This window comes from Rhinolophus hipposideros (genome assembly GCF_964194185.1).
Source record: "Rhinolophus hipposideros genome assembly, chromosome: 10".
NCBI lineage: Eukaryota > Metazoa > Chordata > Mammalia > Chiroptera > Rhinolophidae > Rhinolophus > Rhinolophus hipposideros.
In genome coordinates this window covers 5,752,539-5,820,144 of record NC_138056.1, presented here as the reverse complement: position 1 = coordinate 5,820,144, position 67,606 = coordinate 5,752,539, and the positions used below count along the sequence as shown (strand labels likewise).

At 51.9% G+C, this 67,606-nt stretch overlaps 6 protein-coding genes across 12 annotated transcripts in view; 4 read left to right on the top strand and 2 right to left on the bottom strand.

Moving 5' to 3' along the window:
* TSGA10IP (testis specific 10 interacting protein) overlaps window positions 1-7,142 on the top strand; it is a gene marked incomplete at both ends in the record, with an annotated part of 8,451 nt that extends 1,309 nt beyond the window's left edge. Inside the window, 6 exon segments of the mRNA XM_081064305.1 lie at window positions 1-530; window positions 708-855; window positions 2,662-2,832; window positions 5,838-5,937; window positions 6,157-6,281; window positions 7,004-7,142. The exon segment at window positions 1-530 is cut by the window's left edge and continues 165 nt beyond it. Coding sequence (XP_080920431.1) covers window positions 1-530; window positions 708-855; window positions 2,662-2,832; window positions 5,838-5,937; window positions 6,157-6,281; window positions 7,004-7,142 — 1,213 coding nt within the window.
* Window positions 7,143-12,626: 5,484 nt separating this feature from the next.
* Window positions 12,627-26,477, top strand: SART1 (spliceosome associated factor 1, recruiter of U4/U6.U5 tri-snRNP). The gene is made up of 20 exons (XM_081062932.1): window positions 12,627-13,015; window positions 14,861-14,918; window positions 15,298-15,353; window positions 15,833-15,959; window positions 16,082-16,187; window positions 16,443-16,520; window positions 16,648-16,747; window positions 16,832-16,974; window positions 17,069-17,275; window positions 17,967-18,091; window positions 18,171-18,304; window positions 18,407-18,549; window positions 22,778-22,951; window positions 23,053-23,163; window positions 23,484-23,571; window positions 24,128-24,218; window positions 24,331-24,466; window positions 25,075-25,164; window positions 25,255-25,376; window positions 25,465-26,477. The coding sequence occupies exons 1-20, from the start codon at window positions 12,697-12,699 to the stop codon at window positions 25,481-25,483; spliced, it is 2,427 nt and encodes an 808-aa protein (XP_080919058.1). The 5' UTR covers window positions 12,627-12,696; the 3' UTR covers window positions 25,484-26,477.
* Window positions 26,478-37,535: 11,058 nt separating this feature from the next.
* EIF1AD (eukaryotic translation initiation factor 1A domain containing) lies at window positions 37,536-44,134 on the bottom strand. Of its 3 annotated transcripts, XM_081062926.1 has the most exons (8): window positions 43,646-44,134; window positions 43,390-43,512; window positions 42,171-42,308; window positions 41,141-41,316; window positions 40,891-40,999; window positions 40,684-40,792; window positions 40,479-40,523; window positions 37,536-39,715 (listed from the first exon to the last, which is right to left on the bottom strand). In XM_081062926.1, the coding sequence occupies exons 4-8, from the start codon at window positions 41,225-41,227 to the stop codon at window positions 39,571-39,573; spliced, it is 495 nt and encodes a 164-aa protein (XP_080919052.1). In that variant the 5' UTR covers window positions 41,228-41,316; window positions 42,171-42,308; window positions 43,390-43,512; window positions 43,646-44,134; the 3' UTR covers window positions 37,536-39,570. The 3 variants fall into 3 exon arrangements, 2 of the variants coding, with proteins under 2 accessions (XP_080919052.1, XP_080919051.1); XM_081062925.1 differs by lacking the exon at window positions 42,171-42,308; XR_013994207.1 differs by lacking the exons at window positions 42,171-42,308; window positions 43,646-44,134 and having other exon boundaries at window positions 37,542-38,315; window positions 38,601-39,715; window positions 43,390-43,514.
* Window positions 43,669-45,854, top strand: BANF1 (barrier to autointegration nuclear assembly factor 1). Of its 5 annotated transcripts, none has more exons than XM_081062930.1 (3): window positions 43,669-44,207; window positions 44,952-45,090; window positions 45,334-45,854. In XM_081062930.1, exons 2-3 carry the CDS (start codon window positions 44,968-44,970, stop codon window positions 45,478-45,480), a joined length of 270 nt encoding a protein of 89 aa, XP_080919056.1. In that variant the 5' UTR covers window positions 43,669-44,207; window positions 44,952-44,967; the 3' UTR covers window positions 45,481-45,854. The 5 variants fall into 5 exon arrangements, with proteins under 5 accessions (XP_080919056.1, XP_080919057.1, XP_080919053.1 ...); XM_081062931.1 differs by having other exon boundaries at window positions 43,669-44,217; XM_081062927.1 differs by having other exon boundaries at window positions 44,122-44,339.
* Window positions 45,855-51,949: 6,095 nt separating this feature from the next.
* On the top strand, window positions 51,950-53,563 carry CST6 (cystatin E/M). Its single transcript, XM_081063727.1, has 3 exons — window positions 51,950-52,385; window positions 52,907-53,032; window positions 53,375-53,563. Exons 1-3 carry the CDS (start codon window positions 52,146-52,148, stop codon window positions 53,459-53,461), a joined length of 453 nt encoding a protein of 150 aa, XP_080919853.1. The 5' UTR covers window positions 51,950-52,145; the 3' UTR covers window positions 53,462-53,563.
* Window positions 53,564-56,194: 2,631 nt separating this feature from the next.
* Window positions 56,195-64,693, bottom strand: CATSPER1 (cation channel sperm associated 1; the record flags this gene model as incomplete). Its single annotated transcript, XM_081064304.1, has 13 exons — window positions 56,195-56,221; window positions 56,380-56,494; window positions 58,655-58,730; window positions 59,965-60,025; window positions 60,145-60,217; window positions 60,394-60,457; window positions 60,611-60,754; window positions 60,879-60,970; window positions 61,255-61,414; window positions 61,589-61,702; window positions 62,396-62,608; window positions 63,591-64,112; window positions 64,480-64,693. 13 exons carry the CDS (start codon window positions 64,691-64,693, stop codon window positions 56,195-56,197), a joined length of 1,875 nt encoding a protein of 624 aa, XP_080920430.1.
* Window positions 64,694-67,606: the final 2,913 nt, after the last annotated feature.

The window sequence follows — 67,606 nt, the reverse complement described above, 5'->3', positions numbered from 1 at the left end:
GTCCAACCTCCCAGAGACCCAGGGCTTCTGCTGGAAGATGAAGGTGCCAAACCTGGAAAGGAGACAGCAGCTCAGGTCCCCTTGCAGCCGAGAGCTGGAGCTGCCCAGTGAGTGTGGCCTCCAGCTGCCTGGGAAGAGGTCAGGATCAGGAGCAGAGTCCCAGGAAGCTGTGGAGCTGGAAGCCCCGGGTGCGAGTGCGGAGGAGACCGGCAATGGTCTGAGCCTTGGGGAACTGCCCCAGCTCCCCAGGACGCAGTCGATCTTGGAGGAAGAACAGTTTGCAGAGGAGACAGAGGAGGCTGAGGAACGGGAGCACAGGGCCCCCCGCAGAGGGAGGGTGGGTTCTCGGAGGAAGGGGTGGAATTCCTGTGAGGAGGCCTCCAACGAAGGTGAACTGCAGTGCCAAGGGAACAATGGCAGCTCCAACAACCCCCAAGTGCAGCAGAGGAGGAAGGCAAGAGCCAAGGAGCTGGAGGGGCCATGGGACCTGGAGAAGCTACAGAGGCAGTTACAGCGGGACTTGGACTGTGGTGAGTATGGGCTCAACACCTGGGTTCCCCAGGAAGTTGCACAGTGAGGAGATAGCTTGGGGAGCCAGAGACCTGGGCCAGGAGTTCAGACAGGGCTGGGCTGTGCTCCAAGTGCAGGTGGCACTGCCCAGTGGGCCAGGAGATAGGGTAGTCCCTGACCTGTCCCACTGTGGATAGGCCCTGAAAAGCATCCCTGGAAGGCTTTGCGTGCTGCTGTTCAGGCCTCCAACCGGACTGGGAAGGCCCATGTCTTGGGAGGTGATGAGACTCTCCCGTTTGCCAACTTCCCTAACCGCACCTTCTACAAACGACAGGAAGCCACCAGGTAAGGTGGAAGAAGAAGGAGGGTGGGAGCCCACAGCAGGGAGTAGGGAGGAGCCAGTTTTCCAGGAGACACTTAGTCATTCATCCTCTCATTCATCCATTCACCAATCTTCTGATCATCCAATCCACCCACCCATCCATCTCTCTGTCTGCTTGGCCAACTGTCTATTGACACAAGCAACTTTTGATTCATTTCCCATCTTCTATCCTTCCATTAATTCATTAATTCATGGGTCCTCAGGACATACTAAAAAGACTTGGCCCCAGCCAGAAGCTCAAGGTCTGCTGGAAAAGGAGACAGATGGGCAAAGCAGCAATAATGGCAGTAGAGTTAGATAATTGCTGTACTTGGGGTTTGAACAAGAGACAGTGGGAGCAGAGGGGGAAGACTGGGTGGGGGGTTGTTGGTACTGTCGAGGTGAGGGATAATAAGGGCCTGAGCCGGGTGATCATGGGAATGGAGAGAGGCGGGTCCATTTAAGAGATATTAGGAGGCTGCCTCAGTGGGCCTTGATGACCAATTAGATGTGGCAGGTGTGGATCCACTCAGCATTCTGATAGCACCCCTCAATTCTTACCGTTATCTGCTCAAAATCCATGCTTCCCAGTGCCCTTGGGACAAAGCCCAGATTCCTTGGGAAGGATGCTCCCATCTCCCTCACCAGCTGGGCAGAGTGGCTAGAATGCCCCATGCTTTCCCTCCCTCCTCTCCTGGGACTACCCCTCTCCCTCATCCACCCAGCTAGCTCAGATTTATCTTTTGACTCTCGAGTCAGGCACCCCTCCAGGAAGTTCTCCTCCGTACTTGCCTCTCTCATAGCTCTTACCACACCGCACTGCAGTGGAGTGCTGGACTGTCTGCCCTTCCCTGTGTATAGACTGAGGGCAGGTGCCAGATCTCATTGATCACCACTTCTCTGGTGCCCTACACAGGACCTGGCATATAGTTGGTGCTCAATAAATATGTGCTAAGTGAACGACTGCATCTACCCCTTTGTCTATCTGTCTATTTTTCTCTCTGACCATGTTTCAATTATGCATGGATTTACCAATATTGAGTTTCTATGTATGTTAGGTACTGTTCTAGGTGCTGGGGATTGGTGAAAGAGGACAGACAAGAAACCCTGCTCTCATGGGGCTTATATTCTACTTGGGAAGGTGACAATAAAGAAATTACCAAAATGTATAGCTAGAGCTGGAAAATACCTGGGAGGTAGATGGTGTGGTCAGAGAGCTTCTCTTTCCCTGACATTGGAGCAAAGACCTGATTGATAAGAAGGAACTAGCCATGAGGTCTGGGGAAGAATGTTCCAGGTCAATCTAGGTGTTGTATATTCAGCCATCCATACCATTCATCCATCCACTGGTCACATCACCATTTTGTTTCTCTTTTGTATCCATTCATCATGTCTGTCCCTCAAACCAAAATGAATTCACCTAGCTCCTACCAGCTATGGGGGCCAGAGAGAAGAACAAATCTGGCCCCTGCTCTCAAGGAGAGCTGCATTGCAGGCGAAGTTGGCAATGCAGGTGAGGTCACAGGTGTGCACGCTGAGCTCCACAAGGCTGAGTAGAGGCACACTGCTGGCTGGAGCAGGTAGGAGTCTTCCAAGAAGAGTAGGGAAAGGCCTTGAGCTGGGCCCAAGACTTCATCATATCAGACTTCCATGACAAACCTTGGCTCTCTGGGATTCTGCAATTCCTCCCTTCAGGCCCCCATCCACCTTTACCGGGCCCCTGACCCTCCACGAGGCTCCTGTTCCCCACAGACTTCTCCTGTCTCTCTTCTTCCCACTCCCCACCCAAGAAGCCTGCTGCAGGCCTGGGAGCGGCAGCAGCAGGAGAAGCGGCATCAAGCTGAGCTGCGGAGGGCCCGGGAGCAGCGGGTCCAGCAGCAGGTAGCCCGCTGCTTGGCAGCCTACGCACCCAGAGGGAGTCGGGGGCCGGGGGCCACTCAGCACAAGCTGGAGGAGCTGAGGTAGGAAGCCCGGGCTGCGCAGGGCCTGGTGGGGAGAGGGCAGGGAGGCAGTGCCGTGTCAGAGAAGGACCAGGAGACCCAGCCCTCTCCTGTCCTCAGGGCTGAGCCTCCACAGCCATCCTCCAGCCCAGGGAGGCAGGCAGGCAGGCCAGGCCACTTTGCCACACTTTACAGATGAAGACACTGAGGCTCAGAAGGGGCTGGGCCAAGGTCACCCGGTTAATAATAACAATCTCTGAGGCTGTCAAACACTCAAGGTTAAAATGTTCTAGGTGCTTTCTCACACTCTCAAATCCTGTCTTTCTGATTTCAAAAGCCAGGCCTGCTTACTATAAAAATTCCACTATTGGGGGTGGCCGGTTAGCTCAGTTGGTTAGAGCAGGCTGCTACTAACACCAAAGTTGCCGGTTCGATCCCAGCATGGGCCACTGTGAGCTGCGCCTTCCTTCAAAAAAAAAAAAAGAAAGTCCAATAATATTGAAATAGTCGATGTAGCATGTGGGCAGTACCTGTGATCCCACTTGTGGAGACTGCCATTGTTCGCAGTCTGGTAAAGAGTCATCTATTTTCTTCTCTCCCCACTTTTTTTTTTTTTTTTTAAAGAAAGCAAATGCATACTTAAAAGGAAATCTCTTTTAGGTTCATAGCAGGCCCTTCAGGTAGGTATTATCACCATTCCCATAATTCTACAGGTGAGGAAACTGAGGCTGTTTAAGCAATTTTCCCAAGGTCACACGTGAGTGACAGAGCTGGGATTCCAACTCAGGCAGCCTTTCAGCCACCCTGCTACACTGCCTCAGAGGACTTGATACCCAGTGTTCAGATAAAGGGCACCCCAGGGCAGCCCTTTCTCTGCTTCCTCTCCTTTCATCCTGGGAGATGCTTTCATGCCAGACCTCAAGTTCACTGTTTTTTACTATGGCAGGAAGTGTAAGGTTCAGAACTCCAAGGAGCAGATGTCAGTGAAAGGAGTGTTTCAAACATGCATGTTTTACTTTCTACCTGGCAGCAGGTATTTCCCATGGGGTCTCTCAGCCCTTACAGCCTGTGACCGTTGCTCTGTCTGAGCTGCACTGGAGACTGCCCTGCCCAGGAGGGTGGGCACAAAAGAGGTCGTCCTGTGATGGGGAGGTGATGTGCCTTCCTTTCATCCCGAGGTGATGGGCATAGCTGACAGCCACTAACACCACTTCCTTTCTTGCTTGCGGATCCCAGACAAGAGCTTTTTCTCAATTCTAGCAGAAGTAGCATAAAGAATCAAGCAGGAAAAACATGCATGGTATCATGGGCAAGACAGAGACTGAAAGCCAGCTTGTTTCTCCCACTCCTTGTGCCTTGTAACTGCTTTAAATTCCCTCTTGAAAGGTGAAGACTCCTACACTCTTCCCTTTTTGTTGCCCCCTTTCTTCTGCCTCCCCCCTCCACTCTGGTTCAAGCCGTTGTTTCTCAGTCTAGTTGTGTAGGACACAGCTCCCTGGCCCACGCTGGTATTATGAGCCTTGTGTTCCCTGCGGCTGAGACAGTCGGCCGCTCACAGCAGTTCACACAGCAGCTCCTGGCAGCTCTTCCCGGCTGCCGGCCACTCACGATGGCTGCCTGCTGGCCACTCACGCTGGCCACCAGCTGCTCCTGGCAGCATACAGTGGCCCACGGCAGCACACAGCAACCCACGGCAGCTCACGCCAACCTCTGGCTGCTCATGGCAGCCCAGCTCCAGGGAGATGGAGCTGTGGTTCACAATCTTAGCTGTAGAGGGCGGAGCTCACTGGCCCATGTGGGAATCAAACCGGTGACCCCAGCGTTAGGAGCACAGTGCTCCAACCACCTGAGCCACCCCTTACTTTTTTATTAGGGAACATTGGGGAACGATGTATTTCTCCAGGACCCATCAGCTCCTAGTCAAGTGGTTGTTTTCAATCTAGTTGTAGAGGGCGCAGCTCACACTGGCCCATGTGGGAATTGAACCAGTGGCCCTGGTATTATGAGCACTGCGCTCTAACCAACTGAGCCAACTGGCCGCCCTTGAAGACTCCTTTTTGCAATAACTTCTGTTCCTGGCCATAGGATTTCTTGAGGGGAGGAAAGTTCCATCCTTGGCTCATAGCCAAGGGGCCAAGCTCAGCAAGGCTCACGCACAGACGGGAGGGGGCACGCAGACAAGTCTCAGTCTTGTCTGCATGCCCCCTCCCGTCCGTGTGTGGGTGCTGCCACAGCACCCCACAGCTCTCTTCCGTGCTTCCCCAAAGGATGCCTGGACCTGTGTGTGATGTGGCCGGAGGGTCCCTCTTGCTGCCAGGACGCTCAGCTTGTTGAGCACATACATTTCTGCCAAGGGCACAAATCGAGTTTTTGTAAATAGGTTTGTGCCTCCCCAGTGGAATCTTTATCTTTCCAGGATGGGTTCATTCATTTACAACACATTTCTCTAGTTTCTGTCCCATTTTCTAAGCTGTCTGCTTATGAGAACCACAGAGAATGTGGGCAAGCATGTTTAGTCCCTGTAGCACAGAGAAGATAACAGCCCAGAGCCCAGCGCAGGGCTTTGTCCAAAGCCACAGCCAACAGCCACAGTTTCCTCTCTCAGGTACAGTGTGAGAGGGTGCAGGGGTGTGGATTCGGGGAGGGGAGAAGCTGGGCAAGCAGGTGCCCAGGTGCTCCAAAGCCAGTGCTAGCCCCTCTCCCTTGGGGGAGGCTAGGAGGATGAGCGAGCCCTGGCTGCACAACCAGGAGTCTTGGGCTCAGGGCTCAGTCTCTCACTTCCCAGCTGTGCAACCTTGGACATGTCCCTCACACCCCCTGAGCCTCAGGGTAGTCATGGATAAAACGGGGCAAAGACTAATTCCTGCTCCACTGACCTCAAGAGGAATCCAGAGTGAGGATGGGAATGAAATAGCTTTGTAAGGGTAAAGGCGGGAGGACATATAGTCCTCAATGAGGGTAAGTGACTCAGAGGGGGGAATGGGTTGTGTCCATGGTGAGTTGTCCAGAGGCCTGTCTCCCCACAGGCGCCAGGAGCGACAGCGCTTTGCTGAGTACCAGGCAGAGTTGCAGGGCATCGAGCACAGGGTGCAGGCCCGGCCCTACCTGTTCCAGCAGGCCATGCAGGTGAGGGCTAGCACCGGGGCAAGCATGCAGCCTCCCCCTGAGAACACAGCGCCTCACTGGCTGAGTGGGACGGGAGGCAAGGCGGGAGTGGACTCCTTCAGGTGGGACCCCAGGCTCTGTGGACCCATCTGGAAGCCCTGGGACCCACCTCGTAATCAGAGCCCCGCTTGTCCTTGGTGGTCCTGATGTAGCGTGGGAAACCTTCTTCTCTCTCCTCAGGCCAATGCCCGGCTCGCTGTGACCCGGCACTTCTCCCAGGTGTTGTCGGCCCTGGGATTGGATGAGGAGCAGCTGGTGGCTGAGGCAGGAAAGAGGCACACAGACGGTACTTCCAGGAAACCCAGGTGAGTCCGTCTAGCTGGCCAAGAGACTGGCTCTGCCCTGCTGTGGGGAGAAGAGGTGCCATTACCAGCACTCTGGGCCCTGCAGGGTCTCCTCCAGCCATCTCCCTGCCCCCCTTTAACCTGCGCTGGATGTCTGGGGAAAAGCTGAGAGAACTCTGTAGGCAGCCATATTGATCCGCCCTGAATCTAAGCTTCAGGCCTGCCCTGTCCACCCCTCAGCCATCTGCCCCCAACCTGGAGAACTCTGCCAGTCCAGCAGTCAGCAGGGCCTTCCCCAGGCTCTGTTCTCCATGTCACTTGGAGGAAGGTGGCACCAGGGTTAGCCCCCCCATTTCCCAATGAGGGAAACTAAAGACCTGAGGGGCAGGGTCTTACCCAAGGACACAGGAGTGAATAAGCAACAGAACCAGCTTGGGAATCTGTGGCCATCCGAGTGGCCACACACCAAGCCCCCATTTAAGGTCTGGTGTCACACTAGTCATCCCATGTATACTGTCCCTTATGTTTTAGAGCAACCTGGTGCAGAGCAGGGATTATGAGGCCCAATTCACAAGAAGGAAACTGAGGCTTGAGAAGGGCAAGTCCCTTCCTCAGGCTCACACAGCGTAGGAGCCAAATTTGAAGCCACATCATCAGCGACAATGACCTTTCCAGGTCTCCTCGGGTGTGGGGTAGGGGAGCTGCAGGGCCCAGTGGCCTCGACCTTTGTCTTCATTTTTAAGGAGCCACAGGTCAATGAGGGAGAGAATGGAGCACTCTTCTCAGAGTCCCCCAAAGACAGAACCCACCGGCAGCCAGCCTGACAGGCATTCCACCACCCCAAGCCCAGACAGGGAGTCCAGTTCCTTAGATAAAAATTAAAGGCTTTATGGGAAATACAGTGTGGAATTTCTGGTGGTGGTGGGAAGAGGCTGCATTTTGGGAGTAGGAGGTGTCAGGTGGGTAGGCAGCAGGCTTCGCTTGTCCCCACATCCCCCAGGAGCTCTGGCTGTTCCTGGTCCGCCACCCAGTACACACCTCCCCAAGTTTGCTCCTGAGGAGGGGGGCATCTCACAGAGAGCAACAGCTGTGACTCCTCTACCTCCCCTCACCGCCCAACCTCCAGCATATACGCTGGGTCCTATACATTCAAGAGTGAATAGAACAGAATGGCCTCTGCCTTAGAGAACTCTGTTTGTTGGGGGAGAAGGGCAGACCTTGAAAGGGGCGCATACATGGGAGCATCCGTCACACCATAACAAATGGGTCGCACAGGGACCTCCAGATGGAGCAACTGTGGGGTGGGGGTGGGGATGTCAGGAGGGATTGTGCAGTTGAACTGGGCTTTTAAGTAACTTCAAGTTAGAGCCCACCTCCTCAAGGAATAAAAAGCTCACACACACAGATATACGAAATTTTGCACTCAATTTTGGGGGTTCACGGACACAGCAGCTCATCTGGAGCCCCTTCGCAGTTTACAGGGCGCAGGTTACAAAAGTCAATCCAGAGAACGTGGGAAGGTAGCGTACGCTGACAAATCCTGGTTATAGGGACTCGGAGGCTGGGCTGTCCATCTCGGGGTCTGGAGAACATGCTGTGTCGTCCAGCACCTGCCTGAGGCACGACCCCAGGGGGTCCACTAGGAGGATGCCTATTGGAGCAGCGGAAGCTGTCCACGGAAAGTCCCTGAGGCAGTGAGCGTCCCGTGGCTGGGGGTGTGCCTGCGGAGGGAAGCCGGGAAGGGGTTTCCAGCTCTGGGGATGCTAGCTTAGATGGCTTTTAGATCATAGTTCTGGAGTTACAGACACCAGGACCGGAAGAACCCAAGCAGCATCAGAGAGTTAGGAAGGTCAGCTTTATTATGCCGGCGGGTTCAGCGGGATCATTCCCCAAGACTGAGCCCCTAGCAAGGTTTTGAGCAGGTTTTTATGGGTTGGGGACTTCCTTGAGTTGGGGAAGGGGTAGGTGTCGTCCAGTGATTGGCTCAGGGTGTGGCTTGGAGGGGGTCATGAGGAAGTGGGCTAGGGCATAGGCTGGGGACTTCTCTCTCTCCGCTTGGGCCACCATTTTAGGTCAGTTTCTCCATCATGTCCCCCCCGTTGATGATCGTAGATGGTAACAACTTGGAGATCATCATATTGGCTAAGAGGGCGATAACCCTGTAGGGCAAGGATCTGGGCGGTAGCCTGATGGGTGACGGCGGTCTCTATGAAACGTATGACAGCGTTAACTATGCATGGCGCGAAAGTGGCAAGGAGGAGGATCGTGAGGAGTGGGCTTGCTAGGGGTAGGAGCCGAGAGGGCCACGAGCTGGGATTGAGTCCACAAGAGCCGTGGAGGTCGTCTCTGCGTTTCTGGATGCGGTCCCGGAGTTCGCGAACTTTAGCGGTGACGACCCCAGACTGGTTGACGAAGTAACAGCATTCTTCTCCTAAGAATAGGCAGGCGCCACCTTTCTCGGCAGTAAGTAGGTCTAATGCCTACCTGTTCTGTAGGGCGACTGCTGCAAGGCTGTTGAGTTGGGACTGGAGGGTAGCGAGGGAATCGGCCACTCAGTCCATGTCATCGTTGAGCTCCTGGGAGAGCCTGTGATAGAAACTGACAGAGGATCTGAGCCCGGCGGTCCCAGTAGCGACCCCAGCGAAGATGCCTGCCCTGAGTAGGAAAGGGGCTGCGGCAACACGTTTCTGGCGCGGGGTGAGCCTGGCCTTCAGCTCAGTCAATATACAGAGAGGCCTCAGGGGTGAGGAAAATCTGGATGCAAAGATCGGAGAGATTAAAATCTATACAGTGAAAAACAAGTCTATTACAGAGGAAAAAGATGCCGGGCGAGGCACAGTACGGGGTACCCGAGAGAACTGAGAGGTTATGGGCGCATAAGGAGGGCTGTAGTTTACCCCAGGAAGTGACACTGGGGGAAACTACACAGGTATAGTTGGGCGCGGAGGCCACCGGGATTTGGGCAGCTATTGGCCCGCGGGTGTAGGTGACATTGTTTGGGCTGGTATCGTTGTCTGGGCTCCAGTCAGGGGGAACTGGGATTCCAATACAACTGGTCCGGGCGAGGGGTAGGCAAATCCAGCAGGCGGGGGTGGAGGCAGTGTTAGTGGCATTTAGCCAGGTGGTCGCCCACAAGCTATAGGTGGTCAGGAGGTGCCAGGTGAATAGCGAGGTATCAGGGACTCAGGTTAGTCTCTGCTGGAGGTTAGGTTGAGACCTCGGTAAAGGGGGGTGATTCCCGACAGAGAGGTTGGCAACCTGATGGACCCTGTCTTTGATTTGTTGGGTGAGGGCTAGGTCCTGAACTCCTTCCCCATCAGAGTGACCAATGTCGGTAAGATAGGTCCAACATGCCTGTCATCCTAGTGCGCCCGGGCAGTTAGGGCTAGTGATTTTTCCCATCCAATAGCTCTTGGACCCACTGTGGCAGAGGGAGGCTGTGGTGTAACACTCCAAGGGCATGAGGGTAAAGTATGAGAAGGCTGTGTGGCCAGTGAATTTTCCCTAGCAGCTTGAGGGACAGGAAGGGGAGGTCCTTCCCAGGGAAGAGATAGTATGAGAAAAAGCCAAATCATGGTTGCTGCCTAAGACGGGTTCGGGAGGGGAGGTAAACAGCCCAGAACAGGAAGTAGAACCTAACAGTTCCTTTTCCAGTGGTGACCAGCTCGGTGGGGAGGAAGTGGTCGAAGTAAACTACGAGACCAGCAAAGGCTAGAAACAATAGGCGTCCAATAACAGTGAAGACGGAGGCTGGGCAAACGATGGCGAGGCTTATCCGGGCTGTTTCTTGAGGGTCAGACGGAGTAGACGGGCCGGGTCATGTTGGGCGATCCAGGCCTCGTCCTCCGGCTGGGCTCTTTTAACTCGAGTGTGATGGATCCACGGAGCAATGCCTGAAACTTTAACAGCGGTGGGAGTAATAAGTATGACAGTGTGAGGCCCTGTCCACCAGGGTCAGAGGGGCTCGTGCTTCTAATCTTTGACCCAGACTTGATCTCCCGGGGTAAAGGGGTGTACCGGGGCCCGAGAGAAATGGGGGCCCTTTCCAGAATGTAAGCACGTACATCTGTGAGGACCTTGCCTAGCGCGGCCATCTGGTTTTGGAGGCTGGAGAACCCCAGCTGGCGAATGTTGCCAGGGAGGCGGGTTAGCAGGAGAGGGGGCCTCCTGAACATAATTTCGAAGGGAGAGAATCCAGATTTGCCTGGGGTGCAGCGCGGCCTATCCAAGTGAGCTCTTGAGCTGCTGGAAGGCATGTTCTTGATCTTCTGTCCATAGCATGGGAGCCTTTTCTTGACCAGTTAGAGCCTCATGTAAGGGCCGGGCTATTGCCGAAAAGCCAGGAATCCAGATCCGGCAGAAGCCGGCGTCCCCGAGGAACTCACAGAGCGCCCTCCAGTTGGTGGGCCGAGGGAGAGAGGTGATGACTTTCTTCCGCTCGGTGCTGAGGGCCTGCTGTCCTTTGGAGATGACAAAGCCCAAGTACTGTACTTGTTTTCTGCAGAGCTGGGCTTTCTTCCAGGAGACTCTATACTCCGTCTCGGCTAAGTGGGACAGGAGCACTCGTGTCGCGGTTTGGCACTCGGTCTTGGTGGCACAGGCTAGGAGTAGATCATCCACATGTTGCAACAGAGTGCAGCGGTATTCTTCTCGAGGGAAGGTGGCTAAATCTGAGGCTAGCGCTTCCCCAAAGAGGGCTGGGGAGTTTTTGAAGCCCTGTGGGAGCCGAGTCCATGTCAGCTGGAGCTGCTGGCCGGTCTCAGGGTCAGTCCATTCAAAGGTGAACAGTGATTGGCTCTGGGGCGCCAACGGAATGCAGAAGAATGCATCTTTCAGGTCCAGGCAGGTGACCCATCCGGCCTCTGGGGGCAGCTGCCTGAGGAGTATATGGATTTGGGACTACAGGGTGTAGGGAAACTGTAACTTGGTTTACTGCTCTTAAATCTTGCACTGGCCGGTATTCTCCATTGGACTTCCTTACCGGCAGGAGGGGCGTATTCCCTGGCGACTGGCATTCTACGAGTATCCCTGCTGCTCTGAGATGGGCAAGGTGTTTTTGAATCCCTGTCCGCGTTTCCCTGGAGATGGGGTGTTGAGGTTGGGCTCCAGGTCTCAGTTCCACCAAAACCGGAGCCTTATGTTTTGCTAGCCCAGGCGGGTTATCTTCAGCCCAAACCTCTGGGAAATCGGCCCTGTAGGCTTCTGGGTTCTGTTCTATACTGCTGGTCCCGTAAAGCCTCCATTCTTCTTCCCTCGGGGTGGTGATAGACAGAATAAGTTCCTCTGACAGGGGTTGCAGTGACATGGTGGCTTGACCTGATGGTTTGAAGATTTGCACCCCTAACTTGGTAAGGAGGTCGCATCCTAGGAGCAAGATTGGGCAGTCTGGTAAGTAGAGGAACTCGTGTGACACGGTGTGTCCTCCTAATTTACAAGTCCGAGCCTGGCAGAACGGCCGGCTCTTAGCTTGATCCCCGGTGGCTCCCATTATGGTGACTCTGCGGTCCCCGAGCAGTGCCACTGGCATGGTGACTACTGAGTGTTCTGCTCCAGTATCTACCATAAAAGTTACTGTTTGGCTCCCTATATGTAAGTCAACCGTGGGCTCGTGGGGTCGAGGTCGAATGAGCCGGTCCCCCTCAGTCCGACTTGATTCCTGCTAATCCTATGAAGTTAGGCAGGCCTAACTGGGTCTGGGCCCCGGGGTCTTACCGTGTCCGATGTCCTGGTTGATTGTCCATCCTTTCTCTCTTCTGGGGTCCAGCAGGGAGTCACGGGCGGAGCAGGCGGGAGGTCACTGGTCTCGGGACTGCCGAAATCAGCAGGGTCCGCTCTCCCGACACCCTACGGCCTGCACTCGCCCAAACCGGTGGCTCAAGGGGCCAGCGCGGTGGGTTTCCAGGTCAGGGAACCAAGAATGTTACCGATACCAGGACGGGAAGAACCTAAGCGGCACTCAGAGTTAGGAGAGTCAGCTTTATTATGCCGGCGGGCTCAGCGGGATCCTTCCCAAAGACAGCCCCTGGCCAGGTTTTGAGCAGGTTTTTGTTAGGAACTTCCTTCAGTTGGGGCAGGAATAGGTGTCTCCAGGGATTGGCTCCGGGTGTGGCTTGGAGGGGGTCATGAGGAAGTGGGCTGGGGCTTAGGCTGGGGACCTCTCTCTCCGCTCGGGCCACCATTTAGGTCAGTTTCTCCCTCACTGGGACGCCGCCCTCCCCACGCACAATCGGACCACCACCCGGCCGGAGGCGGCCCAGCTCGTGCACGCGGACGCCGGTCCCAGCCTTCCCATAAGCCTTTGGGGGCCGGCTCTGACGCGAAAGGCGGAAGCAGCCGCTCTTGGTTTCCGGCAACACGACAGCGGGCGACCCGGAAGTGTTCCCATTTTGCGTAGTCTGGGCTCGGCGGCGGCCCGGCTCGGGGCGGCCGTACCACTATGGGATCGTCAAAGAAGCACCGCGGGGAGAAGGAGGCAGCCACGACGACGGCGGCGGCCGGCACCGGGGGCGCCACCGAGCAACCGCCGCGGCACCGGGAACACAAAAAACATAAGCATCGGAGCGGTGGCGGCGGCGGCGGCGGCAGCGGCGGCGAACGACGGAAGCGGAGCCGGGAGCGGGCAACCGAGCGCGGGGGCGGGCGGCGCGGGGCCGAGGCCGAGACCCGTAGCGGCGCGCACGGGCGGGAGCGGAGCCAGACCGAGCCCTCGGAGCGGCGCGTGAAGCGGGAGAAGCGCGATGACGGCTTCGAGGCCGGTGAGGGGCGAGGCGTGCGCGGGGGGACCCGGGGCTGGCAGGCCCTGGGTGTGGAGGCAATGCCGGGTGCCGGCCCGGCGCTCCAGGCGGTGGCTCCCGCAGGCTCTCTTACTCAGCGCTTATTAAAGGGTCCTCTTACCATTATTTGGGATTACTGGTGGTTTCTCTCGACTAAGATCTGTGAGAACGGAGATTTTTCTCTGTTTTCCTCAATTGGCATGTCACAGGTCCTGGGTGAACGTGTTGAGTGAGTGAGTAAATGAGAGAATGAATGAGTGATTGAAGGAAGTGGTACCAGGGTGTGCAGAGGCAAGAGAAAACCAGGTATTGGGCAAATCGTGTAGGGCTCATAGTAGAGACATGAAGCAGTAAGCTCCTCAGGGGTCCAAACACGAGGGGCCCTGTAAGCCGTGTTATGAAATTTGAACTTTGTCACGAGGGTCGTAGGTCGTTGATCCTGTTTTGCACAGATCCCTGACTGCATCGAGAACTAGGTCAAAGGTAGTCAAGACGAGACCAGGTGAGGACAGATGATGGCCTGCACCAAGGCAGCAGCAGGGGCATGGAGACATGTGGAAAGACTGAAGGGGTGTTTTGGAGGAGGAATTAACACACTTGGATGAGGGTGGGAAGGAGAAGAAGGGATTGAGGATTCAGATTTTGGTGTCAGCAGTTAGGTGGGTGGCGGCGTCATCTACTGAGCTTGAGTTTGGAAGAGGCATTTAGGGGAAGAGAATGAATTCAGTTTTGGAGAGTGTTGTGTTTGATGTGCTTGGGAGAAACCTGGGAGGACCCCGCGTTTGGGTAGGATAGAGCAATTTGGGAGTCAGGAGCAGTTAGGTGGCATGCGAAGTCTCCTGAAGAGAGTGGGGAGTGAGAAGCCAGGCTCAGGAGTAGAGCCTGAGAAATGCCAGTATTTTAGTAGTAAGTGGAGCCTGATACTACCAGAAAGGAAGTAGAATAGCCAAAAAGGCAGGAAAACCGTAGAATCTTCTGTCATGAGATTTGTGGAAAGAGGATTGTTAGAAGACGGGTCACACACCCCAGGCGATCAAGCAAAACCAGAGCTGAAAAGATTGCATTGGTTTTAGAAATAAGGAGACTGGTGACTTTGAAGAGAGCCTGGAAGGGCTGGGATCCAGGGTCCAGGTGGAATAAAAGGGGAGGAGTTAGGCTGGGGGCGAGTTGCAGCAAGGATGAGCTTGTGGTGGCAGCTGGTTGGGGGAGCTCCATCTGAGGGTTTTTAGCTTCTGGCTGTGGTGTTCAGCGAAGGTAATTGCTGTTTGTGAGGTGGGTGGAGGAAGTTTGAAATGATTTTTTATTGCTGTGTCCCCAACATCCAGCAGGGGACAAGCACCAATAACGTGTTTCTTGACATGGTCATGCTACCATGGTTCCTGCCCTGTGGGGAGCCACAGACCCAGACATGACTGACCATGCTGTGGGGTTTGGGGAGGGCAGTTCGTTCTGGTCAGTAATTGAAGGACTTCACGAAGGAGCTGGCGATTGATCTTGGCGTTTGGATAGGGCTTGTCAGTCAGTGAGGCCAGAGAGGGCAGTGCAGGTTGAAAACACAGAATACACGACAGTGGAGAGGTGGCAGAGGGAGGGATGCAGAAAGTTGGCCCTTTGGGGTCAGGAAAGGAAGGGATCTAGGAGAGGCCGGGTTCTCAGACTGGGACTCAGGTAGAAGGACTTCCTGGGGTGGGAAAAGGCTGCCGTGTTCTGGTGTCTCAGCAAGGCGCGGGTGCTGGTGAGGGGCCCTTATCGTTGGCCGTGCAGTGGAGCGAAGGCTGTGGCTTTTTGGCCCTGCGTTCGGCTCCTGAGTTGTGCTTCTTGTTCCAGCTACCAGCTCCAAAAGCAGCTCAGGAGATGCCTCGTCACTCAGCATCGAGGAGACCAAGTGAGTACTGTCTCCTGTATGTTTGCATTCTTCTGAGCAGCCGCTTGCGGAGGCTTGCACACACTCAAGTATGATGGTTGGCATTGGAAGTGCCAGATAAATCACATCATCCCACCGTTTGTGGTACAGCAGAGGACGCTAAGGCCCTAGAGGAAGGATGGCATTCCACTGGTTAGGGCCAGGCTAGGCCGAGCGCCTGTGTTCCCTGATTTGGAGACCCATGTCCTTCCCAGTGCCCTGGGCTCCCTGGGTCAGGCCCTGTGTTGGGGACCCTTAGGACCACTCTGCCTCGTCCTGTTTTCATCCCCCATCTATCCGGAAATGCATGTGGTGCCCCATTTCTTTGACAGCTCTTAACCTTTGTATGTCTTACCCTCAGTAAACTCCGGGCAAAGTTGGGGCTGAAACCCTTGGAGGTCAATGCCGTCAAGAAGGGTAAGTATGGGGCTGAGGGCATCGGAGGGGGTCTTTGAAGACAATGGGGTTGGAGCATGTGTGTGTGTACTTGCCAGTAGCCATGGGACTTCCTTCTTGCTGTCACACGGGGATCTGACACTCAGCTTATTCTTGAAGTTGGCACAGTTGGCATGGCTCCTCACTCGGGCTGTGTGGTAGCGGTAGATGGGCTGAGAAATGTGCACAGTTGCTCCAAACCGATCGGGGCTGTGCAGGTGTTGGTTATCTCTTAAGCATGATTTGAGTGGCTTTGGAAGGCATGGTGGGGGGTTCCCATCATGCTGTATGGGATGACATGGGAGTGTTGGAATAAAGTGGGTGTAGGGAGGTAAAGGATCCTTCCCCCCTTTCCTGGCCCCTTCTGGTCACCTGAGCTGGAAGGGGGCAGGGTGAGTGGCTCCCTCCTCTCCCCACCAGCCATGGGCAGGCATAGCCTCACGTCTGGGCCCTCCTTCCAGAGGCGGGCACCAAGGAGGAGCCCGTGGCAGCCGATGTCATCAATCCTATGGCCTTGCGACAGCGAGAGGAGCTCCGAGAGAAGCTGGCGGCTGCCAAAGAAAAGCGCCTCCTGAACCAAAAGCTAGGGTGAGGGGGTCCTAGCCAGGGAGGACGAGGGAATGGCCTGAGGAGGCTGCATGGAGCTCTGGAGTCGGGGTGGGGGGAGCAGGAGCGGGGCTCCCCAGAGAGTCACTTTCTTCCCACTTCAGGAAGATCAAGGCACTGGGGGAGGATGACCCCTGGCTGGATGACACTACCGCCTGGATCGAGAGGAGTCGGCAGCTGCAGAAGGAGAAGGATTTGGCGGAGAAGAGGGTGAGGGCCTGGGCGGCAGGGTTGGTTGCTCAGGGCCGCTGGTGGCCTCACAGGCTGTGAGGCAGGAATCCCACCCCTGGGGCGTGAGGCCGGGCTCAGAGAGGTAGGAGGTCCATGGCCAGTGGCACCCGCTTTGGGTTCTCAGCGGCTTGCCTGCAAGGCCTGCCCTTTGTGTGCTCCCACTTAACAAGGCCCTGCATGTCTTCTGGTCCTGAATGACCTGAGCTCCTGGGTCAACCGCCTCCTGTCCCATAGGCCAAGCTGCTGGAGGAGATGGACCAAGAGTTTGGTGTCAGCACTCTGGTGGAGGAGGAGTTCGGCCAGAGGCGGCAGGTGAGGCGGCTGTGGCAGCCGCGGGGAGTTGTGGGGTGGGGTGGGGCACTGCTGTCCATGGTGCTGGGATCCCAGGGCTGGGGGGTCTGGGCGCCTGACTCGGTGGGACCTCGCCCCTCCCTTCTAGGACCTGTACAGTGCCCGGGACCTGCAGGGCCTCACCGTGGAGCACGCCATTGAGTCCTTCCAAGAAGGGGAAACTGTTGTCCTCACCCTCAAGGACAAGGGTAGGTTGGGCTGGGGTCGTCCGGTTAGGCGCACGGCGCTACTGAGTTGGGGGCGTGTGTGAATGGCCTCTGCCCTGCCCCCAGGCGTGCTGCAGGAGGAGGAGGACGTGCTGGTGAACGTGAACCTCGTGGATAAGGAGCGGGCTGAGAAGAACGTGGAGCTGCGGAAGAAGAAGCCTGACTACCTGCCCTATGCAGAGGACGAGAGCGTGGACGACTTGGCCCAGGCAGGCGGGCGGCGTAGGGGCTGGGAGGAGTGAGTGGCTCTGTGGCTTTTGGGGAGCCAGGCTGGATCCCAACCTGTACCTCTTGCCTTTGCAGCAGAAACCCCGCTCCATCCTGTCCAAGTACGATGAGGAGCTTGAGGGCGAGCGGCTGCCCTCCTTCCGCTTAGACCAGGGTGGCGTGGCCGACGGCGTTCGGGAGCGCGAGCTGGAAGAGGTCCGGGCCAGGCTGCGGCTGCAGGCTCAGTCCCTGAGCACAGTGGGGCCCCGGCTCGCTTCCGAGTACCTCACACCCGAGGAGATGGTGAGCTCTTCGGCCGCTGCCCACACCGTGATGGGGGCAGGGGTGCCTCCTTCCGCTCGGGGCTAAGGAGGGAGACCCAGTGTTCGTTTGGTGCTTGGTCCTTGTGGGGGGGCCGTGATTGGCAGTCCCGGGGCGGTGCTGCCGGGAGGCAGTGGGTGTAGAGAGCAGCGACTGAGCCAGGTAGACCTGAGTTTGCGGTCAGGCTCGGCCATGTAGCCAGCTTGTGCTTTGTGCGAGTCATTTAGCTAAGAGCCTGAGATGCCCCATCTGAGATGGGGAAGGTGGGAGCTAGCTACCTCTTGGGGGGTCATTGCGAGGCTGAGTGACAGTTTGGGAAGTGATAATTTGATAGCTGTGTGTGGATTTTGCATTTGGGGTGACTGAATGAACACAGGTAGACAGCTGGCTAAGTGGTTAAGAGCGGGATTTGGGGCTCACATTTCCAAGAGTCACAATCCTGGTTATCCCCCTTAGGAGCTGGGTGATCTTTGGCAAGGTCCTTAACCTCTCTGTGCCTCAGTTTTCCTCATCACACTGGTGGGAGGATAACTGCACGCACCTCCGGTCTTGTTCGTGTATGTGACGTGCTTGGGACAGTGGCTGGCAGTCACGCTAAAGAAGTGTTCATTCTCGGGGGCTGTGCTGCCGCCTTCTGCCTCCCCCCTTTCATGTCTGTCCTCTCCTCGCTCAGGTGACCTTTAAAAAGACCAAGCGGAGGGTGAAGAAGATTCGCAAGAAGGAGAAAGAGGTGGTAGTGCGGGCCGACGACTTGCTGCCTCTTGGGGACCAGACTCAAGATGACGACTTTGGTTCCAGGTGGGTTTGGACACGGCTGGGGTGTGGGGGCTGGGTTGACGTAAGGGGCCAGTGCTCACTGGCAAGGTCTCTTCCCCAGACGGCGGGGCCGGGGGCGGTACCGAGTGCCCGAGGCAGACGAGGTCCAGGAAGAGGAGGAGGAGAAGGAGCCCGTGCCTCAGCCCCCACAGTCAGATGACACTCGAGTGGAGAACATGGACATCAGTGACGAGGGTGAGGGGACCCCAGCCAGCTGAGGGTGGGCAGAAGGGGCAGGGACAGGAGCCCAAGGTCCCGGAGGGTGATCTGAGCAGGCACCTCCTGTGTTTCCACCAGAGGAGGGTGCTACCCCGCCGTCTGGGTCCCCAGAGGTTCTGGAAGAGGACGAGGCAGAGCTGGAGCTGCAGAAGCAGCTGGAGAAGGGGCGCCGGCTGCGGCAGCTGCAGCAGCTACAGCAGCTGCGAGACAGCGGTGAAAAGGTAAGGGGACTCCCACTGCTGCTGGGTGCGGGCCAGGTGGGTGTGCGCCCCGCGGGCTGAGTGACCGCTGTGTGTGGTGACCTGTTCTTTCCAGCGCCTGGGCCGTTCATTGTTGGCCTTTTTGTTTGATACCATGTTAGCAGGAGATTTGTAGATTTCTGCAGGGTTTTCAGTCTGCGATGTTTCAGTGGTCAGATCTTCCCCTCGCCTGTCCTTCTGTGAATATGTGCCCACTGTGAGTGGGGCGTGATCCTGGGGTTGGGACTCACTGGTGAACAGGACAGCCCGGGGCCCTGTGCTCATGGAGCTTCCTTTCTCATTGGGGGTTGGCGGAGAGACAGCTGTGAACATGGGAGCCAACAGTAATTTCTGACAGTGATCTGAGCCGGAGGACAAAACAAGGTGACGGGAGGGTTGGTATCTCAGACCGGCTTTTCAGGGAAGGCCTTTCGAGGGGTGAATCTCGGTAGTGTGGCCCCCGAGTCCTGCTCTTCATACCACTTAGCCAAGCAGTCTGCTTAGCCAGCTGTCTGTGTTCATACAGTCACCCCACATGTAAAATCCACACACAGCTACCAAATTACCACTTACCAAGCTGTCACTAAGAATATAAGAGGAGGGATAAAGGTGTCATTATAATATTCTTTCAACTTTTCTGCATGTAAATGGTATGGAGTGTGGCTCAGCCACGTTTAAAAAACTTCCTCGGTAATTCTAACTTGTGGCGGGGCTGAGAACCACTGGGCCCCATACCCTTTACAATCGTTTCAGCCATAAACTCTATGATTCTTGGATATAATTTTAAAACATTAATGCTATAAACCATTAAGTATGAAAAAGAAAAACTTCCCTCAGCTCACAGCCCCTTCAGCTATTGCCTCACTTTTCTGATCCTCTTTAGAGGAGGGAGGCGATGGCCCATCGCCTGTTCTTATAAATAAAGTTTTACTGGAACACAGCCATGCCCATTAATGTACAAGCTGTCTGTGGCTGCTTTTGCTACAGTGGCCGAGCGCTTTAGTTTCAAATGAGACCATAAGCCCTTAAGACACAAATATTTACTCTCTGGCCCTTTAACAGTTTGCCCACCGCTGCTCTAAGGAGGTGTCCCTTGCTTTCCTCAACTCCCATCTCTTCCCAGTCCTCTTGAATCCACTGGAACTGTCTCAACTGTGCCACATCTGACCACAATAGAAGGCAGTATGGATAAAAAATAAGGATACCCACAAAATAAAAAGGAGTAAATGATGTACAAGATCTATGTGGGGAAATTACAGTCCATTTTTGAAAGACATTAAAGAAGATATAAATAAGTAGATATACTGTTTTAGTTAGCTAGGGCTGTCATAATAAAATACCACAGTCTGGGTGGCTTAAACAACGGAAATTTATTTCTCACGGGTCCTGAGGCTGGACGTCCCAGATTAAGGTGCTGGCAGGTTTGCTTCCTCTTGGGGCCTCTTTCCTAGGCTTGCCGATCCATCTTGCTCTATCCTCACATGGCCTTTTCTCTGTGTACCTACATCCCTGCTGTCTCTCCCTCTCATGAGGATGCCAATGTGTTGGGTTAGGGCCCATCCTTATGACCTCATTTGACCTTAATTTTCTCCCTGAAGGCCCCATCTCCAAGTACAGTCGTGTGATTTTGGGAGGACACAATTCAGTTCCTAACAGCCATTGAATGGATAGGACTCAATGTGGTAAAGATGTCCGCCTCCCATTTATGGACTAAAGCAGCACTCATAAAAATCCCAATAGGGACCTGGCAAGTTGATTCTAAAATTCACACGGAAGATCAAAGGGCCCCAAATGGCCAAGACACTTTTGAATCATAAGGTGGCAGAATTTGCTCTAACAGATACTGAGGCTTTTCGTAAAGCTGGAGTATTGGTTGCGGTGTGGTATTGGCTTACGAGTGGACTAATAGGACTGAGATCAAATAAAGGGGCCCAGAAATAGACTCCTGAGATCTGACATGTGGTGTCCCAGTGGGAAAGGGTGCTCAGTTCGATAAATGGTGTTTTGTACAATCAGTTACCTATTTGGAAAAAAGTGAAATTGGGTTTGTACCTCACACCTTACACAAAATTCACTTACAGATAGATTAAGAACTTAAAAGTAAAAACATATTTTAGAACAAATTATGACTTTGTAGTAGAGAAAGATTTCCCTTTTTTATTGTGTCAAAATACATACAACATAATTTATCGTCTTAGTCATTTTTAAGTGTACAGTTCAGTGGTGTTAAATATATTCACACTTGTGCAACCATCACCACCATCCATTCCCATCTCTTTTCCTCTTGTGAAACTGACTCTGCCCCCATCCAACACTAGCTCCCCATTTCCCCTCCCCCAGCTCCTGACAACCATCATCCTACTTTCTGTATGATTTCGACTATACTAGGGACCCCCTATAAGTGCAACTGTAGAGTATTTGTCTTTTTGTGACTGGCCTATTTCAAGAGAAATATTTTTTAAGATATAAATGGAAAGCATAAACCATCAAGGAAAAAAACTAACATTTAAAAATCTACTTAGAAATTAAGAACTTTTTTTTTTAAGTGTCACGAAGAATGTAAAAAAGCCAAAAGGAGAAAAGATATTTGTTCATATGCATAACCATCAATGGGTTCATGTCAAGAATATATAAAGAACAAAAACTGACAAAACAGAAACACAGGCAGAAGACCTGAGTAGGCAGTTCCCAGAAGTGGAAGGATAAATGGCCAATGAAATACCCAGTGAGGCTCAGCTTTCCCAGTGGCCTGGGAAAGGTGAACAAGACGATGACTTATGAGGTCACGCCCGTGCCTTGTGGCAAAACTGTCCGACTGACAGTTGGAGTGTAAGTGAGGATGTGGAGCAGCCAGAATTCTTACACTTTTCACGGGTGTGTGAGTCTAATCAGATTGGGAAGATACTGACATATTCTTACAGAGTGAAGGTTTGTGTGTGCCCTACGGCCCAGCCGTCCCCAGTCCCGAGTGTGTACCCCAGAGGAACACTCGCACAGGAAACAGACTCTGCATGATAACAGAAAATAGTCCATCCTAGTGCACTAGAGTGCACTAGATAACTAGATTGAGGGGTACTCCTATCATGGGAGATGATTCCGTAGTGAAAAGCAAATGAGCTGCGGCTCCTCCCATCAAGATTAATTAAAAACAAATTTTTTTAAAGTAAGTCATAGAATTACACAGTATGATTCAGATTACGTAAGGTTTAAAGAATGCACAACAAAATAACACACTGTTCGTGGATGGGTCTTTATGTGGTGACACTATAGAGAAACCAGTGAATCATGACCGCAGATAATGGGGGCCTGAAGAGCTACTAATAGTATTTCTCAACCACATGTGGGTATTTGCTTGTCTTTGGATATACAGGCATATGTTAGGTATAACCCTTTTATGTTTATGATGGCATTTATTAAAAAATAAATGTAATACAGGAAGGGAAGGGGTGCAGAAGTGGGTGTGATGACTAGAAACTTCTCTGAGGCGATTGCTGTCTGGTACAGAGCAGCCGGGTTGCGGGATTGAGTTTTTAGAAGGGGGGAATCCCAGATAATCCTGGTGTGCTGATGGCAGTGATGCAATAGTGAGGACAGAGGGTGCAGTCAGGGGATACTGTCAGGAGCTGAGTGTTAAAGGGTCTCGGAGCCATGCCAGGGAGGAGGGTGGCCTGAGGTAGGAGCAGAGCTGGCATCTGCTACCACAGGTGGAAAAGCGGGTGTGGTGGGTGTTTAGGGACTTGGTGCTGGAAGCATCTGATCACCCTGTGGCCTCCGGGAAGGATTCTAGATGTTCAGATAGTGATGTTTACCCTGAGTCCTAAAACAGCAGTTTGTCCGGTGGAGAGTGGGTGGCAGGGGCGTGGCCTGGTTTTGGAGGAAGGCATGTAAGGCTGAGTGTTGAGTGGAGGGTCTTTGGAGAAGGATCGGCGCAGGCCCAGTCCTGAAGGGCCATGTAGGGTTTTGGATATTAATGTAAAGGGCAGTAGGGAGCCATTGATGGCTTTGAATCAGAGGAGTGACCTAGTGAGACCAGTGCAGAGTGGAGAGCGGGCTAGGGGTCAGTGAGGAAGTGGACACCATCAGAGGTCCGCCCTGGGCAGTGGGTGGGAATGGCTTGTCTTGCTGCCCCCAGGAGGATCTTGGGTTTCTGGGTCTCCATAGCACCACCCTAGAAACTTCTGGGTTTGCCCACAGCTGTTCCCTCCTCCAGGTGGTGGAGATTGTGAAGAAGCTGGAGTCCCGCCAGCGGGCCTGGGAGGAAGATGAGGACCCGGAGCGGAAGGGGACCATCGTGTTCAATGCCACGTCGGAATTCTGCCGCACCTTGGGGGAGATCCCCACCTACGGGCTGGCGGGTAATCGAGAGGAGCAGGAGGAGCTCATGGTGGGTCCTCAGCCCCTCCCCCCCTCCCCCCCCCAGATGACCTGCTCTGCCCGGACTGGGGACTGGGGGCGCCTGGGCTGACGCTGGTCTTTGGCCTCCAGGATTTTGAACGTGACGAGGAGCGCTCGGCCAATGGCGGCTCTGACTCGGACGGAGAGGAGAACATTGGCTGGAGCACAGTCAACCTGGATGAGGAGAAGCAGCATCAGGACGTGAGCAGGGACGAGCGAGGCGGGCCTGGGAGCATGGGGGATCTGAGGACCCCAGGCCTGGGAGCGTGGGGGATCTGAGGACCCTGGGCCTGGCCCTTCTGGCTCTGGGACCTGGGGCACGTGACTCGGTGTCTCAGCTCCGGGCTCCTCACCTGTAAACGGGGTCTATAAACCTCATAGCGTCATCGTGCGGGTTCGGTGAGGCATCTCAGTGCACGGCCAAGGCAGTCGTGTGTGGTGGGGGTGACGGGTGGGTGAGGGGGTGAGAAGAGCCCGTGTGGCCTGCTCACCGCCCTCTGCACCGCCTGTGCCACCCCCAGTTCTCTGCCTCCTCCACCACCATCCTGGACGAGGAGCCCATTGTGAATAGAGGGCTGGCAGCCGCCCTGCTCCTGTGTCAGAACAAAGGTAAGGGGCTCCGGGCACCCTTGGCGAGGAGGCCGGGGTGCTCTAACAACTGGGTGCTGGCGTGGCTTCCTCTAGCCCCTCTGCTGGCTTTCTCTCGTTCCCAATGCCATGAGCTGCTCCCGAGGAACCAGGACCTAGGAGCCACTCCGCACCTGGTGTTGGGCAGGCACAGTAGTATCTGGGCTTCTGTGCGTCACCCCAGTTTTGATGGTTTTGCTCGCATGTCTCCCACAAAGCACCATGCACCCCTGAAGGCTCGATGTCTCCTCTAGGGAGGAGTCGGGGGGTTTGAAGCAGTGCAGGCTGTGGACTGAGACCCTGGATTAGGGTCCCAACTCCTCCATTTACTTGGTCAGTGACCCTCGATAAGGGCCTGATTACTCTGAGTCTCCATTTCCTTTGTCTACAAAATGGGCCTGATGTCTTTATTCCCACAGCACAGCTGTGGGTCCCGCAGTGCCTGCTGTGCAGTCGGGGGTGTCAGGCCTGCCCTGGGGCTCTGCCTGCGATGGGACGGGGGCGCCTGGCGTCTGACCACTCCCCTCTCTCCCCCCAGGGCTGTTGGAGACGACGGTACAGAAGGTGGCCCGGGTGAAGGCACCCAATAAGTCCCTGCCGTCAGCTGTGTACTGCATCGAGGACAAGATGTGAGTGGGCGGGGTGGGCGGAGGGCCAGGGGCCGGTGCCAGCCCCGGACTGCCCGGAACCCAGGTGGGGTGAATGGGGGCTGGTGCTGAGGTCCCCTCTGTCTCGGGCCAGGGCCATTGACGACAAGTACAGCCGGCGGGAGGAGTACCGGGGCTTCACCCAGGACTTCAAGGAGAAGGATGGCTACAAGCCTGACGTGAAGATCGAGTACGTGGACGAGACGGGTCGGAAGCTCACACCCAAGGAGGTGAGGGCGCCCCTGAGACAGGGCGGTGGGGGCAGAGCTGCACGGCAGGGGGTGCGGGAGACCTGGAGAAGTGTTGGAAGCTCTGTGCCTCGGTCTCCATCCTTCTGTAGCAGACACAGCAGTGCCCCTCACAGGGCTGGCAGGAGGGTCAGACAGGTGCCTGGGTTCCTTTGCCTACCTGCCGCCAGTGGCTTGACCTGCTCCTAGGGCCGCCATTGTGGCGGGCAGTGTCCAGGCCCTCCACTGACTCCTGTGCCCTCAGAGACGCCCGGCTCCAGCTGGCAGCCCTCACCTGCCTCCTGGCCATCTTCCACGCCTACCCCACCCCACCATCGCCTGCTGCGCACACTCCGAGTTTGCTGCCCCCCTCCCTCTGCCCTGTCTCCTCGCCCAGCCTCGACCCAGCAGGTCTCACCCCTTTCCTGAGTGCCCCCAGTGCAGCATTTCCATCTCCTGAGCTCGTCTCCCCCACTCCAGGGAGCTCCAGAGGGTGTCCTCCCGTCCTCTTCCTACCACCCGGGCCCAGCACTGGGTCAGGTGAGTCACCATTCCTCCTCAGCCCCGTGGGGCACTGGCGGCTCTAACGCCTTCCTGCCCTGTGTCCTCAGGCTTTCCGGCAGCTGTCCCACCGCTTCCACGGGAAGGGCTCAGGCAAGATGAAGACTGAGCGGCGCATGAAAAAGCTGGACGAGGAGGCGGTAGGTGGCCCGGGGGACATGGGGGGTGGCTTCTGCCTCTGCTGGTGCTGGGGTCCGCCTGCCCTGTGCTGACTGGCCGTGCCCCCGCAGCTCCTGAAGAAGATGAGCTCCAGCGACACGCCCCTGGGCACCGTGGCTTTGCTCCAGGAGAAACAAAAGGCCCAGAAGACGCCATACATCGTGCTCAGTGGCAGCGGCAAGAGCATGAATGCGTAAGTGGGGAGGGGCCGGCAGGGCCGCGGTGCGCACTGGGGTGGGCCGCGCCCTCGCTCCAGCCTCACACCCTTCTCCTCTCTGCAGGAACACCATCACCAAGTGAGGCCGACCGCCCCGCCGACCCCCTCCCCAACTTGAATGTTAAATAAAGCTCCCTCCTTATTTTTTCCTCCCTGGTCATAGTGCAGATTCCAGGGTTAGACCCGGGAGGAGAGGCAGGTGGTGCTGGGAGCAGCATCAGCAACACGGCCCTCAGGCAGGGTCCTCGGTCAGCTGTGTGGCCTCAGGCAAGTCAGGAGCCTTTCTGTCTTAGTTTTGCCGTTTGTACAGGGTGTCTTGTGACGATTGAGTGAGCTCATTTATTGACATATTCACCTGGAATTCAGAGGTGGCTTAGAATGTGGCCTCGGCTAGGTGAGACCTGGTGGGCAGATGACATGAATGTCTAAATGAGATGAAGGGAGAGAACTAGCCCAGATCCTCTAAGACTTTTACCCACACCCTGGGCCCCAGCCCGTCAGAGAAGCCAGTTGGTTTCTTTTCTCAACCTCTCGCCCCTCACGAACCCTAGCGTGGTGACACAGGTCCTGGCTGATGGTGGAAGGTCACACCTTGTCCTCTGCAAGGCTGGTTTCCAAGTAAGAAGTAGGTGTTTTAGACTTGGTCACCTGGTCTCTCCCAGCCTCCACTGCTACACAAGTCACTGCCCTTCCGAGCCCAGGACTGACCACCCTGGCGGGGCAGGGACTGGGCTGTGCGCAGGGCGGAGGTGCCCCCATGCTCCCTTGTCTGTGGAGAAGAGAGAGCATCCTCAGGGCAGGAGCTGCTTAGAGCACTTCCGGGAGAATTGTCCTAGGTACAGTCACAACAGGGATGGTGACGGTCCACGAGTGAGCGCTGAGTGAGGAAGGTGACAGGTGGCCTCCATGGGTGAGGACAGACCCGGCATTCTGCCCCCACCGGCACCCAGGTGCGTTCCAGACAGCTCAGATTTTTTTTTTTAATGAAACCGAAAAATAAGAAAAAACTGAACTTTACGAATAATCTTGGGTTGGGAAAAATGTAAACAAAGGACAAAATACAGTTGCCTTAACCGACTGCTTTTGATGACTTATTGCGTGGCAAACCCTCCCGACACTTTCTTGAACCTGCTGTCTCCCCGTTTTGAGATCTGATTTAATTTTCACATTGGCTGCTTTCTCAGATCCCTCAGGGAGGTGCCCGTGGCATATCTAGACTGGGTCTAGGATTTGGGGAATCTCAGTCCATTTCTCCCAAAAGCCTGTGAGGCCCATCCGTGTTGACAGGCAGTCCAATGTTGCTGGCACCGGCCCTGGCCAAGCTCGTGTCAGAGCTCATGCCTTACCCTCTGCCCGAAACGATCAAAGCCTTGCCCAGAGCAACAGCAGACCAGGTTTGGCCCAGGGTGACTCCAGACTCTGACCCTAGTGACTGGGTAGGCAGGAAGGGGTGACCCAGGGATTTGGACGGGACTCTAGAAATGGGCCTTCTCCAGGAAACCTCCCTGGTTGGAGTAGTCTGGCGCTGCTGGCCCCCAGGCCCGGTGCGTGCCCTTCCCTCCCCTGACGCGTGCTAGCACTTCTCAGGCCGCCCTGCCCGCCTTGTCCCTGGGCAGGTCTCCCCAACTTACCATCCTGACACATTCCCTAGCCTCGCTGAACGCTACTTTCTGGCATTCCACGTGGGGTAGTAGCTGCTTCCACCAGTTGCTCAGTGATATCTCAGTGTTCACTTTTGCCTGTTCAGTTCTCAAAGAGCTTAACAATTCTTTAGATAAAATTCTCACTTAAAGTAACAGAGTTCCAGTCCCCTGATGGCTCTGACTAATACAAGCACCAAATGTTTATGCTGAGATTGGTTTAAAAAGAGGAAGGAAAAAAGTCAAGAATTTTCCTGCCTCTCCTGTACTGACTGTATTTCAGAGGAACCAAAAAACTGATAACGGAAAGCTTTTCCTTATAGAAAAATTCCAGCTCAGAATGCGGAGTTAATACTAGAATTAGAAAATCACCGTCTCAATGCCTAATGAATGAAGGATGTAGGCAGTGCCAATTAACGACTGCCACACCATCCGGTGAGAATGGATAGGAAATTTTATAACAAATGCAACTTGCCAACAACTCTTGAACCCATGTATCAATTTTGGCCTCGTTCAAAGCAGAACACGCCTCCTGATGTGATGAGATTACCTGGGAAGTAATTTGTTCCCAAATAGCCTCCTGGTGTTCCTACCAGAAAATGGGGGACAGAAGAATGCTAGGAGGTCATGACTGGGATGCAATTAGCCAAATCAGACGTGGGGAAATCTAAAGGCAAATGAACTGGAAATAAAAGGCATGAGAAAAGGTGACGGGAGTGTGATAGATTAAAAAGACGCAAAAGGCATCCAGAGGAACACGAGTGTAGACCTTGTTTGGATTCTGATTCAAGTGCTTAAAAACATTTTTGAGATAATCAAGGAAATTTGAACAGACTGGGTATTAGATGATACCAAGGAATTAAGTTTTGTTGGGTATGATACTGGCATGGTGGTTAAGAAAAACCAATGGTTAGAGATACACACATGTATGTATTACACATATTACATATATGAATATTATACTAAATACAGATAGAATGATGCCATGAGAGCTGGGATTTTAACTTACTCCACATTAAAAAGTAAAAAATAAAAATACGGGGAGTGGGGATATCTGAGGCAGGACTAGCAAAATGTTGATAGTTACTGAAGCTGGTGATGGTACAAGGGTGTTTATTCCATTCCATCCACTTTTGAGTATGTTTGAAATTTCCATTATAAAACTTGTGTTTTAAGATAGCAAAAATAAGTTGGCTTAGCAACAGAAAAATAGATGCATGTTCAGCAAGACAGACAAGAATGTTTAGAACAGCACTATTTATAACAGTCCCAAACTGGAAACAACCCACGTGTCCATCCACAGTAGACTGGATAAATGGTGGACGTTCATATAATGGAATGAATATGAATATGGATGAGTTTCAGACATGATAGAGGTAAAGAACAGACATAAAGTTGTACACACTGCTTCCACTTTTACAAAAACAGGCAAAAGGAACCTCTGCTATTGGAAGTCAGCCTATTGTTTGTGGAGGTAGAGACTGAAAAAGCAAGAAGGGCCTAAGGGGTGATGTCCGAGGGCAGAAGATTGATGTCCTGGCTCAGACCAAATCCTTCCTGCAACCTTTTCCTATTCAGGCCGGCAATGAGTTGGATGCTGCTCACCATCTTTACTCAGTCTAGTGATCCATATCTAATCTCTTCCTGAAATGCTCTCAGACACACCCAGAAATAATGTTTTACCAGGTATCTGGGCATCTCTTGGAGCCCAGTCAAGTTGCCTCTCGCAAAATGAGGCGTGACCACAGATGGTAAACAGGATTGATCAGACCATGATTAAGCAAAAATGCTTAATTACAGGAGACAGAAGGTGACGGGAACCCATGTCAAAGAGGAAGGCACCCGGAGACCTCAGAGATGAGGCAAATGAGGGGAGGCGAGGAAGACAGATGAGTCTGAAAGCTTCAGCAGGTTTTAGAAGGGGAACAATTGAAATGGTGGGGTGAGGAGGTCCCTGGGGAGAAAACCCCTTTAGAGTTGGGAGATTCTGAGATGCCAGCTCACCCTACAAGGTTCCATGGCTTCCTGAGTAGGGTTTCCGGGAGGGAATTCTCACCCATTCTCGCGAAATGTTTTCCCCATTCCCGAATCCCAAGAAAGGTTGGTTGGGAAATAGGGAAAATCTATTCTTTGAACCCAGGTGGTTAGTAGTATCAGCCGTCACTTTGTAGAAATGATTCATCGCGGAGGACAGAAAACAGTTCGTATCTCTGGATTGGGGAACAGGAAAGTGAAAAAAATTTCTGAGAAAGGGCGGGAATTCCCTTTCCCTACTCCTACTCCTACTCCTGAGTCCTATGTCATTTTCTGAAGCAGGGTTTCAGGGGTGGGGGTGAGCATGCATAGCCAAAGACGCTGCCAGATGAGCCCCCCCTGCACATGATGTGGGTACTTGACAACAGAAAGACTAGGGTATGTGCTGAGGGGAGGATGTGCTAAGGGGAGGGAGTGATGCCTCGGAAGTGAACTCTCCCGGGAACTCGTGTTACCAGCAGTGGACCAGTCACAGTTGCTGTTGGACCCTTCGGTTAGACGGAGCCTGCTGTTGTCCCCAGATTGTATAATTGGATGGACGGTTTGGGGTGCGGCAGCCCACTGCCGACTTGCTGGTTGGATGTGCTTAGTGACCCCTGCTGGTAACTTCTGTAAACGTTGATTGAACACGGAGCCCGCACTGATCATACCTCTTCATATCCGGCCAAGGTTGTAACCATAGTGCTATTACAAGGAGGAAGAGAGTGCACGTCTTATACCAGAATTGATAAACACAGGGACACTCAGCAGAGTCTCCATGCTTAACAACCCGGTTCTCGGCACCTCAGTGTGAACTAGTAAAGGTCACCCAAAGTGGGCATGGCGGCCTCAGACTCTTAACTGCTGCCGCTACTGGCACCTGGTGGACAGGCTTGGACATTGCTAATGCTTTATTCCTGTCACCAGGCAAGCATGCCTGCTGCCTCCATGCCTTCCATCGGGACTTTGGCCCAGGTACATAAGCCACTGTGGGTGTCCTGACTCCATTACACTGGTGACGCTGACTGGTTCCTACTGGGGAAACGGTCCGCACTACCTTGCATGCCTCTCAAGATACAGGGAAGCAGAGATGGCTGAGCCTTGAATGAAGACAAAATCCAGGGTGCTGCAACCCAAGCAACTTCTTTGGGGGCTACCCGGGCAACTGCTAAGGATCACTTGCTGGCCTTAGAGAGAGAGGCCCCACACCAATCTGGCTTCTTTGTACACTGAAGGCAGCGAACTCCACATTTAAGAAGTTTACTAAAGCCTTTGTACTGGGCTGCCAGACAAGTGGCAAGTCTGAGCGGGCCCCCGAAACAGGAAGCTTTGCACTCTCAGGAAGCTGTAAGCCAAGCCCTGCCACTGAGCCCGTCTCCTTCAGATGCCGTGGACTTAGTGTCAGCTTCGGAAATTACATTCCACCAGTACTCACTGGCCCCCAAGGCTTTGCATTTATGGACTTTTCCCTGCTGCTGAGAAGTGCACGCTCCCACACAGATCCCCTCAGCACATAACTGATTTGTGGGCTGGCAAGACTTCAAAGGCCAGCACCTGCAACCCTGGGAAATAACCCCGGCTGTCTGGCCCCTCCAGCTATTGCTGAAGTATGTTAGACACTGGACCCCAAAGCTCTCCATTAAGGAGATTTCCAACATGGCCACCTATGGTTTAAACCTGCCACAGAACTCAACTTGAGCCAAAAGAACACAACAGGCAGGATATACAACAGGAGGGGTGTACGTTAGGAATGCAACAGTGAATTAGAAGACCAGATTAAAAAAAAAAAAAAAAAAAAGACCAGATTAAGAAAACTAAGAGAAAGGACTGAAGAAATAAAAAATGTAAAAGAAAAGCTAAGCAATATGGAAGATAGAGGTAGAGGTGTTAACATCTGAATATTAGGAATTCTAGAAATACAAACATGGAGGGAGAACATACTGGAAGAAATCATGGAGACAAAATTTCCTGGAGTAATACAAACTTGAAGCACCATGCATCAAAAAGCCCAAAGAGTGCCAAAAGGAATTACTCACACCTTACATACATCATATATAGAATTTTGAGAATATCAGATATAAAGCTTACAGAGGGAAAAAGCACATCACATACAAAAGAACAAGAATCAGGCTGACATCAGATTTTTCAATAGTAACAATGGATGCAAGAAGACAATGAAGTAGTAGTTTCAAAATATTGAAGGAAAAGAATTTAGAATCTAGAACTTTATATCCATCTAAACTGTCATTCAAATATGACAGATGGGTCCCATATACCAATAATTACAATTGTAATTGGATTAAACGTATCAGTTAAAAGACAAATAGTGACTCAATTTTTAAGACACACCTAAAGCATGTGGACATATATAGATTGAAGGTAAAAGGATGGAAGATGACTTATCAGGAAGAAGTACTAATGAGAAGAAATCCCGAGTAGCTACGTTAACATCAATGAAATAAAGTAAGATAAAAGCATCTGTAGGGATGGAAAGAGTCCATAATAAACGGTCTAAGTCACAAAATGAGGTGGCCATTTTAAACATGTTGTACTTAACAGTACTTAACAAAGTATTAGGCAAAAACTGAGAACACAGGAAGAAATCATTAAATCCACCTTGGATCCAGGGCTGGTGAATGGAAACAGGTGTTGCCACTTTGGAAAACATTCTGCAGCATTGCCTGAAGTTGTGACAGAGGAATTCCACGCCTAGGAACTGTCTCAACAGAAACTCTCCCACATGTACAAAAACATATGTACAAGAATGTTTACAATAGCAAAAATATGGGAAGAACCCCAAGGCCAACAACAGAGGAGTGAATGGATAAATTGTGATCCAGTCCCACAAGGAAGTAATGTCGAAAGTCAAAACATATGAACCACAGCAACACACAGCAATAAGGAGAATCATAGAAATATACTATTCAGGGTGGACGGGTGGCTCAGTTGGTTGGAGCATGTCCTCTCAACCACAAGGTTGCCAGTTCCACTCCCACAAGGGATGGTGGGCTGCTCCCCCTTGCAACTAACAACGGCAATTGGACCTGGAGCTGAGCTGCACCCTCGACAACTAAGACTGAAAGGACAACAACTTGACCTGGAAAAGTCAAGGAAGTACACACTGTTCCCCAATAAAGTCCTGTTCCCCTTTCTCAATAAAATCTTTTAAAAAATAATGTAATATTCAATGAAAGGTCAGCTCCCTACTATGACATTCAGCACATTAATCTTTTCATAAAGTTAAAAATAACTCTTTAAAAAATGCATGTAGATAGAAGAAAAATATATAAAAAGAAAACAAGGGCATATGAAATTCAAGAATATGGTTGCCTTGGGTGGCAGAACAGAGAATGGGATGGGGGGTGTTGGAGGCATATAACTGCTTGGGTTATTGTCAAAGGTCTAGCTTTTGTGGTGGTGGGTTTGAAGGTGCATATACTATCAAAAATAACCAACTAGGTATTTAAATACAATCACTTATGAACCAAAAAAGGAATCATAATGGGAATTAGAAAACACTCTAAACTATAATTAAAATACTAGTTACTTCATACCTTTCAGGATGGCTACTATTTAAAGAAAAAACAAACAAAAAATGACGTGTTGCTAAAAATGTGGAGAAACTGGAACTCTCCTGCAGTGCTGGTGGGAATGTAAAATGGTGCAGCCACAATGGAAAACAGTATAGCAGTGCCTCCTTAAAAAAATTACACACAGAATTACCATACGGTACAGCAAATCTACTTCTCGGTATATAGGCCAAAGAATTGAAAGCAAGGTCTCTCAGAGGCATTTGTACACACATGTATGTTCATAGCAGCATGATTCACAAGAGTTCAAGATAAAAGGAATCCAAGTGTCCACTGAAGGGAATGGATAAACCAAATGTGGCATGTCCATGTCCACACAGTGGAATGTTATTCAGCCTTAAAATGGAAGGAGATTCTGACACCTGCTACAATATGGATGAATCCTGATGACCTCATGCTGAGTGAAAGAAGCCAGACACAAAAGGACAAATGTTGTATGATCCCACTTCTCTGAGGCTATCTAGTGAAATTCATAGAAACAGAAAGCAGAATGGTGGTTGTCAGGGCCTGGGGGACGGGCAAATGGTGAGTTGTTAATGGATAAAAAAGATGTTCTAGAGATTGGTTGCACAGGTAGAAGTACTTAACACTACTAAACTGTACGTTTAAAAGTGGTTAAGATGGTAAATTTTATGTGTACTTTAACACAGTTTTTAAAAAACTAGATATAAACAGAGAAATTTTAGCCTACTCACAGATTACCTACTCACCAAGGGAAAATAGTACCTTTATAGGGAAATGATCTAGAAAACACCCCTTTAACCAGGTGATCAAAATTAGCATCACCCAATAGCTGGCTATTCTGTACCAGGTACCCTGAGATATGCGATCAGCAAACAGCAGTCCTACGCTATTTTTGCTGAAACTGTTTAACCCAAATATGAGCATACAAAAACAGTCACACAAACCCAAGTGCAGGACAGTTTTATAAGATAACTGGCCTGAACTTGCCAAAAGAGTCCATTTTATAAAGAATGGAGAAATAGTAAGGAGTCTGTTCTAAATTAAAGAGGCTAAAGAGATGGAACAATTACATGTAAAAACAATGTGTGTTATGTGTACAGAGAAACAGAATACGGCAAAATGTTATAAATTGGTGACCCTGATGAAAGGCATTCCAAATATTCATTTTACAATTCTTTCACCTTTCCTTTAGGTTTGAAAATTCTCTAAGTAGTTTGGGGTGGGGGAGGAGGTAAAGATGAACATTAATGAGCTAAGCCCCCAGCCAAAAGGATTGAAAAAAGAACCACAGGATAAACCCAAAAGGCAAGAGCGGGAATTAATGAAATTGAAGAAAGCTAACAGTGAAGAGCAATGACAACAAAAGGCTGGTATGTTTGGAAGAGACATTAGTAAATAAACTTCTGCCAAGAATGCCAGGATGAAAAAGAGAAAGCACAAATTAATATGAGATGTAAATAAGGGGATATAACTTTGGATACAGTCAAGACTATAAACGTAAGGCAATTCTACAATTCTGTGCCACTAAATTAGAAACCATAGAGATAATGAGACAATATGAAAACATTTGTCCTTGAAAATAATTGATTCAAGAACAGAAACCTGAGCAATCTATTATCAATAAAAATCTAGTTTAAAATCTACCCACCACCCCCAAAATGCCAGGCACAGTTGGTTTTACAGTAAGTTTTACCAAAAGGTTTAGAAATGCAAAATTCTAATCTTATACATACACTTGTAATAAAAATAAAAGAGAATGTGTAATGCGGGGTCTCTGATCCCACTCCCCGCACAAGAACGCAGGATATGGTGAGGCCAAAAAGGAACACCCCCGGAGCTATAGATAGGGGAGTCACACCACTATAGTCTCAATGGCGGCTGGTCGAGACACAAAAGCAAACATCCGCCAGTACCTCAAAAGGCGTTTTCCTGCACCCCAGTATCACTGGCGGCCAGGTGAGACACAGGAAGTAGGATCCACGCAATCCGCAATCCACCATCTACGCTTGCTAGCCGCAATCCACAGTCCACTTCTCTGCCAACCAACCATCCCACTTGCTAGCTGCAATTGTGCCTGCTAGCCCAGCCATGGCAGTTGTATTAGTGGCTAATGGCTAACGGTAACTGCTGATGGCCACCCAGCCACAGTGGATGGCCATCTGATTACAGCGATGGCCATCTAATAACTGAGCCAGCACCTTTCCATGTGAGGCCGAGAGCCTGGAAACTGCTCTCTGGAACTCTGTCCCTGCAGAATGCTAACCAACTCGTTTTAGAAGGCTGGCATAACCTTGATATAAAAACCAGACAAAGGCAGTACAGGAAAGGAAAAGCTTAAATCATCTCATTGAATGAACTTGGATGCTCAAATCCCCCAGAAAACCAAATCTTGGCAATATACTGAAAAATCCACCATGACTTTCATTCCAAGAATGCAAAGATGTTTTAACATTAGAAACTATGTCAAGATATCTCACCACACTTACATATTAAAGGAGAAAAACCACGTGGCTAGCTGATTGCCATGTGTGCTCCTTGGCACATATATACAGAGTGGCTGGATGACAAGGAAGAAAAGTGAGCTGGGGAAGCCCTGCTCCCTGTATGGTCATTTCTACCAGGGGATGGTCTGGTAGATATGACCTGGCTGTAAAGGTTGGTCCTAAAGTGACAGAAGTGCTGTCTGAAGTACTAGACCTCTCAAACCTAATTGCAGTATGGGTCAGTGCGATCAGGCAACCGATCACAGGCCTGGCCACGGCACTGGGGGAAAAGAGGCTCTTCGAATACTCAGCTCATTCTGGAAGATCTATTCACACATGGTTGGCTTCCACCACTAATCTGGGAAACAGAGGTGGAATTCAGCTTCAGAGAATGACAAAGGGAGTAGCATGCAAAATTCGAGGATTCTGCCTCCATCAGGGTTCCAAGTTGCAACCCACAGGAGCTAAATGGCTGACAAAAGATGGAGAAGTAGAGATGAAAAGGTTTTAGGGGGAAAAAAAGGCTATTAGGTAAGTCACAGAATCACTGAGACTGGAGAAAAACATAGGGCCACGCTTACAGACACGATGCCAAAAATAAACCACGCCAAGTGGGAAACAGTCAAAGGAGTTGACAGAAACTTACAGCCCTTAAATATATTCAAAAGCAAGACTCAAATTAATGAAACATACAACTCAGAAGCTAGAAACGAGAAATTAAATCCAGGGAAACAGAAGAAAAGGGCCAATAAACATTTTGCAAAGATAGTCAAAGAAAATAAAATACACAGAACACAGATGTTTATTGGTTTGATATCCTCACTCCTTGCCCTTTTTTCTGGTATAAGAGCCTCTATTCCACGGGAAACACGTCATGTGGATCAGGTGTGGCTCATCTTGCCGCCCCCGAACCACCTCCACCAACTCTGCCCTGGCCACTGTGGTTGCTCAGTAGAGGACAAGTGACCTGAGCAAGACCAATTGGTCTTCCTTGAAATACATGGATCCTGACAAAGGAACTGTCTGTAAGAACCGAGTGTAAGTTGGAGCTTCCTGAAGAAAACACTTGTAAGAAGAAAGGGATTGATCAACCAAGAGGAGCAGCGATGGTCTGAGAAACAAACGAGGACAGAGTCCTGGACCCAGGGTCAGCCCTACCTAACGGTGGCTAATGAGCTGTTTGCTTCTGCAATTCAAGTTAGATTTTGTCACTTGTTAAGTAACAAAGTCACAAATAATACAAATTAATTACTACGCCCGACATTTTGCCCCAAAGGCTTACATATACTTAGAATATATGATTCTAAAGAAAAAAAAGTTACCAAAATTAACTCAAGGATAGAAAACTTGAGCAGATAAAATGCCAGAGAAGAAATTTAAAGACGAAGAATCTACCCCTTAAAAAGGCATCAAGCACAGATGTTTTTATAAATAAGTTCTATGAAACTTTGAAGAAACAAATAATTCCTTTTCTATAAATTATTCAAGCCCGAAGAAAAATATGAAATGTTTCTAAACCCATTCTACATGGTAGCATAATCCTGTTATCAAAATGGGACAGGGAGATCATTAAAACAAAAAGTGAAATTGGCCGAGGGAAAGATACAAAACCCTAAATAAATTATTATAAAATTAAGCAGGGTTTACACATCAGAATGTTAGAATGGTCCACATTAGGAAACCTATTAATGAAAATCAGTACAATAAAACAAAATCAACAGATGTCAAAATTCATCGTGTTGAATAAAAGGAAAAAAACCCTCAGTTAGAATAGACGGAAACACCTCCAGCCTAATAAGGTCACTACCAGAAACCTAAAGCAAGAACTGTATTTCTTGATGAAACATGAGAAGCATTCCCGCTAAGAGAGGAATGAATAAGGGTGCCGTTCAACATTATACTGGAGTTCCTGGTCTCTCTAATTCACAAGAAGAAATGAACATAAAGGATCAGATAAATCTGCCTCTACATGACTTGACTCTTTAGACAGAAAACCAAGAGAATCAACTCAACTAGAGAATTCAATTAGATCGATTAGGTGAGCAGAGATTTCCCATATGCCAGTGATATTTAGAAATGTAATTTCAAAAGACCCATTCGTAACGACAAATAACTGAAATTCCTTAAGACTAAATTGAACTAGAAACATGAAAGACCCATATGAATACACCTTACAAAAGAACGTATACACCCCATTTCTGGATAGGAAGATTCAAAACTATTAAGACAGCACTTCTCTCCACATTAAACTGAGATTGAAATCCATGCCAGTGAAAACTCAACAGGACTTTTAAGTGAAAATTGACAAATCTATTGTGAAGTTCTTATATATGAAAATATGAAATTTTCAAGGAACAGTGGGGCAGGGGTGAAGGAGCTGTGCCAATCACGCTATGAAACATGGTACATGCACTCAGATCAGCAGGACAAAAATTCCAAAGAGATCCATTTATACGCAGGAATACAGTTTATTTTAAGGAGGTATTTTAAAATGAGTGAGGAAAGAATGACCCATTCAATAAATGGTATAAGGACAAGTGGCCATCCCTTTAGGAAAAAAGTTAGCTGTCTCCCATAACAAATAAACTTCAGACAAGTTAAAAATAAATATACACACACATATAACTCTACCTTGCCTGAAGTCAATTTTTTGTGTATATACAAAAATGGATTTTTAAACATACGTCTACACACACACATACATATACTTAAAGCAATACTAAGCAAACAAAGTGAATGAGTAGATAAATGAGGAAAAGATGAAAACATAGGAAGACCCATGAGCACATTTGCAGGGTTGGTAATGGGGAGGTGAGAGTTCCCCCAATGGCTATTTCTTCATGAAGTATGAGCTGTGGTAAATAACAGGGGAAGGGGGAATTGGTGGACCATATAGAAGTTGTGAAATATATCCCAGAGACAGGTTGGCGGTCTGCTCTAGTAGCTACTTGGGCACAGGCACAGAGGTGAACGATTGGGCGGGTGGTTGTGTGGGCCGGGATTAGGTTTGAGCAGATGAAGACAATGGAGGCAGACCAGGGAGTGGAGGGTGTGGACCTTGGAATCCATGCTGCATAAGGACGGAAGTGAAGATGGGAGGGTCATGATGAGAATGTGGCAGTGCTGGAGGATGAAGATAAAGAATTTTTGCAGAGGGGGTAGTTGAGCAAGTTAAGTAAGAAGGCCAGAGGCGGTGATTGTACAGGTAGCTGAATTCAAAAGGTGCTGCAATTTCTTTTTCTTTGTTGTTTTTGCCCCCACCCCCACGACCCCACCCCGGTTTTTTTTTAAGCCGTTGTTTCTCAGTCTAGTTGTGTAGGACGCAGCTCCCTGGCCCACGCTGGTATTATGAGCCTTGCGCTCCCCCTGGCTGAGGCCGTTGGTTGGCCGCTCACAGCAGCTCACGGCGGCTCTCGCCGGCCGCTCACCGACTGCTGGCCACATGCCGGCTGCTGGCCAGTGGCCACTCACGGTAGCCCAGGTCAGCACACAGCAGCCCACGGCAGGTGCTGCAATTTCTATGGATGCCAGGGGTCCAGGGAGGATGGATGGAGGCCATAGGCCTGGACTTGAAGACAGGCATGTTAGTGATGGGGACATCAAGGAACTAAAGGGCCACAGTGTGGAACAGGCCCATCCATGGGAGGCAGAAAATAATGACAAAATCAGGGGTAGAAGACTCTAAGCTAGGAGGTAAGCGAAACTCATCCATGTCTGAGCACTGACTACAAGGTCGATGGCAGCGAGGAAGAGGGAGAGTGTAGAGCCCGAGGTAAACGCTTCCAAAGAGAAGTGGGATGATGGGCGTTATAACAGCGCTGAGGGGTGATGGTCTAAGAGGCCACACGGAAGCCACCAGCCAGGGGATGTACACAGCAGCATGGAGGTGGGCACTCCTGTGACTAAAAGGCCGGGAAAGCAGCTTCTGAGGCTTCCTGAAATTTATCCTGAGTGTTTCTGAGAGGCAGGTCCTATGGCACTTGGTCCTACAGCTGTGACCCTGAATGGCTGCATCGGCACTGACTGAAGCAGCCAATGAAATGGGACTGTGTTCGGGTATTAAATGCGTGCAAGGAGGCACAGCACAGGTCCTAGCACTCTCTAAGTAAGTGAGAGAGAGAGAGAGAGAGAGAGAGAGAGAGGGAGGGAAGGAGGGAGGGAGGGAGGGAACGAACGAACGAACATGTGGCAAAGACCCCAGCCACTCCCCATTTCTTGCCCATCCAGCCGACCTGCCCATGAGGACCCCCCCAAAGAACAGTCAGTTTTTAACTTTACCCTCCCTTCAAAGAGCCACTCAGACACCAGCAGCTATCACCACCCACCAGGGGTTTAATTCTCCTAGGTCAGAAGGTCAGTTCAGAGAGGGGTCCTGCCTTTTCCCCCCCAGAGGGAAGATGTGCAGCGTACCCTGGGAATGTCCCAGCTCGGTGGAGCCGCGGACTAGTCTCTGAGCAAGAGGAGTGGTGGGTCCAGGGTCTCAGGCTGCCTCCTCCTCCTCGCTCTCCTCCTCACTCTCCAGATACTGTATGCGATTGGTGTTAACAAAGAGGTCAGAATCATCTTCAGAGCTGGACTTTTCTTCCAACGCGTCGGGCTCAGTTGCGAGTTCTGGCTGATGCTGGCTTCATGGGGGAAAAGGACAGTTAGCCCAATGCCTTCTGGGAAAACCAGATCTGCAATCAAGGAGTCCCACAAAAAGGAGGGCCATATGGCCAAGAGTCAGGACTCAGCAAGTCAGACAGGGAGAGAACCAGCAGGCAGCAGGAAAACATAGCCAAGGAAAACAGGCTAAAGACTACCCCCATGTAAAAAGTTTACTAGAGCCCTTGTTTTTAATAATAACAATTCTACTACTGTGTTTCCCCAAAAACAAGACCTCGCCGGACAACCAGCTCTAATGCATCTTTTGGAGCAAAAATTAGTAAGACCCGGTCTTATTTTACTATAAGACCAGGTTTTATAGAAGATGGGTCTTATATTAAATTTTGCTCCAAAAGACACATTAGAGCTGATTGTCTGGCTAGGTCTTATTTTCGGGGAAATATGGAATCAGCAACTAACATACAATGGACCCACGTTGCTTACCAAGCACTATACTAAACAATTTTATAAGCATTAACTCCTTTAATCCTTATAATTCTTTATAGGTGAGGAAATCTAGGCTTAAGAGATTAAGTAACCTGCTTAAAGTCACTCAGTTGTAAGTGACAAAGCCAGGATTTTAACACAGGGCATCTGACTTTGAAGCCATATACATAACCACATGCTTAGGAGCTCTCACCAGGGACCCTATGTAGGGAGAAAGGAAGGTTGTGTTTTCCTCTTAAAGCACCAAAGCCTGCACCCCTATTTTCTGTCTTCCCTATCCTATGGTTTGATCCTTACCTGTTCCTGTTGTGTTTCTGTGCCACTTCAGAGAAGGCCGCGGGCCTGTGCCAAGAGAAGAGCCAGGGTCAGAAAGATGAGAAATCTGCCAGCATGAAGCTGTCCCTGCCTGGGCTGCCATGATTGGTTTTCCCTCCCTCAATTTCACAGCTAGGTAGCCAATCCCCCAGAAATCAGGCAGCCAATGACCCAGGGAACCACCTACCAGTGCCCCTCCTTCTGCAGAGAGCTCACGTGATGTTTTCTGAGCACGAAGCAAATCTCAGCCTTCACCTTTTCTCCCTCTTCAATAGGGTCAACAATGAGAAAGTCCCCTGGAGGCAGATTGGAAAAATGGCAGAGTCAGTTCAGCTTGCAAGGGGGAAAGCCAAGGCCACTGGACGTGGTTCTGTGTCTCAGAGGGCTCTCTCACCTCTCTTGATCCAGATGTTCTTGCGGTATTTGGAGGGCATGCTCACCAGGAAGCACTGCCCCTGGGCTGTCTCCACCTCATGCAGATTGTTCCCTGGGGTCCTGAGTACCTGGTCCAGGAGAGACAAAGAACCAGTCATCATCAGCTAGCTCAAAGACCCACTGAGCCACCCTGCACTCTTCCCCCACCCCAGGGGCCCAACGGAGTGGAGGGGTGGGGGACGGAGTAGCTTATACCCAATGCTACTCACCCTCACGATCTGCTGCTGGTCGGAGGGTACCATGTGCTCCCCCTGCACCTCCTTCACCACGTGCTTCCTCTTGGTGGCCCGAGACATGTTGGGTCCTGTTCCGGTGGGTGAGGGACGCAGAGGCTGTTAACTCCTGCTCGAGTTTCTTTCTTGGATGGCAGGTTCAGAAACCAGGACTGTTTTGAAGATGGGGAGAGACTTTTTACTGAGGAGTGACACAGTGTCCTGGTTAAGAACGTGGGCTCTAACATGTAACATCAAATCCTACCTTGACTATTTCCTGTGGACGAAAAAAAGGGGTTCCATGGAAAGTGACCTTACAGAGTGACCTGATCATAAATTCAGAAATGAGCAGGTCATGGTGGGTGGTCACACCCCAGGCATATAACTTCTTTAGTGAAAGGTTTTTAAGCCAGCCAAGTAATACTCCTCTAAGGCGTGACCACCCTCAGAGATGGCACATAATCTTATTAACTACTCTGCAACCCAATCCCTGCCCTGCTTTCTCCTATCCTCAAGTCATCTTCCTTAGACCCCTCCTCCTTGCTTTCTAATGCATAAAACAAACTGCAAAACTGTTATTCTCCAGAACATTTTAGATCTTCCTCCCTAGCACAGGTCATCGGTTTGGCTCAAACTCTTATAAAAATTCTCCATGGTGATATGGGAGAGCCCCTCACTATAAAATTTTAAGTCTCCTTTCCCCTAGTTTCTTAGCTCCTTAGCCCCGGGCTTTGATTACTCTTCTAATCAGTTTCTGAATCCTACATAAAGAGTGCTCCTAGCCTGAATCAGAGAATGTCTCTTAAAAGCCTGTGACTTCCCAACATCCTCCAAGCCATTCCAGACCCCCCAGGCCAGCATACTTGTTAATTGTAATCAGTGAAGCCTAAGGTTCTTTTCAACCCATTCTGGGCCCAGCTCCTGGACATGATACAACCTAAATGGTTGAATGGCCACAGGCTCCATAGAACTAACTAATTAAAATCTATTTTTCCTCGTTTAGGGGCCTTGGGGATACAGAGCATACCCCAGCAAGATTGCCAGTCGCAACCAAAGAAGTCAACACGGTCTTCCAGGCAGGTCCCGAGACCCCTTCCTCTCATCTGAGATCAGATAGGGCGAGAGTTCCGTGAATCCCCCAATAGGCAGGGACAACTCTTCACCCCTGTCCAGCAGGAAACAGATACAGAAAAAAAGACCTTCTGTCCCTCAACTTCCCATTGAGTTTTTAACGGGGATCATGTCTCTCAAGGGGAAAACAAGGCACGCAGTTAGAGAAAGGCATCAGGTCTCTGCATTCCTGAACAGAATGCGACTGCCCAAAAGACCTCCCCTCTCTGCCCAAAACTTCCCCTTTTCATTGTAATTATCTACGCCTCTGAGGAACAAATGGGTACAAAATACCCAACTAGATTAAACCAGCCCCTCACTCCTGCGCAGTAAAGGCCACAATTTCACCTGGGCCTCATTATACCATCATTATAATATCATACATATGCCTGGGAGTTCATTAATATCATTATAACAGACCGAATTCTGGGAAAGAACAAGCACAGTCTAAAAAGATGAGGTTAATAGCCTCTTGTCAATCACAGGTGTCAATCAAGTGGTTCCACGCCTGGAAAAGAACAGCCCATTCTAGAGGGAAAAAAAGGATAAAAACTCCAAGTCCTCCCCAGTCAGGCCCTTTTTGAGCCTCGGCCCTTAGCCCTTTGGGCCTTTGAGCCTGGGTCCTTTTTTGAGTCTCTTCTTTTGCTCAGCCCGCTCCACACTCTTTGGAGTGTGTACATCCCTTTTAATAATGGCCCCTGAGCCACTGCTTTCTGCTCGGCCCGCTTCTATTTCCTTGGAGAGTACTACCTCTTCTAACAAATTGCTTTTTCACCACTTTACCTTGGTACCTCGTTCAATTCTTTGTTCCAGACGCCAGGAACCTGGACACCCTCCGGTAACTATGGGTTTGGACGTTCTTACGTTGACATTCCTTACTGTTTAACTTTCCCAAGCCACAAAGAAAAATAACAGCTAACCCAGAACATTGTCATTACGATGCAATGATGTGAGCAAAGCACCTAGCACAGGGTACGGCAGATAAAAATAACTCACGTTGTCGTAAGCACTGGCATAACATGAAAACTCCATAAATCATTCTGGCAACCGCTCACGGAGGAGTGTGAGACAAACGACCTCCCTCAACATGCTTGTATATCCCAAGTACAGCACAGCCGTACGACACAGACACGCACCTCAACAGACTACAGACAAGAGACCAGTTTGGAGACCATCGCGACGGTCCACGCCAGGAACGAGCTCATTCAAGGTCGAGGTAAGCCGGCGTGGTCTGCGGCATCTGCTGTTTCTGACGGGTTCTGCGAAGACAAGAATTGGCACCACCAAGACTGGTGGTTTCTAAAGGGAACTCCGAGTGTCACCTCAGGTTGCCTTTTCCTGCCCTCCTCCCGCCCTATCCCGGCGGTAAGACGCTCCCAGACTCACACCTACTTTCTGGCCCTCTTCTCCCAAAGGCGTTGCCGGAACGATTCCGTTCTCCAGGCCGGACGCCCGCTGGGAGCGGCTCGTCCACGACTCACTTCGTAGAAAAGGAACTTGCCGGCGATCACGACCGTAGCGTCACCTTGCCGGACTCGTACAAGTCCCACCGCGGTGAGGGCGACACGAATCGGCCTGAGTCGGACCCTTCCGAGTACCGTGCTTCCGACGACCTCTCGGAAGCCTTCGCCCACGTCTCCCTCCTTGTCCGTTCCTTTAACTCTTCCTACCCCCAGGTCGCCAAAGGCTAAGTCCTTGAGTTCCGGATGCCGTGCAGCGGGGAAATAAAGTTTTCTCCACCGAAGCCTCTGCTCCTTGAGACCGGAAGTACATCTGGAGAAGCGAGACAATAGAAGGCAGCCCGGTTTCCCGCGAAGCGACCGAAAAGGAGCCCCTTCTAAGGCCGCCGTGAGGTCCAGGGAGCCTCATCTCTATGGCTCTAAGTGGCTAGAAGTGCCACCTTTTTTAAGCGGCTCTTGAGGCGACCCGGAAGCGGAAGTAGAAGAACGTTCTAGTGAGTTGAGGTATCGGCGGGAGCAGCCGGGCGGTGGGAGTATCCGTTACGCGAGCTGCAGCTGCCGGTGAGCGCGAGCTGCACCGCAGAGCTTGGACTGGAGGCAGAGGAGGCGCGAGAAGGAGGGAAGCCGTAAGCGCTACGGCCAGCCAGAGAATGCGCCCTCGGAGAGCGCTTGGCGGCCCGGCGAGGAGGGACGGGGCGCGGCGGCGCGTGGAGGAGGCGGGGCGACGCGTTTCGGGGGCGGGGCCTTCGAGGCGCGGCGGGAGCCCAGGCGTGAACCTGGTGGTGCAGGGGAACCGAGCTGGTGTGTGCGCTCTGGCCGGTGCTCTCTGAGCAGCCAATTGGGGCGGGTGGGGCAGGGGGACACTTTGTTTGCTTTTCTGGCTGGGTAGCCCTTGCAGGCAGTGTCAGTACCTTCTTTGCCCAGCCAAGGTCACAGAGGGAGTGACACCTTCAGGGCGAGCTCTGGCTACTGACTGGCCCGCGCCACCTGATAGGGCAGGATAGTCTTTCCTCTGGGGCAATACCAAAACCCAGTTCCCGCAGGGAGTGAGAGAGATTTCTCTCTTGAGTAGTGGGAAAAACTTGCCTTGGATCTCAGTTTTCTCATCCGTGAAATGAGGGGAATCGAATAACCCACCATAATCGCTGGGCTAGCTTCCTTTAAATATGATACTGCCAGTGGGCCTTTGGGAGTTCCCGGGTTTTCCGTCCTAACCTACCTTTTCTTGGGATTCGTAGATAAATCCTGATCAAGATGACAACCTCCCAAAAACACCGAGACTTCGTGGCAGAGCCCATGGGGGAAAAGCCAGTGGGGAGCCTGGCCGGGATTGGTGAAGTCCTGGGCAAGAAGCTGGAGGAAAGGGGCTTTGACAAGGTGTGCGGAGGCTGCATGCAGCTGGGGAGGGCTGGGAATGGCCGACTACAGTATTGCCTGGCAGTTTGGGAGCGAGGAAAGTGAGTGTATCTGGTGGGGGAGGACCGTGGTATATAATCTTAAGAGGTAGCCAGAGCCAGCCCTGCTTCCTAAGCTCATGTGCTCTGAATGCCACAGGAGTGGCCTTGTTCTTGGTCCCACAGGGCACTGAACAGCACGCCCTTTATTTTGCCTGTTTTGCAGGCGTATGTGGTCCTTGGCCAGTTTCTGGTGCTAAAGAAAGATGAAGACCTTTTCCGGGAATGGCTAAAGGACACGTGTGGCGCCAACGCCAAGCAGTCCCGGGACTGCTTCGGGTGCCTCCGAGAGTGGTGCGACGCCTTCTTGTGATGCACTCTGGGGAGCCCCCAGTCCCTAGCCCCAGCCTTGAGTTTCCAGAGTTTGCAGCCGAGTGGGGGCTCCTCCCCTGCCCTGTACAAAGGATTGATGTCTGCTCAGCCTGCAATGTCATCCAGGGTCTTCAGGGAGTTCTCTCCCCTCACCATTTCAACTTTTTCAGAAGTTCTTCATCTTGCATGCATCTCCCTTCTCTTTCCCCTGCCAATTTCATGTTGATAATTACCAGCTTTTCTGAGTGGATTCCTGGCCCCTTTCCTCACCCCCACCCTCCTCTCCGGTCTGTTTTATGCCATTTGGCTTCTCTTTTGGCAGAATAGTCATTGTCCTTATAATGTTTTTTAAATCAATAAAGTTAGTGGCCTTCAGGACTGGGTTTTGTGCATTGAAAAGCAGATGGGCTGGGAGTCGCCTCTTCCCCAGGGGCTGATCAGGTCTGTCACACTCCTTATCAGTGCCAGTCGAAACTGGCAGCTTCCTCCCTACACCGGAGGGCAGCCACCCTAGCCACATAAGCCTCGGGCAGGTGCCTCAATCCCGTAGTAACATGGGAGAAAGTGTGGGTTGGTCCCTTCCTGGGATCCAGGTGTGCTGTGCTTTTCCAGATGTCAGCTGAGTCAGTAGCTGAGCTAGCCAGCACCTGGTGGAAAAGGAAGTGGGAGTCGGAGGTACCAGGAAGAGGGGGACGGAATGTGGGTAAAAGTTCACCTGCTAATCATCATGTGCTTTCCTGGCCTTTGGGAGGAGTGGGCAGGGCCCTTGCGGTTTGCCTCACTCTCAGGGGGGCAGAGAGAGAGCATGGGATCACAGCTGAGGGTGAGTTACACTTTTATCTGGTACATTTTCATCCTGTTTTAGATTGCACACTTAGTGAACCAGCCCCACAGCTAAGATCTTTACCAATATTTTTTTCTTCCACAGTCAAGAATTGTTTTCTCTTTTACAGGTGAGGAAACCAGGGACTCAAGAGAGACTGGACTTTCTGCTAGGAAGTACCCCCTTTGGCCCTTGGTCACGTCCCCCAGCCTCTCTGAGCCTCAGTTTCCCCACTTGGAAGATGAGATTGTTGTAAGGATCAGATGAAATGCTGGCTGTGCGGCACCCAGCCCTGGTTGGCTTTCAGTCTTTCGGTGGGGCCTCGCTGAGGAACTGCTCTGTGTAGGGTGCTCCTCAGAGGGCTCCCAGTCTGGTGAGGACAGACCGACAGACATTAAATACAAACATTGGGGTAACAGGAGAAGAGTTTCATGACTTCAGGGTAGGGGAAAAATTAAGGAGAAAAAGTTGATACGTTTAACTCCATTAGTAGAAACTCCATCTAAAGATACCATAAAGAGAGTGACAGACAAAACTGACTGAGAGTGGGAAAGGATATTTGTAACACGTGACAAAGGACTATATCCAGAGCACATAACAACGGCAGTGAAGAAAAGCAAACAAAACAATTACATTAGTAATCAGAAATGCAAATGAGGTGTTATACGCTCACTGGATTGGCAGAAATTTTAAGCCAGACAATACCAAGTGATGAGGAAATGGAGCAACAGGAACTGATACCCAGCTGGTGGGAATGGCGATTGGTCTAAACACTTGGGAAAAACAGTTGGGTGTTTTCTATAACTGAACACCCACCCTGTGACCCAGCTATTCCACTGCCCTGGAGCTATGACCGAGGACACTCACACACCTGCTCCAGCACCTACGGGAGCCGTCAGAGCTGCTTTTTTTCTGACAGCCCCAACTGGAAGAGCTCTGATGGCTGTCAATACCCGGGGAAATGAATTCACAACAGCTGTGGTACAAGGGTGAATCTCAATACCGAGCAAACAGCAAAAGATACACGTCAAGTTAGGTCAGTTCTTGCTTAGGGATCTCTGGATAGGTGGTAAAACGAGAAAACAAGGAAATGGCTGATTGCAAATGTCAACAATGATTGCCTTTGGGGGTGGGACGTGGGTATGGTGAGCGGACAGCCTGGGGGTGGGAGTGGTAGTTGCCATTTCTTGACCTGTGGGGTGGTAATACAGGTGTTAACTGATAAAGGGAACAGCAGTGTTCTTCTGTGTACTTTACGTTAGCTCCGTCTCAATAGAAGAAGGAAGATAAAAGGGAAACCAAAGTAAAGACCTGGGTATAGAGCAATCATACGAGTAATTGGAAACTGGTGGTTATTAGTACAGATGAGGGTTCCGAGCAAGGTTGGGTCTGGGAAGCTGAGTGGCTCCCTTGGAAGGGCACCAGGTGGCCAGAGCAGGGCCCGGCTTGTGTTACAGGCCACCTCCTGGGAGGGTGCCAGTCTGCAGCCCAGACCAAGATGGTAATGCAGACTGTCCCAGGAGTTCCTGGCCTACCTGTGTTTCTGATGTTTTCCTGGATGGGTCCAGGGGCCCTTCAGAGTCCCCTCAGCTTTGACTCCTGTGCTGTGATGCTGTCACACAGGCCTGGTGTGCTTTGGGGGGCTCCCCCACCTCAGCCCTGACGCTGCCAGATTGTTGCTGGCACTCTGAGGTAATGGAGACGGGTTCCTCCTTCACAGCGCCCTTCCCAGGGTCCTGCCCACGCTGGTTGTCCAGTTTTGCCGCCCGTGGCTCTGGCACCGAGGCCTGCCTGGCAGAACCATGTACACACCGCCTGCTCTGCTTCATGTCACGGGCTCTTCTCTGCCTCACCCCCGGGCTTTGTGTCTGAGGAGGCTGGAGCCTGCTTTCTCACCTCCCTCGGTGCTCAGGCAGTACCGGTGACAGGTTGGAAAGGCCCGAACCCTTTATCTTGGCCCCTGCGTGCACCCCACACAGCTTCCTGGATCGGTCCTGGAACAGCAGAAGACAAAGGGCATGCTGAATGTACCCTGAGACAGTGTGGCCTCTCAGAGGTCCAACCCCAACTCAGCCAGTAGGACAAAGGGCCCCAGGCCTGCGACACTGGAGAAAGCAGACGGGGATGTGTAGATACCCGGTTATCTAAATGTCAGCCCATGTTACCCAACAGGACGTGCTTGGCAAGGCGCACGGGTGGGCCTGAAAGTCAGCAAATACTGACCCAATGTCATTGTCCAGCCCTCTCCCACTGCTGCACCCAGCCAGAGCTTGACCCCCCTCAGCCAGTCTACTCATGAGTTCTCAGGTCTGGCCCAGAGCTTGGAGTGAACCCAACCCATGCACTCCAGAGTCCTGAAGGTGTCCTGATGCCCCTGGAAGGGAAGTGGCGGGAGGCTACAGGATGAACCCAAGCCCTAGACACATCAGCCCCAGTGGCCGTCCAGATGGTGTGAAAGCCTCGGTAGCTGCTTGACCTCCCATATTGCGCCCTCCCTACAGGGACCCAGGGCTCTCTCTACTCTTACTCCTGGCTGGATTGGTGGTAGCCTGAAAGAGCCAGCCAGGCTGGTTCTGGTCTTAGTTCTTTCTTTGTTGGCTGTGTGACCTGGAGCCAGGTGCCTCACTGCTCTGAGCCTGTCTGTTCTGTCAGCTGTGCAGAGTTGGCTGGTTACCGGAGAGCTCCTGCACTTAGCAGAGCTCCTCCACAGCAGGCAGCTTTAATCACCGTTGGATCACAGCTTTCCTTGCCATAAGGTCTTTCCAGAGTGTGGTCCCACAGGGAAATGGGAGCAGAGCCCTGGGGAAGATATATCTTCAGCCAAAGGTTCAATGAAGAGGGCTCTGGGGGGCCCGATCCCAGGATGAAGGGAATGTTAAGGGTTCACCCTGGTCAGTGAGACCCCTAGGCCAGGGGCAAGAGGGGGGTGCCATGGGCACCCTGGGTCGGGAATCTCTGGGCCACAGCAAAACGAGGCTGTGCCCTGTGGCCAGTGGGAATGGCCAACCCTGAGCTCACACCTGGCTCAGGCCTTCTTCCGGAAGCCAAAGTGGTCCAAACAGGGTGGCATCCAGGCTAAGGGTTCTTCACATGAGACCCAGCCCTGAGAAATCCACCTCCAGGGACACTCCCCTGGCACAGCAGACTTCATATCCCAGTGGAAAGGTCCAGAGCTCACACACTAGGATGCTGGCACATGGGTGCCCCCCCACATCCCATCACTGACTCCCTTTGCCCCCTCCATTTCTTCCTTATAGAAGGTAATCACTGCTCCTGCACAGCTGTTATGAGATGAGAGAACGTATGTTGAGTCCCTGGCACAAGCCTGGCACATATCAAAAACCCAGTAATTGTTCATTTCCCTTCTATCCCTCTTGTCTCACCAAGACACCGATTCTAGCCGTGTGACTTTAGACAAGTAGTATGACTCTGTGATTAACCTACTTCCTCTGCAAAATAAGGATGATGCTTACTACTTCCGGTTGCTTGTGTGACTAGACCAAAGGGTGAAAGGTCTTTGGTAATTGATAGGTTGGGATGCAAGACCCATCAGTGTCAGCACAGAGGAGTGACAGGTTGGACAGGGACAAGTGAGCTGGGAACTGGGCCTTGGCTCGTTTTCCAGGAAGCTGTTGGAGGTAAGTACGGCCATGGTTGAACTCCAAGTGACAGGAGAGCAGACCTGGGAGAGCCTGAGAAGCTTCTGGCCCCTTGGGGCTGCCCCTCCCACCTCTCCAGTGTTGAGGTCCTAAGCCCCTTCCTTTTCCCGCTCATGGCTTCTCTCAGGTTGGGTTCCTGCCTGGCTTTGGCCTCATCAAGCCAAGCTTGTGCCAGCTCTCCCACAAACTGGGCTCCATCCATTTAAGGCAGACACCTGAGCCCCAACAAACTTGCGACTGACTGTTCCTTGGAATCCCAAGATTGTTTTTCACAGCTGGGCTGAGAGGGTGAGGTCACAGCGGGATTGGACAGTAGCCACACTCGGGTCTTGGAATGCTGGATGCTTACTCATAATATTCATTACAATATGGCTGACCCTTAAACAACTTGGGGTTAGGGGCACAAATGACCGCTGTCCCCCATGGTCAAAAATCCTCATATAACTTTGACTCCCTCAAAACTTAACTGCTCATAGTCTACTGGTAACCAGAAGCCTTCCGATAACACAAATAGTTGTTTAATATATATTCTGTATGTTATATGTATTATGTACTGTATTCTTACAATAAGCTAGAGAAAAGAAAATGTTAAAAGCATAAGAGAAAATACATTTACACTATTTCCTGAAAAAAATCCATACATGAGTGGACCTGTGCAGTTCAAACCCATGCTGTTCAAGGGTCCACTGTGATACCACTTACTAAGCACTGACTGTCACACACTATACACCACTACCTCTTCCAACGCCCAGTTAAGATACCTGGCCCGAACCATGGACCAGGTCTTAGTGTCCCAACGGCAAAAAGCCCACCTCCCCTCAACAACATGATGAACAGCACAACTGTGCTGATCTCTAAAATACAGATAAAGAATCCCAACAAAATCCAGACTTCTCCCGTGTTGACTATTTCGGTGCTTTTTAAAAAAATGTATTTATTATCAGATTATTCCCAAAAAGTCATAGTGCCCTGTTTTGCTGGGACCTCCAGCACACATCCAACTTACCCGATCCAGTCTCAGGCCATTAATAGAATAAACTTAGAAGATAAGAGTTGTCGCCCTTTCAGGGCTGGCCCGGTGGCTCAGGCGGTTGGAGCTCCATGCTCCTAACTCCGAAGGCTGCCGGTTCGATTCCCACATGGGCCAGTGGGCTCTCAACCACAAGGCTGCCAATTCGACTCCCGCAAGGGATGGTGGGCTTCGCCCCCTGCAACTAACAAGGACAACTGGACCTGGAGCTGAGTTGCGCCCTCCACAACTAAGATTGAAAAGACAACAACTTGACTTGGCAAAAGCCCTGGAAGTACACACTGTTCCCCAATAAAGTCCTGTTCCCCTTCCCCAATAAAATCTTTAAAAGAAAAGAAAAAGCTCGCCTTTCTTCTGATGAGGATGCTGAGGCTCTGAGAGGTGAAGGGTCTTGTCAGAAGTCACCCAGCCCGTAAGTGGCAGAGCTGGTACAACACACACGTCTCCTGAACAGTTCTCAGCCTTCGGTCTCGGTCTGGTTAAGAGCATGTCAGTCTGGTTAAGAGCGCAGATCTGAGTTAGACTGCCCAGGCTCAAAAGGTAGTATCACCATTTACTATTTACCAGCTGGTGTCCTTGGGCAAATCAGTTGTCCCCTCTGAGTCTTGTTTCCTCTTCTGTTAAGTGGAAACATTACTGATTCCACTCCATGCTGGTTGTGAGGGTTAAACAGCTACCAGCTCAACGCAGCAATGTCCCTACTTGGTCTACATAGCACCAGGCCTCCTCTAAGCATGTCACCTATTGAATGCCCATTTTCCACAGGAGGAAACAGGCCCTGTGTGAGAGGTTAAGTAACTTCTCCAAGGTCACACAGTAGTAAATGGTGGTGATAGTAAGAGCGCGCTCATAGCTGTTGGTATTTCATACTGGATGGGTATTTCATATCCAGTGGTGGTATTTGGAAACTGGCTGTCCTTTCCCTCACAGGACTGGGTGTGTCCTGGAGGGCAGGGCAAGCATCATGGCACACAGATGTGCTGGGGCTTGTCTGCTGCTCCCGTTGGCGTTGGAGTCTGCCCCCAGACTGCCCAGTCCTAGGTACCTGTCTGCCGGTCCGCGCCCCGCGGGGGCGCACAGAGGCGCGGGGCGGGGCCGGGCGGGGCCTCGAAGCCCGTAAAAGTGGCACGGGCCACGGCCAGGCACTGACAGTCATGGTGCGTCCGAACCTCCCGCTGGCGTTGGGCCTGGCTCTGCTCGCGGTCTGCCTTCTGGCGCTGCCCCGCGATGCCTGTGCCCGGCCGAAGGAGCGTATGATGGGAGGACGGCAGGACCTGTCGACCAGCGACCCGCAGGTGCTGAAGGCGGCGCAGGCGGCCGTGGCCAGCTACAACATGGGCAGCAACAGCCTCTACTACTTCCGAGACACGCACATCCTCAAGGCGCAGAGCCAGGTGCGGCTGGGCTGGCGGGACTTGCGGTGGGGGCGCGGGGCGCGGGGCAGGGGGGGGGAGGGGGCGCGGGGCCGGGGCGGGGCGGGGCGGGCGAGTGAGGCACTCAGCGGGGCGCCAGGATAAGGGGGAACCGCAGGAGTCGTCGGGATAATATTTCCGCACAATATATTTGTAAAAATCGAATTAATGCAAGATTTCAGGATGAACAAACTATCTAAATCTCAAGTAGGCAGGCTCCTCCCCTGAACCTGCACAACTTCACCCTAGTCCCTGCCCTGCCGGGTTGACTGGGGAGGGAGGTGAGGGAGACGAGGCAGAGGCTTCAGGGCGGTGCGAGCACTTGGGTCTCTGCCTCTCCCCCGAGGGATTCCCCACCAGGACGCTCCTGTCCCAGGTCTGACTCCTAAGGCTAATGTGCTGGACGTGTCCAGGGGAAGAGAATGGGAGGTGGCTGTGGAGAGAGGTGAGATTTCCGGGCGGGTCTCCCAGCACCTCTGACCTGCCCCTGCTCTCCGTTCCAGCTGGTGGCTGGCATCAAGTACTACCTGACCTTGGAGATGGGGAGTACAGCCTGCCAGAAGAATGCGGTGGCTGGAGACGGCATAGACCTCACCACCTGTCCCATGGCCACAGGAACGCAGGAGGAGGTAACAGCCTGCTTACCACACACCCCCTGCCTCCCAGCACCGGGCAGCCTCAGGTTGTCCAGCCCGAACTGGTCTGGCTGGCCAGGCTGATGCCTGGCGGAACCTGTCACTGCCTTCTGGGTGACTCAGCCCCAGACTAGGGTGGGGTGCAGAGAGGAGATTGGGGCTTCCCCCTGGAGTGAGGGAGTGGGCTAGAAAACCCTGGGGTCTAGTCCCGGCCATCTGACCCCACGTCCCTTGGACCAGTACTGCATCTCCTTGCGGGCAGAGGGCTGACTGGCGGGCGGAGGCAGGCCTGGGCCCAGGCTCATCCCTCCTCCTCTCCTCATACTCTATCTGCAGAAGCTGCGCTGCGAATTTGAGATTTTAGTGGTTCCCTGGCAGAACTCCACCAGCCTCCTGAAGCACGACTGCTTGCCTGTGTATTAGACCCCGCAGCCTTGGGAGCAGGAGGGAGCAGGCCCATCGGTGGAGGGCACTTTGGGGTTCATGGGCTGTATATGTTGCAATAAATTGCTAGCACTGCTTCTTGCATCGGTCTCTTCTCTTTCCCGTCCCCAACTCCCACTGGCAGCCCACCCGGCTGACAGGGCGCCCATACCACTCCCACCCCCTAAATCTGGAGTCCTCCACAAAGTCATGGGAGAGTGATGGTGACCCTGAGCCTAAGGTGAATACTCTGAGAAGCACCTGAGCACTGCTCTTTCTCAGCCCCCAGGACCGCTCAGGGTGGCAGGTGGAGGGTTCAGCCAGCAGAGCCCCAGGACTCTGAGCTCCCAGCCTGTGAGGTTCCTCTACCCACAGGTGGCCCTGACATGGCAGAGTCCCTGCAGGCCAAGAGACCACTAGGGCTGGGACAGTGACTTTCAAGTACACACTGCAGGAAACACACCGGGGCGACTCCCCAGGGCTTTGCCCTGGGCAAGACTCTGGGAAGCGGCTGGACAGGGAGCTCCAAGGGGACCCAGGTCAAATCTGCTGCATGCAGGAAGAATGAGGGGCAGATGCCGTTCAGTGGTATTTAAAGTAAACAAGATTTGCAACATGTTTTCACACCTGAATTTGCGGCTGCAATTCATACTAGCTACACACACATGCGCGCGCGCGCGCGCAGAGAAACCCACAATACATATTCTGATGCTCCCAGACACCACACACATATCCAGGAAAACACAAGCACAACTTAGCAACCCAGAAACACACAGAAGCACCAACCCCCCAGAGAAACAACCTGGAGATATATATATATAGAACCCCAAACACACAACCCCAGAGACCTGCATTCCCCACCCAGAGCTGGCCCACAGACGCACAAAAGCACATGCACACCTGGGACAGGACGGGCAGTGACTGGGCCACTTGGGAGCACTAGGTGTGGGCACTGAGGCCCAGGCAGGCAGAACTGCCCCGGCTGTGGAGCGCGCCCCTGCCCCTGCCCCTGCCCCTGCCCCTGCCCCTGCCCCTGCCCCTGCCCACGCCCACACCCCTCCAGGCAAAGCCTCACACCTTGCTGTGCCTGCCTGGTCCCCTGCCCAATGCTGGGGCCTAATGAGGAACAGCCCCAGGTCCCAGGCCCTGCCCTCTGCCTTCAGCGGCCATATTGGGGTGGGGATGGGAAGTGAAAAATAGATATGGCTTGCACATGGGAAAGGCTGCAGAGCTAAGGGAATGGGTTGGACAGAAGTTAGGGATGCAGAGGAAACTTCCAGTCTTGCGTCTGCTCAAGCCTGTGAGATGTGGCAGCTCAGATAGCCCAGGGGCATGTGGTGGGGCTATTGTTTGGGAGGGCTCCCATGTGCCACCAAGCAGGAGCTTTCAGCACAAGGCTGGCACAGGGTAGGTGGCAGGAAATGCTTGTTGAATGAATGTGTGAGGTGGTGGAGTGAGGCGAGCTCTGGGGATATCTGCCAGGTGGCCTCTCCACCCCCGGAATCTGTGCCCAAATCCCAGATGGCATTTCCTCTGCACAGTCTAGTCCTGTGGCCTGGGCCAGCCAGTGCCTTCGGCCAAGCTGGGTAGGGGAGGTGCTGCTTGTGTCCTGGGGCCTGGAGATTTTGCCACTGTCTCTTCCAACTTAGAGGTACAGAGGGTGGTTGGCAAGACTGTCTGCCGCCCCTCAGCCCCCACTCCGGAGTCCCACACCTGACACCCTCCAGCCTGTACTGCATGCTAGCTTCCCTCTACTAGGTGAGGTGGGTCTTGTAGATAGTGGGACACCCCTCCTCTGGATGGGAGCCCCGAGGGCCAGGGCTGAGCTTGTGTCTGACTTAGTGCTAGGTCTCCAGCACCCACACAGGCCCAGGGCACCCGGGGACCCAGGTGAGTGCCCCACTACTACCCCTAAACATGGAGCCAGGGGCTCTGGGCATCCTGCCCAGGCTCAGGCTGAAAGCAGGGGAACTCATCTAAGCTCTAGACCAGGGTGGGAACGACCATCAGCCTCTTTCTCTGCTTTCCTCTGACAGCAGGCTCATCCATTGCACACACCTCCCCACCTGTCTGCCACCCTCCAGCCCTGACCCTGGTCCCCATCCTGAGGCCAGAAGGACTGGAGCAGCCTCCACTCTACCTCCCCTCCAGTCTGAGCCCAGGCTGGGCAGGATATGGCAATGACCTCTGACCTCTGGGTTCATGATATTCTTAGACTGGATGCTGAGAGTTGTGGTAGGCCCAAGTTCCTGGGCTCTGAGCCCCATTTCTGGAGTCTACCAGCACCCCACACCCTGACAAGAGAGGGCTGTTCCAGCTTGTTCTTTCTTTCCTGACATGTGTGCCAGAAAGGCCTTCCTCCCCAAAGCAGGGTGACCATCCACTCTCCCTCTAGCACAGCCTGGCCCGCTTTTCAGGCCACCCCTCTGGCTGCTGCGAATGTACTGCTGGGCCAGGCTAGGGTGTCGGGCCCTGTTGGGGCTGGAGCGGACCAAGAACAGTGGCTTTAACATGCAACACACTCACATACATGTGCATACACACAAGTTCCCCTGCCCCGTGCCCGAGCCCAGCCAGTGAGGACACAGAGCCACCTGGGGTTTCAAAATTCTGTTGGGTCCCAGCCCTGCAGGCTTGACAATCATCCCAGCAGATCTGGAGACTTGTCCCGACCCACCTCGGTGGGTAGCTTGCCAGAGGCTGAAGTCTGTATCTCGTGTCCCTGTCCATGTGTCACCTCCTGAAGTCCTCTTCTCCAGCCTGAGGGGGGGATGGGAGGGTAGCTGAGCCGCTTGGCCTCTGCCTACTGAATGCCCATGCGACTGTTACTGCAGGCCACTTCTGGGTACGGGCCCCCTTGTGTGGACTTCCATCATCCCCCCACCTCGGCCCCTCCCTTCTGGTTCTGCCTGGTTCACCTCAAATGCAGTGTCCACAATCTCATCAATGACAGATGCCTGGGAGCGGAATTTCTGTTGATAATGCTCCACGCCAGCCACCAGCTGCAGGAAGTGGAACAGGAGCTCCTGCTGCCTGGGGGTGAGAGGGGGGCAGAGGCGATCTTCGGCCAACCTGCCTGGCTGTGCTTCTGGGCCCCCAGAAACCCCCGGATGGCTCTTCTTGCTTGCCTCCCCCCCGCACACTCACATCACCCTAGACCTCCATTTCCAGCCACAGCCCCAACTTTCCTGAGTGTGGCCTTTCATGGCATGTGTCCTTTTCCACATATAAGCCCCACCCCTGTCTGCCTGTACCACAGAGGGTTCTGACTATTAATTGTGTAACTCCCAACCTTCCATCCCTCCATCTGTCCACCATCTGCCTGCCCCTCCCACCACACCATACATCTCCGCACCCACTCACCACCTACCTATCCATCCATCCATCCATCCATCCATCCATCCATCCATCCATCCATCCACCTAGCCATTCCCTTGCCCATCTGACCACCCCACCCTTTCACTCACTCATCTGTTCTTCCACCCACCTCACCTCTCCCCAGGCTGTGCAGTCATCCACATAAACCCCACCCATTCACTTACCCTACTACCCATTCATTAACTCCTTCACTGCCCGCCTGCTCTATCAATCCATCCATTAACTAACACGGAAATCAATCTACACTGCAAGGTGCTCTGAGAACATAGAGCAAATAAGAAACAGCCCCTGTCCTCAAGAAGCGTAGCCTGTGGCAGAGCCAGAGAGCAAACCAAGTGTGTTTACATTTATGACAAGTGTAAACACAGGGCATTGAGGGCCCTAGTATTGGGGATCAGGAAAGGTTTCTGGAGGAAGTACCCCTGAGCTGAGTTTGAAAGATGTGAGCATTTGGCAGGCTTAGGCAGGGCTCCTGGTTCCCTACTCCAGAAGAGGGGGGCGTGTGCTGGCAGGCTGGGGCAATCCTCAGGGAAGGCGTTTTTAGAGAATGAATGGATTGGAGGTGGAGACACCCAGGAAAGGTCAAAGCAAGGTGCCCCGACCTTATCCTAAGGGAGGCAGGAGCCCTGGTAGGGTTTCAAAATCAGGAGGGGAAAGTCAAAACTGCTTTTAAGAAAGACCACTCTCTAAAAAAATAAAAAGAAACAATGATTACAATAAACGAACAAAAACCAACAACGAGCACTCTTGGTGGAAGTGGAACAGTGAGGAAGATTTGGAGGCCAAGAGATCCCCAAGGACAGTACGTCAGAGGCACAAGGTCCAGCCTAGGCTGGGCAAGGAGAAGGAATGTGGAGGATGGACAGGAGGGCAAGCGGTGAGGTGGGCAGAACTGGAAATCAGCTCTCCCAGCTCTCGGTCGCTGGAGGCTGGCATTGGCAACCAGACAACATTCTAGCAGAGAGAACAGTATGGGCAAAGGTCCAGAGTCGAAGTATGTGTCCCACTTGGGAAACAGTGTGGGTGAAGCAAGGACGTATGGGTGTGGTAGTGGCTGAAATGATAGCAACAAGGTTGACAAGGCCTGATCACGGAGGGCCTTTGGGGTTTGGGCTCTGTGGGTGGCTGAGGAGAGTCTAGAGGGTGCCAGCAATCTGGCTGCCCGGTCCGCTGCTTTGGAGCTGGTCCGGAGGAGGTCGGGTGGGGCCCAGCTCGAGAGCCAGGCAGCAGGAGTCTCTGCCGAGGTCCCGCTGCCATGAGCACAGCCCCGAGACCCCAGCTGTCCTGGCCCAGCAGGCCACTCAAGTCAACAGGAATGGGGTGTCGACCATCAGCCTCTCAGCCTTAACCCAAGCTGTCCCCCGACCCAGTCCCCTCATCCCTTCACTTAGCTGAAGTCCACCCACGCTCCAGGGCCCAGCACAAGTCTTTAGAAGTGGGGCTAGTCTGTGCCTTCTTTGTGTCCCTGGAGTCCTCACAGGGCTTGGCCCACAGCAAGGGTAAGGGATGCTTCATGAGTAGAATCACTGCTCCTCCAGGACCTGTCTCCTGCCCCTGCCTTTGGCCCTTGGCTTCAGAGGACCTCTTACGTCCCTTTAGGTGCTGCTGGTGGACGTCTCGGTGGCATGAGATTACTCTTGGTGAGCAGAAGCCACTTATGTTCTCCATGTCTTAGCCACAGACTGCATAAACCTGGGTGTTCCACCGTGCCCTCCAGAGAGGTGGGCAATATTCCTTTCCCTGCAAACCTACGGGACAGCCTCCCAGAACTCTCCCCTTAGGCCCAAGGCCTCCCCTCCCTTTGGGCCTCCTTACTTCTCAGTAAGAGTCCCAAATTTCTTCTCGATTAGGTGCTTGTGTTTAGTGTGTTCACTCATCACCTCTTCAGGCTCTGGGTGTAGAGAAAGAAGCAGGAGGTCAAGGACATGCCTGATTGAAAGGAGGTGGAGAAAACCTCATGTGTTATGGAGATATACAAACAGAGGCTAACAAGTTTTTGTCCAGGATGCCCTCAAAGAGATTGTTTCTCCAGGCGTGGAGTGTGTTAGCAGTTGTTGTTTTTTGTTAATTTGCCTGTCCAGCATCCATTTCCTCTTCCTCTGGTGACAGTCTTCCAGTTTTCCTACCCCTTCTGGGTTCATGCTGTCTAGCTGGGGTTGACTCCACCCCCAGCTCCAAGGACATGTGACTCAGGCCTGGCCAATTGAAACAGCTTTTTTTTTGGCTACAGTGATTGGTTCAGAACTAGGCATGTGATTAATTGGAACAAAAGAGACTCATTTCTGGGACTTTGTTGGAGCTTCTGGGAGAAGAAGGACTCTGCTGGGAGTGCCAGGGATGGCTAAACTGAGGATTTGGGATTGAAGCTGCAGGTGGCCATTTTACCAACCCAGGGAACTGCCACCCTAAGCACAAAACCACACAGAGGGCTATAGAGCAGGGAGATGGAAGGAGACCAAATCCCAGCCATCATTCAAGTCCTAGATCCAGCCATTCCCCAAAGTCCATGCACCCTCAATTTGCTGAGTAATTTGAGCCAATGAATTCCTCCTTTTGCTTAAGCCTTTTTGCCCTCAGTGTCTGTCCTTGATGGAGAGGGCAGGTGAAGGGCCAGGTAACCCCTGACGTCCCTTAGTCCTCTGGTGTTAATGATCCTAAGAGCAGGATTCTAGGGCTCAGATTTTAAAGTTCTGAAGATCGGTAAGCAGGAAACAAAGCAACTGGCTCAAAATCAATTCACCAAGAAAGTCAGGTGTGAAAAAATGAACATCTACAGGAAACGTCATTTTTGAAATCTCTCAATCCGCTTAGAATGCCTCTAGATAGGTGTGTAGATGATCTGACAAACCCTCAAAATCATTCGAAACCATCCCATGTAAAACCACTTCTATCAACTTTATAGGTTATTAATAGAAACTAGTGTTTGTGGAATCATAATTTGGCTAATTAGTCATTTTGCTAATGGCTCTTTCAAGAATTGGCTATCAGTTTAATTGACTTTTAGAGAATTGTTGTAGTGCTCTTTGGATCAAAGTTCTAATTTCTGAAAGTTCTCCTGAGTCTCAGATTCTAAAACTGAGCCTGAAATCCCGTGTTTGACTATGGAAAGAGAGGAGGGCTGATACCTGCTTGGCTGAGCTCTGTCAGCGAGTCATCCAGCAGCTTCTCCTGGATCCGGGCAGCCTTCTGGGAAGAGGAGGACTCAATCCTGTCAGAGTCCCACGCCTGCCTCCTTCCTTCCCTCCAGCCTCTGTGCCCCCTCCTGTGTTTCCCGATTGGCCCATCTGCCCCCCCATCCTCAGTACCTCCTGTTTCACTTTCTCCAGGCCTTGGAGCAGTGCCATCTGGAAGTTATCCACTAAGACGGCAATCACCAGGCTGGAGGGGGGGTGGTGGCGGGGGTGCTCTCAAGGAGGAGGCTGCAGGATAGGCCCTTCACCCTTCTCTGGGTTGATCGTGGCATGACCAGGGTGAGAGAGCTGGGGAGGGGCTGCCCAGGGGTTGGTGGGGGAGGGGAGTGAAGCTGGGGAGCAGAGCAGGGGCAGGGGCCTTACTTGAGGAAGATGAAGTATTGGATGATGATGTAAATCATGAGAATGGGGATGATATACCAGGCGCCTGGGAGAGAAGGGATTGATGGAGCTGGCAGTTCCTTGCTGGCCCTTACCTCACTACTGCCAGCAAGTGTCAGAAGCCCCACTTTGCAGATGGGGTAACTGAGCCCCCAGGATCTATCCACCCAGCCAGCACCCTGCCTGGGGCCTGCCCCACCCTCAGCTCGGCTGTCCAGGTAGATGAGGGACCAGTCGTCCAGGGTGAGCAAGGTGAAGAGGGTGAAGATGGTGGTGAGGATGTTCTGGAAGCGCTTGGGGTCAGAATGGCGGAACAGTGCCCGGAGCACCACAGAGAAGAGGACTGGCTGTTCAGGGCCAAACCAGGCTCCCAGGGCCAATTTGACCATGTCCCCCATCCCTGGTCCCTGCCTCCCCTGCACCACAGCACCTCAGGGTCCCGCCCCAGACCCCATGGCACAGGATACAGAGGCAGGTAAACATGAGGATGAGGATGGCGGTGATGGACGGCAAGGATCGCACCAGGGTCCCAGTCACTTTCTGGAGACTGGTCAGGATGCTGTGGGAAAAGGTTGAGAGGGAGGCTGTCAGCCTGGGTGGGGATCTGTGTCTGGGTGCCAGAGCTGACGCTGAAGGCAGGAGGTGACTTGGAGAGTCCTAGCCCCTCTTTGGAAAATGAAGAGAATGATCCGACAGGAAGCTTATCAGAAGCGGGCTAGAGTCTACAGCCTCCCCTTCTCCATCCCTGGAACAGGTCACAGTACACTCCTTGGGAGTCCAGTCCTGGGTCCCCTCTTCCTTCTGAGTCCCCAGACCAGCGCCGGCAGCTGTGGCCCAGCTGACCTGAGCCTCCGCAGAACCCGGATGGCCCTCAGGGCCCGCAGGCTCTTGAAGACCTTGAAGATCCGGAGGAGACTTTGTTTGTAGACGGTGCGCTTGAAGGTGCTGGAGTTGATCTGCATGAGCATGAAGTCCAGCACGGCCATGACCACGATGAAGAAGTCTGAGGGCACAGGGCGCCTGAGTGCAACCGGCTCCTGCCCAGGCCCCTCGCCCAGACCCACAGCCCTCCCAAACGCCAACCCCGCCTGCCCCTGTCCCCTTTTGTCTTCAGCCTCCCCTAGGCAGTTTGGTGGCTCCCATTACACACGCACACATGCACCCCAGCCCCACTCACCCAGATTATTCCAGGAGTCAGAAAAATACTTGAATCCCAAAGCAATGATCTTGAGCATAGCTTCTACCATGTAGATGCAGAGGAAAATGGAATCCAAGACCATGAAGTACCACTCTGCGGGGACACCAGGGGCTTGCTCAGGGCCAGCCCCAGGAACATTGGCCCCTCTCACCTCCTCCCCACGGGAACCTCGCACACAGCCATTTAGGGAAATCCTGGCTCTGCCCACCTGGCTCTGTGTCTTAACTGCTCTGTGCCTCAGTTTTCTTGTCTGTGAAATGGTGATAATAATAGTCTGCCTACTAGAGTTTTCATGAGCATGAAAGGCATTTAACACAGTAAAATGCTTAAAATGGAGCCTGAACCAGGGCACATGCAAGAAACATCAGCCATTCTTCCTCTTATCCTCCTCTCCCTAGTTTATGTCTTTTCCTTCACCCTGCTCCCCAGGATTTTTGGAGCCACCTTCTCATATTTTCCTTTCTTCCTCCTCCAGAGTATCCTGGCCCTTCTAGTCCACCTGGCTTCCCAGCATCCTTCCCGCGTAAAGCAGCACACGTATTAAGAGCAGATGCGCCACCTGGTGGCTGCATCTACAAACAGCACATCGTCTCGTTTGGCGGGCCTTTCTGTCTCTGGCTGGCTGTCTTCATCTATTTTTCTTAGCCTCATCTCTAATATTGGGCAATGTCGTTAATTTCCCAGGTGTGAGAATCAAATAAGCTAAGTTATATAAATCACCCGGCACTGGATCAGGCCGACAGGATCAAAACGCTTCCCAATATGAACGGGACTCCCAGCTCTTACCGCCGCGGATCTCGACTTCAGCGAAGGTCTGGGCCACAAGCATGATGGTGTTGAGGCAGACGACGAGGAAAATGAAGACTTCGAAGAACAGGGACTCGGTCAGGTTCCTGATCATTTTCCGGAAGCCCTGAAGAAGGTTGCTTAATTTTTCTCCCAACCAACTGAAGCAGCCAACACTGTGCGCCTTCTTGTGGGCCCGCTGGGCTCTGCTGGCTGTATGGGGCCAGAAAGTCGAATCTGTATGGAGCGGGGAATCCCAGGCCCCCCCTCTCAGGTTGGATTGGGGTTCATCTTCATGCCTGCCTGCCATTCACTCACTAAGGTGCTTCTGTGTTCGTCCTGTGTTGGTACTGGGGCCACAGGCCTTACCCTTCCGTGGTAGATGCCAGCCTGTTTAGGATTTGGAGTCTGCTAGAGCACACCTGGAGAGCTCATGCTGCTACATCTCCATGCCTTTCTTTACTTGCTTGGAAACCCAATCCTCCTCACCACCCCATCCTCTGGCTAAACTCTCCCTCTCCCTTTAAGATTCTGCTAAAACACCTTCCCCTCTTGGTTGTCTTCCCTACCCCTCTCCAGTTAGACATACACCCCTTGCTGCTTGTTCATGAGACTGTTGCCATGTTTGCTGAGCTCCCAGAGGACAAGTTTCGTGGGTTGTGCATTAAGAGCCAAGGTCCCTTCCTGTCCTCAAACAAGGCCCTCATTCAGGCACTGGTTCCCAGTCTCTGTCCTCAAGAAGCTCACAGGTTAGTGTGGAAAATGTGGGCAAATAGAATCCACGATGGTAAGTGTTCTGACATGGAGGATAGGCCCCCATCATGGGATGGTTTGGAGTTGGTGGGTTAAGTGACCACCCCCAGCCTTGGAGCCCCTTGAAGACAGGGTTTGTCTTCCCTGTGCTTCCGGGGCGCGGGCAGTCCAGATACCCGTATGAGACAAGACAAAATGTTTGAGACGTGAACATGTGAATGAATAAAGCAGTGACTGAATGAACAAACAACTGATGGCCTGAAGAGGGACATAATTCAAGGAATAAAAATTGGATGATGAATGGTCAGGTGAGTGAATAGCCAATGGAATATACTTGCAGGTGAGAGTCAAGTGCATGATCTGTGGAAGATCGGTGGAGGGCTCGAGTGAGGTCTGGAATCTGGGCCAGGCAGTGGGAATTGGAGGAGGGGCAAAGACTCACTTTTGTGCTTCTGAAATTGCTCGTCATTTTCAGCCCAGCTTTCCGAGGTTTTAGAGGAGGAATCCTGAGGATGGACTTTGCTGGATTTCTGAGACGCCCGTGAGTGCCCTGCACCGCCAGAACGAGTCATTCCAAAGGCCATGCTCTGCATGCCTGCCACACTAGGTTGGAGGGCTGCTGCACGAGAATAGCCTGAGCCGACTCGGACCTTGCTGTGGGATTTGTGTTGGCCAGAGACTCGAGAGCCGCCATGATGGTACTCCCCATAGCGGTGACCACTACGGGAGTAATCATGGTGACATGCGCTGTGGTGGTGCTTGCTCGGGTGGCCATAGTGCTGCTCGCTGTGGTGGTGAGGTGTGCCTTGGTGGTTGGACCCTTCATAGGAGTGGGAATGGGTCTTTGCATGATGAGGAGGCCTTCTGTGGTGGTGGGTTTGATGGTGATGGTGCCCACTGTCGTCGTAAGCATCATAGTGATGGGATCCATCATGGTGACGGGCCTCACTGTCGTGGTGGGACTCTGTATGGTGGTAAGGCTCAGGGGGCACACTATGGTGGGAAACCTCACTATGGTGGTGAGATCCACTGGGGTGGGGGGCCTCCCATGGTGGTAGGACTCATTGAGGTATTAGGGCCTAGGACCATGGTAGTAAGACTCACTATGGTGGTGGGACCTATCGTTACCAACATTAACAACATTACCATTATGGCGATCATCATCTAAGTAGTCCTTATCATAGGAACGGTGGGAGAGGACAGTGCCATGGGAAGGATCCGGGGCAAGGGATGTGGATTGTTGGGCTCCATCATGATGTGGAGAGCGGTGGTGCGGGGGGGGAGGTGGGAATGGTGGGAGATAGCATCATTAGGGAAGTTTTGGAACTCACCAAGGCGGTGAGAGTCACCATGATGATGCGATACATGATGGGCTATGCTGTGGTGGTGGGACACACCATGGTGATGAGACACACTGTGCTGATGGGACTTGTGATGGCGGTGGACTCCACTACGCCTTGGCCTATGGTGTGGAGTTGATGAGCTGGGGCGAGAGAGCACATCCAAATCACTGGTATCTGCCTCATTTTGAGCCTTTTCCGCCATCGAAGGTTGCTGCATGACTCTGCTGGGAATCCTGGAAGAAGAATAGCTCCAGACAGGGGCCTAATAGGCCTCTTCCTGGATTGTCCCTTTCACCTAAGCTGTGGCCGTGGGGCTTCTAGGAAAGCCTGTCTCTTCCCATGGAATTCTCCTCTCTATGATGTCACCAGCAGGCCTCCTCCCAGGCCTAATTCCCAAATGCCTCCTACTGGGCTGTTGTTAAGCATCAAGGATCATCATGTCTAACCTCTTCATTGTAAAATTAGGAAACTGAGATCAAGAGACGAGAAGGGAATGGTCTAAGGTAAAGCTGGTCCAAGGCAAAGCTGGACAAAGACATTCTGGATGACACCATAGGCCTTAGCAAGTTGCTTAGCCCTGTTGTTGGAAAGACCTTTAAGAGGCCAAGTGGCCCAATCCCTAGTCCCACCTAGATACCAATTGGCTCTGGGTTTCAAACTGCCTGACTCCACTGTAAATAGTTGTGTGATCTTGGGTGAGTTGCTTAATCTTCTTGTGCCTCAGTTTCTTTCTCTGTAAAATGGGGATAACAACACCTACCTCATAGGATCAAAAAGTTAAGACATGTAAAGCTTATACTAACAGCACAGTGCATGTTAATTTGTATTATTAGTTTCTCCTTGATCATTGAGAACGATGGAAACCCCTCTTGTGTTACTACTAAAATAAAACTATCAGCTATTATTTTATTTATTTTTATTAGTTTCAAGTATACACAGCAACATAATAGTTAGACATTTACACCCCTTAAAAAGTGATAACCCCTCCAAGGACCATTATTTATCGAGGACCTACTTTATGCAATTTTAATTTAATCCTTGCAACAACCGTACACAATGGATATTATTATCCCCATTTTACTAAGGAAGGTGCCATGGCTCAGAGGGTATAAATGAGTAGCTTGATGAATAAGAACTAAAATCAGCACTATTTCAGTCTGTCACCTTAACCACCATGGTGTCTTGTCTTCCTGCTGTAATCCACTGCAAAGCTTTTGCTGTACACCAAATTTATTTGTGCCAGTGCAGCTCTTTTGGAAGCTTGGAGATCATTCCTTTGACTGCAGCTCCTTCCTGAGTCCTTGGTCACAGCTATGTCCAGAGTGGCCTTGGGTCAGGGTTCTCAGTGATGAAAGAGATACCTTCCCTACCCTCAAGATGCCCAGTATCGGGGACAGCCTGGTTGCTCAGGTGGTTGGAGTGCCGTGCTCCTAACGCCGACGTCGAGGTCATTCAATTCCCACATGGGCCAGTGAGCTGCACCCTCTGTGCCCTCTGCAACTAAGATTGTGAACAACAGCTCTCCCTGGAACTGGGCTGCCAAGAGCAGTCCGGCCATTGGGTGCTGCCATGAGCGGCCAGCAGCCATTGGGAGCAGCCAGCAGTTGGCGAGAGCTGCTGTGACTGGCCGACCAACGACTGGAAGCCTCAGCCCAGAAGGAAGCAGAGGCTCATAACACCAGCCTGGGCCAGGGAGCTGTGTCCTACACAACTAGATTGAGAAACAATGACTTGAACGGGAGTGGGGGGAGGAAACAGAAGGAAGGGGAAATAAAAAAGAGATGCTCAGTGTCTGTTACCAGCAGCAGAAAAGGACAGAGTTTGTGGTAGACTGATAGTTGTTCCACAAATCCATTTTTCTCGTCTTCCTGGGCACATGTCCTCCCAACTGGAGGTTACATTTCCCAGTGTACTTTGCATGGAGGTGTGACCAAAGGGTGAGAGCAGAAGCAATGTGAGAACTTCCGGGTCTTGGATTGAAAGCCCTGGGCAGGTGGACCTGTTTTCCTCTTTCCTGTGGGCTAGCATGTAGATACCACAAGTTGCCAGAATCAACACTCTAGGGCAGAGTTTTCAGCTAGGGTTCTATGGAACTATGGAATTGACTTTGAGATGTTTCTAGGCCAGGAATTCTGTACTGTAATCCTGTATTGTGATTAGGAAAAAAAAAAGCGTTTTTGATTTTCATGTGTTGTGTGAAGCCAGTGCTTTCAGTGATTGACAGTAACTGAGCAGCGTCAGAAACTGTTAGAGGTCATTCAGCTCAGTCTGGCAGTGCACAGTGGGACTGTCTCATCGGTGAGTCCTTTCTCAGATTTCAACGTGAGATCAGGAAGTCTGTTGACTGTTTGTGAGCATATATTGGCTGGAGAGGAGGAGGTAGGCCTGAAGACATCAGCCTCGCCCTCCTGAATTACCTCCCCCCACCTCTCCTTGTGCACTGATGACTGACACACTCTGGTGGGACAGAAAAGAAGACAAACTTTTCCTACTAAAGAAATAATTTCTACATGCTGTGACTCAGATGCCTCCCTGCCACTTTGCTGCTGATGTAAACACTACAAAACATGAATCATGCAAGTTAAAAGTGAATTTCAGCATGACTTCATGTTTTTTGCAAGTTTCTTATTTAGTTATTTATTATGGCCTTCTATTGTATATCTTATTAGCATTTGTATTTTGCAAATGTGTCTAATGATCCAACGTGGTGATTTTTTGTAATGAGGTATGAAATGAAAGAGGAGGAGCTTAGGACTGGCAGGGTTAGTGATAAAGAATTACAATTTACAAATGTAGCAATGGCTTCAGCAAAATTGAAAAGAGCTACAAATCATGGCCATTTGACAAGTGAATGCACTAATTTTTATCTATTGGTACCTCAAAACAGACAAGGGCTTTTATTTTAAAGGTCACATTCAGTAAAAAGTCTCAAAAAGCAAGTTATTGGGTAGCAGAACCTATTGTCCAGAAAAGAGAGCCTAATAATGCCGACATATCATGCCAAAATTATCATGCTAGCGAAAAGTGCCATCCACAAAGTGAAAAGGTTCTACTTTCAGGGAGAACCATAACTTGACGTATTAATGACATATCTCATAATGCTGAAGAGCCTTTT

Excerpts from the sequence above, each read along its gene's own strand:
- SART1 (XM_081062932.1), top strand. The coding sequence starts at position 12,697 with ATGGGATCGTCAAAGAAGCACCGCGGGGAGAAGGAGGCAGCCACGACG. Across the intron at positions 15,960-16,081 it reads CTCCTGAACCAAAAGCTAGG|GAAGATCAAGGCACTGGGGG; the intron begins GTGAGGGGGTCC and ends TTCCCACTTCAG. Across the intron at positions 24,219-24,330 it reads TACTGCATCGAGGACAAGAT|GGCCATTGACGACAAGTACA; the intron begins GTGAGTGGGCGG and ends GTCTCGGGCCAG.
- EIF1AD (XM_081062926.1), bottom strand. The coding sequence starts at position 41,227 with ATGTCTCGGGCCACCAAGAGGAAGCACGTGGTGAAGGAGGTGCAGGGG. Across the intron at positions 41,000-41,140 it reads ACCAGCAGCAGATCGTGAGG|GTACTCAGGACCCCAGGGAA; the intron begins GTGAGTAGCATT and ends CTCCTGGACCAG. Across the intron at positions 40,524-40,683 it reads CTGCAGAAGGAGGGGCACTG|GCCCGCGGCCTTCTCTGAAG; the intron begins GTAGGTGGTTCC and ends CTCTTGGCACAG.
- BANF1 (XM_081062930.1), top strand. The coding sequence starts at position 44,968 with ATGACAACCTCCCAAAAACACCGAGACTTCGTGGCAGAGCCCATGGGG. Across the intron at positions 45,091-45,333 it reads AGGAAAGGGGCTTTGACAAG|GCGTATGTGGTCCTTGGCCA; the intron begins GTGTGCGGAGGC and ends CCTGTTTTGCAG.
- CST6 (XM_081063727.1), top strand. The coding sequence starts at position 52,146 with ATGGTGCGTCCGAACCTCCCGCTGGCGTTGGGCCTGGCTCTGCTCGCG. Across the intron at positions 52,386-52,906 it reads TCCTCAAGGCGCAGAGCCAG|CTGGTGGCTGGCATCAAGTA; the intron begins GTGCGGCTGGGC and ends TCTCCGTTCCAG. Across the intron at positions 53,033-53,374 it reads CCACAGGAACGCAGGAGGAG|AAGCTGCGCTGCGAATTTGA; the intron begins GTAACAGCCTGC and ends CTCTATCTGCAG.